Source organism: Musa acuminata, chromosome BXJ1-8 (genome assembly GCF_036884655.1).
Source record: "Musa acuminata AAA Group cultivar baxijiao chromosome BXJ1-8, Cavendish_Baxijiao_AAA, whole genome shotgun sequence".
NCBI lineage: Eukaryota > Viridiplantae > Streptophyta > Magnoliopsida > Zingiberales > Musaceae > Musa > Musa acuminata.
The window spans coordinates 43,297,338-43,364,202 of record NC_088334.1 but is presented as its reverse complement, the minus strand read 5'-3'; the positions used below and the strand labels follow the sequence as shown (position 1 = coordinate 43,364,202).

Genomic DNA, 66,865 nt, shown 5'->3' with positions numbered 1-66,865 from the left:
ACATCCACGGGTCGAGCACCGAGCAGTTGTCCGCCATCTCCGAGGAGCCGAGGGAAGGCAGTGAAGCGGGGTGGCGTCGTCAGTGGTTGGGGGGCCGTTTTAATGAGCGCGTCGACCGGGCCACGTGTCCTTCAAAGCCGGTCGGATAAACCCGTTTCAGCGGCCGGGTTTTAATTTCTTCCAAGTCGGGTAGGAACATGACGTTGACCGTCAAGCCGCGTCGTCAGCGGGGACCACGCGCGGCGGGGAGGGTTGCTGGGAATCACGCCGCTGGCCACGGCGCCGGCTTCCTCGCTCCCCTTCATAGCCCCTGTTTCTCGACCTATTTACGGCACGGACCAGCGCGGAACCTGAAGATGGCGGAGGGTAGTCGGTGCAATTAATATTAACGTCGATGGCGTTTTAGTGTGTAAAGACGACGGGAAATCAGTGCGCAAGCAATGACGTCACCGGCGGGACCCTACACTTGACGTGGTATGACGTGGGTTGCCGCTCTCGTCACGTGCAAGGGAGGACGTCGCGAATCGATGCATCATCGCCGTTTGATTAGACAGACAGACGGCCACGATCTGCTGCGCCTCTCCTCGGCGATAACCGTCCACGTTTTATTTTTTTTGCTTTTAAAAACAGAAGCCTTCGGTAACACTCCTTTATGTTTCCAGAAAAACCATTCATAAAGAAACGCCTCGACCACTTAATTCTCTACCATTAAAGAAGCCAAAAACACAAACAAGGCATTTTGTTTCGTGTTTCTAAAAACACAGAAGTCACAAATGTGCTGGGAGTCAACATTACGACTCGGTCAAGATGTGGCTGACGGGTGATTTATATCACATAATAGCACCATCAATGTAGTGAGAGAGAGAGAGAGAGAGAGAGAGAAGGGAATGTAGCGGACCAGAATTCTCTAATTATTTTATTTCTTAGAAGTAGTTGTGGTCTCATCACTGCTCACTATTTTGATGATAATAATCCTAATTCTGTAGCTATCATATGACTATCCAACATTCGCAGCTTAGCAAACTAATCTACATTGATTAGACTAATCCTCATAGTATTATTTCAAGTCATTATCATAATAATTTCGAATGATTATAATATGAGTTTAATCATCTTTTTTTATTATATAAATGAGTACATCACTGAAATTATCAAATCATATTGATTTGCATGAATTTAAAACTCTTTTCATATTAATAAATTCAGATATAGTATGATCTTTGATGTAATTAAATCAACCCAACTAGTTAAGTGATTTCTCTCTCTCTCTTTCAAGTCAAATAAGGAGCACCATCTGTGCAATCCACCCAGTCAAACACATTCTAGATGTTATAAACATAACATCACCCAATGTCTTTTTATTCTTCTTGCTCACAATAATTCAATAAGCAATGACATCACCAAATTCTAGAAACTAATCATGGCATGGCTAAGATAAGGATGCTCATCCAATCCTCCCACCATCGTGGTCTAATACTTGTACCCTGAGCACCTCAACCTGTTGCAGTCCTGAACACCATCTCGGAGACAGTGAGTGCGTAGGCTGCGAGCCATCCTCGTCTGTCCTTGCTCGACTCTGATTCCTCTTGTCCGTTGGAATATCGAGACCCAACGATGCTGGTCCCAGAAGGACTGGAACTTGAAGGCCTAGGCCTCCAGTTGTTCCACAGCGAGGGGAAGATGATGATGGGAGATTAATGGCTTGTCTCTCTGCCAACCTCTCCGCATCTGTGTCCGAAGGGTTTGATGACGGATGGAAGGCAGCGGTGTGTGCGGACTTTGGGGGAGGATTAGGTGTCAGTCGTCTTCTTCTGATGTGTCGCTGTCAGTATTGCGTGGAAGGTGTTGACTTACTTAGCTTGAGGAAGAAGGTCAGTGCGTAACATGTGACTATGAGATAGATGAATGCCATTTTGTATCATTTCTTTTTGTTTTATTCTTAAGATTTCTTTATCTTCATCGATCTCGAATTACATGATATTCTTAAAATTTTAAACCTGTCAATTTTGTATTTTTGGAGTTATTTTTCTTTTTGTGACTGTCTTTTACAGTTGAGTCTAAACTACTAATCCAAAATATTTAATTTTAAATTAATAATATTATATAAAATATTTAATTATTTTTTTACATTCATTAATTTGATGAAATAACTAATTCATTAATTTGATAAAAATTAATCTTTTAGTACCAATTATGTAGAGATTAATAAGAGTACACATAAGTAGGTCTTAGAACGATTATTATTATTATCATCATCATTATTTTACAGGTCGAATTTGGTGCGACGATACAAACAAATATACTTCGGATGGGAGGGAATGCCACCTCAATCGGATGCGGGTCCCACGATAGGGGCAAATGGAAGAACTCGAATAGCGTGGATGCTGCCCGGGTCGAAAAAGGCGATCCACACCTCGAGTTGTGGGCTGCGACCGGGTTCACGGGCTGAGCTCATTCAAGTCGTGTCGCTAACGGAGTCGTGAATGGAGTAATCGGTCACGACATTTAGCGCGACACGAGCGTTTCACCGAGCCCGATTCAATTCCGTCACCAAAACTAAATCACTGTTTCCTAAGACAAAACAATGCTCAATCATAGAGCATAGCAGTCTGACGACATCGATTCAATCGAAACCCTCATCTCCATCAACCATTTCCCGATCGATCTCCCTCGAGCTTTTCGCCTCGCATGGCACAGAGTTTAGAGAGAGAGAGAGAGAGAGAGGTTTGGTTTTTAGTGGAAGAAAAACAGCTGCAATAGCAGTGGTTGGTGCAGTACAGCTGCTACATATTTCATCGACACAGCTGGTTGTCTCTCTCAAAGGGCACATCAAATTGCCACTGGCTTTCTGGTTGGCAAGTGTAGCTTCTTATTACCAAGTCAAGGATAAGGTATGTTCCAATTTTCTCAAAGCTTGTCTATCTATTCATGCCTATTTTCGGGTACCCAAGATTAGCTCTACATGGTGAAGTACAACATCATGCGTGGTCTCCTGAAAAGAGGCGTGCACTGTGTTTTCTGTGTAAATGACAGCATCCGCCACTGACTAATTTGCAAGTTCAGATAGACTCCTGCCTATCACAGCACTAGCAGCAATCTGAGGGTGGCTGGAGAAAGAGACACACCGACAACGTCAGATATGGGTGGGATTCAGTGTTGCATTCATCTCTCTCTCTGAGCTTTTGGGTTTGAAGAAGTCAGCGAGTCTTTATTTCAAGGGCTGCAAGTGTCGCTGTGCATTTGGGTTTCTTGCATGTAACTCTCCAAGTGGCATGGCTACAGTATCGAGCTTGTCCTGGTGGTCATGCGGTGTTGACCAAAGAACTGGGCATCATCTTCTTTTCATCTACAATGATTGAGCAGTGAGTAAGAATAATTATCCATGCATAAATATATATGCTACCCAATTCTTGGGGTCATTGGATATGACCTAATGATGTGAGAAACTCCAATCAAAGCTTTGACATTCTTCTGAACAAAAAAAGCTTAAGCAGATAAAGTCACTTCATTGTTCACTTCATGCATTCATTGATATATATATATATATATATATATATATATATATATATATAATAGTTTGATTTAGTCTTCTTGCAGATCAACTGAATTCTTGAAGCTCTGCAAAGTCTGAAGCAAGTATGCTTCTGCATGGTTCATGGAGTTTGTCCCAAAGATAAGTGTGATCAAGATCTGAGAATGAACTCAAAAACATCACTACATCATCAAGACGTTCAGATTGTAAAACCACTTCTTACCCCCAAAGTTATTCCACAAATGTCTTCTCTCTCTCTCTATGTACAGTATATTGTCATGAACATAAATGCATTGGCTTCTCATGATCCACTCAGAAAGGAACTCAGCATTAAGTAGCCAACTCCAATATTGTGTCTGCCAACAACTTGCAGAATGAGATTGGGCTCCGGAAGATTTGAAGCAATCTTCTTTGTTTGGGACCCCTACACAAGTGGAGAACAAGCACAAGCTGTAGGGGTCGTGTAAAGAAGATGCAAGTTGACCAATGTTTCATAGAAGATTATCATGAGAGATGATGGCCTTCAAACACCCACGCCTACACTATATGGAGTCTATAAAGTGTCTTCTTCTTCTTCTTCTTCCTTATCTTCATGGACATACTGATACGTCTCCATATCTCCCTCCTCTCGCTTCTTCTGTTCCACTTTTCCTTCTTTCTCGTTCAAGATCTTCTTCTTCTGGCAATCAAAAAGGCTGCAAGCACGTGATCACTTAACTGGGATCAGCAACCCCGAGATCGGTTCCGGATCATCTACGTGACGTCGATCGCTTAACGTCGGCAACGGGGGGGGCCAAATGAGGTGATCGAGTGCGTGGTCTGCTTGTCGGACATGGGAGAAGGCGGAGAGATCACGGAACTCAGATGCGGGCATCTGTTCCACCGGCGTTGCTTGGACCGGTGGGTCATGTTGGGGAAGGCTGCGTGCCCTCTGTGCCGGGACACCGTGGTACTGCACGAGACGGCGTTACCGTAGCAATGGGAGATGGAAGACACTGATGTGGAGCTTCACGGCACATCAATGGCTTTACTTGCATGTTTCCGTCACCCACGGTGGGCGTGGTGAATCCATTTATCACTATCTGATGGCCGTTGACCTTAGGCAATAAAAGTCAACTCGTTTGGGTTAGATGTTCTAAGCTATCTTTGTATCCTTTTGGAATTCGAAGGAATTTGAAGGATTTTTTTGTTGAGAAAGTAAGAAAATAAAATTAATAAATTAAATATAATAATTTATAAAATTGAATAATTAATTAAATATATTTTAATAAACATATTTAATTGGATTGACATAAACTTATATGCATTTTTGAGTCAAATGGATCTCAGCAAGCAAAACATGAACTGCAGGACTAGAATGCAACACAGAAGCCAAAAGAGAGATGTGATACCACACCACTCTTGTGTTCGTTATATTGCAATTAAGTTGCAGAGTGAAACCTTGGAACAGAAGCAGCAGCAACAACAGCAGACTGCTGAGCTCCTACTCTGTTCATATGAATCCTGGAGCCCAATCAACATGCAAGCAAATGTTCCTGATACAAAACTTGTTAAGACACCAACCCGCGCAAATTTATCGGTAGATCAGAAAAGGGCTGAACTTGTTCGACGCAGTTGAAGCTTCGGCTCGGGCTGGGGGATGTGGTGTATCATAGCTTCTAGCTCCTGCAGTCAAGCAAGAACAGGGATCAACCGCCATGGCATTGCGCAGATTTAAGTTGCAGAGAGTTCACTTTGAATGAAGATAGGCAACACTTTTTCACTGAATGCTAAATGTATATATAATTCAGTGACACTGATCGATACTTAAGAAATGTACATAATTGATACCTGTAGGGAAACAGAGATATACGAAACTTAGATAAGATCTTTTCATTAATTCTTGTTGTTTCTCAGTGGAAATGTTTGTGACCATTTACTGCAAAGAAAGCACTCTGAACATTTCAGATCAGAATCCACTTCTTTTCAACTGACAGACAACATATATACTACCATAGAGTTCAAACTTGACATCCACTCTGCTTGATCACAAAGTGTCTTTTCTTTTCTTTTATTAGTACCTAATCAGATATCCTTCTTTTGAGATCATCAATGAATTTTATGTTTCCAACAAAAGCAACAAATCGTAGAACTGTCTATCCACAACCTTCCTGTCCTTCTACATTTTAATAATATATATGACATTTACGACATAACATTGATGCTAAGAGTTTCCATAATCCGGCATTGCGTCGTAACTTAATCACAGCTCCTGCTAACCATTTGTTTGATACAAAGGTGTATGAATAATGCATTTATGTAAGATCAAGTTTTAAAATGAAAACCAATTAGGCAGTAATTGCTACATGAAACTATCGGATTAGTAGCAAATCATAAATCAATCAATCATTTGAATTTTTCTCGATTAACAGTAAACTGATACCTAGCTTGGGAAAGAAAAAAGAAACACTAGGAAAATAATGGCATGTTAAGATCAATGCAGCAAATATGGCCTATCGACAAGGAAAGCCAGCAACTGAGAAAATTACAGAGAAAGTGGGAGCAGGGAAAAGTAACATAATGCGGAAGAACACAATATAAGAAATCTGCAACAATCAAAATCATGGCTATCTGGAGTTAGATCAGTCCACTGGAAGAATTGATGACACCAAACTGTAACTTCATGACAAATTTCTTCATCAAGAATACCCTAGAAGTGAACTAGATTGATAAATCCATCAAGGACTAAAAATCAGCAGCAAGTTCAAAACCTAAATTTCCTAGAGAAAAGTTCTTAAACTTTTGAAAAACTTAATAGATGTACTGAATGACCAACTGGAACAAGCGCGAATTTTTGTTGCAAATCTACATTCTAAAACAAGACCCTTCTTTTCATTCAATTTGATCATATGACTTTCCAAAAATTGCCAAGCAAAATGTTGCTGGGAGTTTGAGCAGAACCAGTTATAGTCCTTTTATGCTTTTGTATTAACGAGTATCAGATACATACAGCTTGTCTGACTAAAGTCCTTTTATAAAGCAGATATTACTTTTTTTTGATGTTTTTCCAGTCTGTCTGCAGTAATCTAACACAGGAACAAACTCAAGGTTACTAAATCTTGCTTCACACCATTAGCTTCCTCCCTCAGTCTTTTCTCTCTCTTCATTTTACAGAACAGTAGAGGATCACTTCTAAAACCATTTTGTGGCCCCTATTATAACCTCAATAGCAAAATAAGCTTTCCTTTTAGCTAAGCATTACTTAATAAGGCTTAAACTTTCAAAATTGATGATATCGAAAGGAGAATACTATCTACAACATATTTTTCGATACCTAAAGTCCTGCTTGCTTTATAGTTGATTGAAGATTATGATTCTGCTAATTTAATTGATGAAGATGAACTATGTAATCAAAGAAGTAGGTAGCAAGATAATGATAGGATTTCTGCACACATCTATTATCACAAACTTGCGGCGTCGATCAATCATCAATAAAAAAAAGACTGAGGTAAAAGATTGAAAGTACCCTTTGCTGTCTCAACCTCTGATTCTCTTCTTCAAGTCTGGAAACCTTATTCTCCAGCTCATTGGTGTAAGCCTGTGCATAGAGAACACAGAATTGCTGTTAAGATGCATGCATCAACAAGAAATGAACAAGATAGAGTCAATTAGTTGTCTTAGAACAGCAGGTAGAACAAAGATCGACACCAGTATCAACCGAACAAGAACATCAATTGAGCTTGCCTGCTTCCTAGCTCGTGAACGGGCTGCTGACTCCCGGTTCTTGATCATTCTTTTCTGCCTTCTCTCGACCGTCTTCTTCGCCATGTCCTCCACAGGCCCTCTCTTCCTCCTTGGCGTCTGCGGATTGAATGGGGATGAATTAGCTCCTTCCCCCTCGTGATACACTGCATCAACTATGGCCAAAGGTTGGGGCAGCTGCCGACCCCCAAAAGCTCCCGCAATGCTCTGTTGCGCCTGTTGATGTTGCCGTTGATGATACTGCTGTAACCATTGCGACCTCGGCATGAAACCTACGTTGCCGATCTCACTGCTTCGGCTCCTATCAGCTACCTCTGTGACTATCCCAGCCTTCGACAAGAAGGCCTCAAGGGTCATCTCCCCCAGAGTGGACTGCCGTCCGTAGTCCCTGACGCCCTCCTCGGCCTCCTTCTGCCCTTGTTGGATGTGCCGCCACACCTCGTCGATCGTCTTCTTGCTCAGGACACGCGGCATGGTGACGCTCCCCTCGCGGTGAAGGCGCGGGTCCTGGGCGCCATGGCCACCACCAGCGTCAGCTCCCGAGGACTGGTGCTCCTCGCTCGGGAACACGCTCCTGAGGAGCTCATCGAGGTTCATGCTGTGCAGGGGCTCGCCCAAGTGGCTCTGGACCTCGTTGAGGGTGAGGCTGTAGATGGACCCTTGCCTGGCCAAGCTTTGGACCTGCGACTGCTGCCTTCCTCCGACTCCCTGCGTCGCCATTGTCGTGCCCATTTACCTGTTCTTCCTGCCGAAACGCACAAGATTACTACTGCTCATCTCTCACCCACTCCAACAGAAGGATTCATGCAACATTCCTAAGCCTGCACTGCAAGCGAACAAAAATGAAGGAAAGCAAAACGAATAGTGCAATGCAAGGAAATAGAAGACAGAGAAAGGATGAATGGTTTCATCAGTTCCAACGGAGAAAGGCAACTTCAAGAAACCTCTCAGAGGTTACCACCCCAAGAACATCTTAAAAGAATTGTCCATGGGAAAGAAGATTAAACCTTAATCAAATCTCTAACAGTTCTTTCTGAAAAGGTAGTTGGGAGCTGCAAGCATGCATGACCAAAAAGAAATCTGGAATTGTTTTGCAGAGGATGCACAGCCACAGAAGATCTCTTTTGTCAGTGACAGCAAACTCCCTCAGCTAAAAAACATCTGCAGAGGAATCAAGCCAAGCAGCTGAGCATGAGTAAAGCAACCCTATGGTACTTCTACCTCCCAACCTGCTGGGGACCAGATCAAAGTCTATCAGCTGCAGCCTCCATCTCCTCAAGGAAGCAACACACCTGGCAACTGGCAAGCTATGGAGAGAGTCCCAAGAGTGAGGACCTGATGTGAGGAAGTCTAGGTTCTTGGCCTTTATGCATCTGTGTATGGTGGGTGACAATGTCTGAACATATGATGGTGGACTTGTGCTTTGTTTCCCAGAAGAATATCCCATGATTTAGTGGTGCATAAATCTCAGAACAAGAACTTAAAGAAAAGTCGGATCTTTTTTTGGAATAGGTATGAAGAAAAATATTTCCTTTACTGAGGACAAAATAAGGATTCATATTTGGTACATCAAATATTTTACCAAGCTTGAGGGCATAAAACAGTTCCCCAGGTCAAGATGGCTTTATGCAACAGGACTTGGCCAAAAAAAATCTCAACCAAGCTGCATTTAAAGCATAATGACTTCCATGTCAAGAAACAAAGGCACTGATCTGATTGTTGCTGATCATTGTTTCACCACACACAAATGTACTGCTAAGAAATGGACTTACAAGATTCAGAAGTTCCAGCTGCTGCTCTTCAAACCTCAAATATTTTTCCTTCTTATTCATGCATCTGATGCAAAAGAGATCACTTCAAGAAAAAAAAGGAGTGTTTGATGCAGGAGGAAAAGAGTAATTCAAAGTCTCCAAATTTTCTATGCAAGGGACCACAAAATGTTGTGTTCTAATCATTCTAAATTGGCTGACATAGGAAACTCACAGGAGTCATCCTAGGAAGGTGAAAAGAATGGAGTACTACAAATATATGACTCTGCATTTTGTACTATACTAATCACAGAAACTATAACATTGACAAAACCATGCAGGATGATTTGACTCCATGCCATTACCACAAACTGGATTTTGCATTGAAGCTCTCATGGATGTTGGTCCTTCAGGGAAGTTGTTTTAGTTGTGGTGACAGCATGGTTTCAAGAAACAGCTGCTGTACCTCTTGGTGGAGCTCTAAGGTGTCACTGTCATGTATATATATACATGTATCTGAGGGATGAAGTTGATAGCTGTTGTCACCAGTACTTATCTGCTAATTCTCCAAATGTCCAAACCATAAAAAGGGGTATTACAAAAATAATCCTTATGTCTTTTGATTAACCATCAATCGATCGATCAATCCTCATATTAGATGGAATTAAAGAATATTTCAATGTAAAGAAACGAAGAACAATTCAACTAAAAGTATATATTGGCACATGCAATAGTCAACAGAGTGATAAACAGCAGGGGTTGAATCAATAATTACATGATAATTAAGAGATTTATATGTCACTTAACACAATCCAAATTCCATGTATATGCATACGTGTGTTGCCACCTGCAGACTTGCTATTAGGCAGAAGTCTAATCAGAGTGAGCAGCACTCGGATCCATAGACAATTCATTGGAATGCCAGTATACTACAAGTGAGAGTTAAAAATGGTGGGAGATAAGCCATGTGTCACTTCAAGATTTGCTTACAAAAGCATGTCATGGAAGGTGGTGGAGATTGGTTTAGCTTGGGGGAAAAGGGGAACAAGGAAGGTGGCATATGATGATGGCCATCTCCCTCCCCCCACTTCTTTATGTCCTAAGCAGAGAATGATGCAAGGATTAAAGATAGGAATTCCAAGTTATCTTAATCAGAATGCCAAGCCCTCCCTTGTTTTTTTTATCATTCAATCTGTTCAATCAGCATAAAGTTGTGTGCCAAGAATCTCCATCCTGAGCTGAGACCATGAGAAGGGGACAAGCTAGATACTGTTCATGAGTGTGCTGCATCAAGAATAAAGCTCTCCCTCTTTCCCCAGCCTTTTGCAAGCTATCCCTTTACTTAAAGTTCTCCACCAATGAGAAATTGGATACCTCCTTGAGCACCTTTCATTTAATTTCATGAGGCCACAACATGGGTGTAGAATTCCATCAACCTGTGTAATAAATATATTACTACACACAGCTAGGCACTTGCAATAAAGTAGAACATTGGGGAAACAAAGACTGCCTGTGGAATGCTACAAGTGTGTGGAAATCTGCATTGTTGTGTTTGCAAAACATTAACTTGATGTGAGACAGGTCAAGGTCAAGGATAAGGATTCAAGTTCCAATGAGGGTACTTCAGATCTGGCTTGGCTGAAACTTGCTCAACTGGGTGAGTGAAAATGCTGATGAGGAGCTTGCAGAAGAGATGCATGAACCAAGGCTTGTGTGCCAAGACAAGGAGATCAAGGTGAATAAAGAGCAGCAGCAAGGATCCTTAAGATGACTCATGAGTGGTTGCAGGTGGTCTTCTTTATCCATTTCCAAGGGAAACTGTCGTTGCACTGCAAGACACTCTTGATAGTTGCAATGCTGATATCCCAATGAAATAAGCAATGCAAAGAACAAAGCAGTAGTGAATTAACTATAGCAGAAATCAATACTGGTAGCTGCTATAATTGCACTCAAGCAGTCTAGCAATTGCTTTGGCAACAAAAAAGGTTAGAGAACAAGACCTTTATTCTCCTTCATGTACTTGAGTGGATTGTTATCTGCACAAAATGGAGAATAACATGGATTAAGCTGGAGTGCATGAACTATGTCAGACCTCAACACTGACTGAGATAGCAGTCTAGGAAAGGTTTTGCCAACAAAAGGGTTATAGATCAAGAACTTTATTCTCCTTTCAAATAGATTAATTTGTTCTAAGAATTGAAACTGATGGAGAGAAGGAAGTTCTTGAAAATAACCTCCAGTAGCATTTTCCATTCAGAAACTCCTAAAATCAAGATATCAAGAATTTTATCAGTCTTCATTCATCATTAGTTGCTTCAACCCAGCAAATAGAAAATCTAAATGTTCAGCACTTTCTCCTGAGTAGTAATTGTTCCCATCAATCTCAAAGTTTCACAAAATCTACTACACCATCTTTGCCTTTGGACTACTTGCAGAACGTCTCTCTCATGCTTCTGCAAAGATTTTGGAACTCCAGCAACATTTCTCTCCAATGTTTCACTGTTCAAATTATTAGCTGCTTTTGGACAACATGAAGCATCCTTCATGTCTACATCTCAATCCAACTATGTTTACTCAAACAGAAGTTTCTTTTCTGCAAATATATAGTTAAATCTAGATTTAATTCTTGGTGAACTGAAACAAACTTTGTAAGTAAGAAGCTACTTTCAAATAGATTGACAGTTTTCTTATGTTTTGGAAACTGCTATAGTGAGGTTAGTCATACAAGTCAGTCTCCTTTTGTTGCTATATTGGATTCAATATAGTTCAAGTCTGTGGAGCCCAAATGCAAAAATGTAGTCCAGCCCAAGATAAGTTGACATCCAATCCCTCACAATTCACAGCCTCTCTCTCTCTCTCTCTTTCTCATGTCCTTTACATTATAAATGATACATGATCTCTTAGTTTCATATCTTGAAAATTTTGAACTACTTTGTATTTTGATCTTGGATCATTTTTTTACTTTTTCTGGATTCATTTATTTTAGGTTGAGGAGTGAGATTTCATCTCAGGATAACATATACATATATATACTTGTATTTTCATAAAATCAGCTAATTTTATAATGGATTATCATCACATATAGTAGCAAAATTTAAAATGTTTCATTACTCTTGAAAATTTTATATTTTGTGGTGCAAAATATTTATGTGTAAAAAATAATTCATAAATGTCCATTGGAAACTAAAATTTCAATCTAATTTTGACTAGGAAAAGGAGAGACTTCCACTAAAACACTTAATATTAAAGAAGAGAGAATATTAACTATTTTAGTTAAACATTCTTAACTCCTAATCTATTTGGAACTAAAAGAACTTGTGGTTTGTGACCATGTTGATATAAACTATAATTGGATTCCATTGTTCCAAGGGATCAATCTTTTGCTTGTCAATGCCTAGTTGTTGCTTGTGTCCAATTAGAGTTTTGGTCCATGTTGGCTTCTCCTCTTTGTAAGTTAGTGAATTGATACATGTGATACAAATGAAAGTCAACCTTGATCAGTTGATATTTCACCTGTCACTACATATGCTGTGGAATGGTTCAAAGAATATATGTACATATCATATCACAAGGAGTGTATATACTAAGATAGCAAGCAATGTGGATGAGTATGATCATAGTGGATGATTTGGCCCTATCATTTTTTAGTGAGCAACCTAATCTCTTACACAACATCATGTCATCTTTGCATTCCATGTCAAATTCCTGAATTTGTAAACTAATTTTTTTTTAAAATATATGAATCCTGTTGAAGTAAGAAAACAAAAAGGTTTGGAGTTGTATTATTCACATGTTTCACATTACTTTGTATTTTTCCACTTTACTTATTAATTTAAGATTTAAAAATTAAATTTTATCATTTAACTTGGATTTGGTACAAGAACATAACTTAATTCACTATTTAATCCCAACCAAACATGTGAATACCCAATTTTTTTATTATCTTTTTCTTAAATTAAATCTAGTATAATTTATTATTTATTTTTTAGATTTGAAAAATAAGATTCATCACCATATAATAAACATGTAAATAATCCATCAATCTTATTTTAAGTCTCCACCACAGAGTAAAAACAACAGCATTAAATTTGGAAATAAAAGAGAGAAACAGTATAGGAAGCAATACATAATGACAATTAGATCTGATTCCCTATTAAAATTAAAGATTTTAGTACACACATATACACAAATAAATTATATATATATATTATTATTAAGAGTAAGTGGTGTGTAGGATTTGAGTCTAAGATCTTACCATAAGACATCAAAATCTCCTTCCAAAATTAAATTTTAATTAGAAAATTAGAAGGGTTTTATTATGTTTAAAAAAGATATATTTATGGTGTAATCAATCCTTCAAAAAAGACACCTTCAAAGGCTAACTCGTGTTAATTAGTGTAATCAATCCTTCCTAAAGTACTGTGTCGGAGAGGAAAACGCACGTGGGGGAAACGAAGCGGCGGCTACGTATTTAGGAATCCGTCCAACGTAGTCTACATTAAATAGCAAACGAGTCAATATTATATATATATATATTTATTTTTGTTTTTTACGAACATATCAAATGACTAAAAAGCCTTTATGCTTTGATCTTATGACCGCGTTAAGCAAATCCCGGCGGCATGTCTTTTTCTTTTTCTTTATCTTTTTCTCCCCCTTTTTCGGCTTTTATAAAATTAATTTCCTTTACATATATATAATAAATACAAAATTAAGTTTTAGAAATGGATTAAAAATTAATTGTTATTTTTTTGAATGAGAATTTATTCTCATGTATGTATTGGGCGCTACGTTTGGAGTTATCCAAAAAGAGGAGGGTAAATGGGTAAATGCATTGGGTGCGTTCCGACTCGGGAATCCTCCGGGAAGCCGCGGGCACCTGACAGCTGGGAACCAACGACAAGTGACACGACCGAGACGCGATTAGTCCGCTGGCGTCTCCTCTCTCTCTCTCACTGTGTCTCTCCGTATCCTTTATTGCCACACCTCCGCGGCTCCGCTGTAGCTTCCGTGCGCCTTTTGACGACTTCTCCTCACCTGACCGCAAACTGCAACCCCGAGAAGCGAAGCGGGACGAAGAAGCATGAGCATGAGCCTTTGCCTGGTCTTTCTCTTCGTCCTTTCGATTTAACCTCGTCTCCTTCTGGCGGCCTTTGACCCCCCTCGTCTTCTTCTTGCTCGTGAATCTGATATCGGTTTCCTTCTCGGCGTGTCGGCTGTAAGGAAAGGAGAGTCTGATCTCGTGAAGGAGCGAAGAACCCGATAAAAGGTGCGATTTTTTTGCCTTCTCCTCCCTTGTAAAGGCGCCTCCTTTACTTTACTTTCTGCCTAATAATTCGTTGATCAGTGTGGCTTTCTTGTTCTCTGTTCCCATCTCCCACACTGTTGATTGATCTGGTCCTTTTTTTTTCCTTTTCTTCTTTTGTTTAATTTAATTTCTTGTTGGATTGGAAGCGGGTTTGGTAGCTTTCATGGTAGCGTCAAAGATCCTATATCCTGATACAGAGTAAAAGCTCCCATCACTTCCAAAGGCTTCATTTTCTTTGTAGAATCTTTTCGATCGGGTCTCCTTGCACTTACTACATAAATTGTTGTTGTTCTTCGCTTGCGTCTTCTCTTCCGCCTTTACAATTGCCCCCAAAACCTTCTTTTGGTCCGCTTCGTTCTTGATTTGCTGTTTCCTCTCGAAACCCAGCGTTATTTCCAATAAACTACGATTGAGTTCAATTGGTACCGCGTGTTCTAAGTTTAAGGCCGATGTTTCGGTATTAGAAACGAGATATTTGTGCATGAAAACCTATTAGTTTCGGAATTTGCTCGGTGAGTTCGTCTTAATTAGATCATCAATTATTTACGGATTCCTCGTCCCTTCTGCTTTGCGCCTCTGCAAAGTCATATGATCAGATCAGCAGTCTAATTTGCCGGCCGGCTGTCGATGTCATCCTATTTCTCGCTTAGTCAAATTCATCAGCAAGGGTTTCAAATTTGGATGCTTTTGATGATGGATCGTTTCCCCAAATTTTGATGCGGTGGGTTTAATTAAGCTTCCATTTTGGATTAGCGAACCTCATGGGGGCATCTGTTGCTTTCCTATTCTTTGTCCTCTTCATTCAATGTGGAATAGGGATGGAGTTTTATTACTATTTCTGTTCCATTTGCCATGTTAGGATCTGATGTACATGTCAACTGTTCTCTGTCTTTGTGAGATTGGGATGAGCTGCTCATTTAAAGATCAAGAACCCGAGTTGCTTGTTATTTAAGTGGGAAGAGAAGTCATTCCTATTTACTACTTTCTGATTTTGCTTTTCTATTTTATATGATTTTTCTTCTCTGGGATTACTCGGATTCATGTTGGTACTCATAATCGTATTTGTTTCAATTTGCTTTTCTGTATCATATTATGGCCTTCATGCATTGCAACTTCTTCTTTACCAACCACTGGAATATTTGTGGGACTTTGTTTAACTTTGTTCCCTTGTTTCACTGCTAGTTTTATCTACTAAGAGTTGGTGGTTGGTTATTTGTTGATTGGTCTGATCGCTTTGCCTATAATTTTTGTTTGTATTTTTAGTTAATTTAACTGTAGTCATTGATTTAAAGAGAATTCGTCCTCTTTGTATTGAATTGTTGTGTTGACCACATTATGAAATTTATGATAAGAAAGTTTTTGACATCATGATTTTCATATTCTAATTCTGATATTTAATGGTTATGTTCGCAGGAGAGTGCTGCATCTGATTTTTACTTTTGAGTAGATATATCGGTGCTGCTATCAATGATGGGTGGGCTACTAATGGAAGGCACGGTTAATTCTGGATGTCCTAATTACAAGCAAATTTTCTCCTCGGACGAGAAAAGTTTCTGCTGTGGATCCACCCATCCGCCTTCGATGGGTGAACGAACGGGAGAGAAATATCTTAGCGAACCACCACAGGAGAACTTCTCTGATGCTGCTGATGAAGAGAGTGATGAAGATGTTGACATAGAAGAGCTCGAACGTCGTATGTGGAGAGATAGGATGCGGCTGAAGCGCTTAAAGGAACAACAGCAGAACAAAAACAAAGAGCAAGTTGACTCTGCAAAGCAGCGTCAGTCCCAGGAACAAGCCCGCCGAAAGACGATGTCTCGTGCCCAAGATGGGATCCTTAAGTACATGCTAAAGATGATGGAAGTGTGCAATGCCCAGGGCTTTGTTTATGGTATAATTCCAGAGAAAGGAAAGCCTGTAAGTGGTGCCTCTGATAATTTCAGGGGTTGGTGGAAAGAAAAGGTTAGGTTTGACCGGAATGGACCTGCAGCTATCGCCAAGTATCAGGCTGATACTGCCATCCTGGGGTCCAGCAGCGAAATGAACTCTGGGACTGCAGGCCTTCATTCGTTGCAGGAGCTTCAGGATACAACACTGGGTTCTCTCTTGTCAGCTCTTATGCAGCACTGCAACCCGCCTCAGCGAAGGTTTCCCCTAGAGAAGGGAGTTGCACCACCATGGTGGCCAACTGGGAGAGAGGAGTGGTGGCTTCAGCTGGAAATACCCAAAGACCAAGGTCCACCACCCTACAAGAAGCCCCATGATCTGAAAAAGGCATGGAAGGTTAGTGTCTTGACTGCCGTAATCAAACATATGTCACCTGACATCGAAAAGATACGTAAGCTTGTTAGGCAGTCGAAGGGCCTCCAAGACAAGATGACTGCGAAAGAGAGCACGACATGGCTTGCTGTTATCAAGCAGGAGGAGGACTTCTACATGAAGATGCACCCTGATGCATGCTTTCCACCATCGTCTGGTAGTGGCAACACTGGAGCCACCTCCCTTGGTAGCAGCTGCATTGAATATGATGTTGAAGGTGTTGATGATGGTGAGAGCATGGATACGGTAAATCACAAGTCTCATGCTGAAGTGAATGCTTTTGATCTGGGCAGCACCGCAAAGAACGAGAAGACTGTTATAACTGCTTCTGTGAAGGAAGAGACTAAGATGGAATTTATTCAGAAAAGAGGTGCTGCTGAGCCAGAATCAATGCAAAACCAACGAATCTATACCTGTGGTAATGTGCAATGTCCACATAGTGATTTCCGGCATGGCTTTCTGGATAGGAATGCCAGAAACAGTCACCAATACCTCTGTAAGTATCAAAACACTATTCCTCAAGGCATCGGATCAGCAATTAGTGGACCCAAGATGAAAGGGAACAAGCCACCGATTTTCTCTTTGCCATTTAACACCCAACTCGATCCAACTTCACTCGGATCAGGGCTCAATTCCGTTGACATATCTGATGTTGGTGTTCCCTACGATGGTCAGAAATCAATCAATGAGCTGATGAGTTTCTATGACAACAATGTCAATGCTAACAAGAACTTGAATATGGGCGGCATAGGTATGTCGAAAATGATGAATTCTGTTCAACCTAGAATTCAGATGGAAGACAACTTTCCCCAAGGGACTAGATTGGGTGGCAATGTGTTTGAAGAAGTTGACAACTTGGTGCAGCAGCTGCAGCAGTTCTTATTCCATGAGGACATAATGCCATTTGAGCAGCAATTCGGTGACCAACCCAATGGATTGAGTGGTGATTTCAGCTTTTGTCCTTTCAATATGCATTCCATGAACTATTCTGATACTTTGCAAAGAGAGATGGGGGATCCATTGCAGAAGTCTGAATCATTGAACTGGTTCTACTGAGAAGAAAAACAGGAAGCAAACTAATCTACATCAACTTTGAGAGAGTTGGAACCAGGCACTGCCAAACACAATGGAGTAGACCCAAGTATGAAAACCTTAGTATTTGGGTCCAGGTGTTCTTCCTGTATTTAATAAGCTTCCCGTATTTCCCTGTCAGATTACTGAACTAATCCCTTGTACCTTTGGGGTGTGTTCCCCATGAGGTCTCATGAGATGTTCAGGTTGTAGGTGTTTGCAATATTTATAGGGACTGGCAGTCGATAGTGTAAACCCATACTGCTTTGTAATTATGGACATACCATATCTTAAATCTATATTTAGATTAATTAGTACATTGGTTTTGCTGTTGTTCAGATATCTGTGTTTTTTGGATTTTTGTGTTGGTTACATCTCTAATCTCCAGAGTATGATGTGTGGCATGCCCAGATATTTGCTTGGTGGATCTTCTTGGTTGGCATACGAGTCTCTTATCTGCCATTATATTTCTATGCTACATTGTTGATACTGTTGTATCCAATATTTGCTTAGAAACCATCTGTTTTTCCTTTTATGTATATATAGAGTGGTGTCTTCAAGTTTTGGAGCTTGACTTTGTCACTGATCAGATTTATTCTGAAACAATTTGCAGATGATTTTTGTGTTGAATAAGATTTATGGCCTTTTCCTGCAGTTTTATCAAGATCATTAGAGATTAACCTCAGCCAGGTAAATCCAAGGATGAAATGCCTTTCTATGATGCATCAGTTTTATGTCCTCTCTACATTTGTTTTCTTGGTGTTCCACTTTCCTGGCTCAAGTGCTACTCATTGCATCACACTCTTATCCACTTAATGCATCTACTCATGCTCATCTAGTCTCATCTAGTCAGAGGTCAAAAGAGTCTTGATTCATGATGGGTACTGAAACACCTCCAACAAGCTCTTAAACTGGGTGATGACCATGGTGGATTACATCCAGAAGCCAAGTACATCAGGAGAGGACATGATTTCCACACCAGGCAAGAAAATGCTCAGGAAGGTGAGGGCTAACCCTATGAACAATAGAATTACTTTGTCAGTAAAACAAGCTTCTGAGATTTCAAGTGGCTGACCAGTTGGTCATTGATCATTATCATTATCTTGACCCAGTTACAAGCAAAAGTTACATCCATGGTACTTTCTAAAGCTATGATTTCATTTGAGTCTATGAGCTTTCCTTTCTTTCTTATGAGTTTTTGTTGGACAGACCAGCTACGAACCTAAAACAGTATGTGCCAGTTTAATGGATTTAAACAGATACTGATACTGTCTCTAAAGATTGGGAGATTGTCTCATTCATATGCTAATACTGATGCTTGCTACTGCTTAGGTTTGGCAGATTAAATTTGCATATCATACAGTATGCTCCTTGATGCATGCTGTGATCAAGTAATAGCAGAAATCAAGGGTCTGATGGTGATTACCTCACATGAAAGATGCACCACCAATTCCTAAACATTGTATTATCAGGTGATAAGGGCATCAACACATTCCATTAAACCCTAAATGCTTGTGATTGTGAGTTGATGGTAATTGTCCATCCATCAGCTAAACTCAAATCAGGATACAGTAAACAACAAAATGTTGGTTTCATAATGCCATAATTCTAGTAAAACAATAGAAAGTTCCAACTCTGGGCATTGATTCCGCAGAACTGAAATATAGATCAAGCAAATCTTATTTCTGTCCTCAATTCCAAATGTTAAATGAACAAATCTCCAAATGCCAAAACTCCCTTAGAATTGGAATTGCATCTCCTTTGTGTAGCCCAGATCATCCAGATGTGCAGCCATGGCCTTGTTCATGGGAGGTGGGCCACATCTCAGAATCTGCCAATCATCAAAACAAAGGTTAAATTATATATATAACACCATCAATGCTCGTGCCAAGCTTGGATGGATCTTGACCGATTTTAATGATGATAGTCGATCCTTAATAGTTGACATATTACGATTTTATTGCTGTTTTATGTATATACATGTCTTCACTCAGATGATGACATCTGTTCAGTTGGACAAAATACCTGGATATCAGACGCTGGTGCGGGGCAGTGAGCTTTAATCATTTCTTTGGACACAAAGCCAACACCACCATTCCATTCATCAGGGGGCTGCCCAAAAATAGAATTATGTAAATATTGTAAGAAAATGATGAAAGGAAGAGAACATTGAAAGAAGCACATAGCTGATGACTTATCAAATGTGTTATCAAAAGTTTATTCTCATGAAATCATCATCCAAACTGCTTCAGATAGGAAGAAGTGTTTGCAATTGGCTGGATAAAAGTAGATGGAACTTCAAGAGGTCAATCAAAAAAAGAATATTGACCTGATTAAGCACATAATAAATCTGGAAGCGATCTGGATAGTTCCTAGCAAGGCTGTCCAACTCTTCCTGCATGAAATACAAAGTTTACCAGATCGATGAGACAGTCAACAAACCCTCGTAAAACAAACATACAGAAAAAAAAAAAGTTACTGCTAAGAAATTTATACTGATAAATGCTACACAAAATTGTTCTGGAATTATGCAACATCAACATCATATGATCTTTTAGGTAAGAAGTTACAAACAGTGTAAAGCTATACCTTCAGAAGGATGTCTTCATAAGTGACATTGGCATAGATAAGATGGACCTTGGTCTTGTCTGTTGGATTTTCCAGTATAGCTCTTGTAACCTAAAGATCCAAACAAATATTATAAACTTTTCGAATATCAGCGTCATAGACATGATAACTAAGTACTATTTACTTGAAACATTGGAGTTATGCCAGATCCTCCAGCTAGCATTCCAAAAGCTCTGACTTGACCAACCTGATACTTGAAACGTCCCTGAGAGCATAGAAGAGACAACAGCAAGTCACACTGCAGAATTATTAATTTTAAAAACGGCAGTTATGAACTATGGTGTGTAGGAAAACTTATTCAAGAAGCTAAACCGACTATTTGACCTCGTTGATTCTGAAATGTAATTTAAGAAGACAAGACTATATCCTCAACTGTTTTCAGACAAAAAGATTATTAAGTTATCCTCCTCATAGGGCAACCTTATTTGAGAAGATCATATGCTCAATTTACAACAGTGCTTTCACATGGTATATAGTATGATTGATGAAAAAATATGTCTGAGACAGTTGCACAATAGATATTGGTTGCACCAAGCGTAAGCATTTCTTTCCACTGATCGGGGTTGAAGAAGCATCTTCTCCAATCTTAAGATATGGAATGCACTCTAGTTAAAATATTTCATCTACCAAGATCCAATAGTATGTATTCAAGAAGGATTTGATACAAGTCGGAGATTTAGCAAGCTGGCATTCCAATACATAGTGTTTAAAGTTAAACTTTGAAAATATCCCCAACACCTTTAGACACAGATATAACCTGTAGACTGAAAAATGATTTTGATAGGAAAGAATTTAACAGCTAGCTATTCCATATCTATCAATGAGGGAAGGTGAGTTGTCTTGAAAGTTGGTTTGCTCTCTGGAGAGCAAAAGAAGCCCACAGACAAAGCTGAATGGACAGTGGGCTACAAAACTTCCAACCTATTTAGTCTCTATCAAGAAAATTTACTATGTCCATAATCTTCATGTACTTTATCAATAGCAATTTTTATTCTCCATTTCAAACTTTTAAGAATGTAACTGGTTTTTCAAAGAAGACCTTAGTATGTTTTGCATTCTTAAATCTAAACAACAAAGCAATTACCATTTTAGGCACAACTTTGCTAACCTCAAGGGGCACTTCCCATTACAAAAACAAACACTATAAATTATTGGCAAGAAGCACAATGTTGAATGATAGATGACAAAAAGACTTTCAGAAATTAAGATGAAGTTGTTTCTTATTATATAAAGGACATAACTCTAAAATTCTTGCTATAAAATATCAAAATTAAAAAGAGAAAATTTTGAGAAGGGTTAATATAGCAACTAATACCTTAACAAGCATTCAATGCATGAACAAAAGACTAATGAAGCTGCTTTCAGAAGAATATTTGAATTATGTCTATATATCTGAGTTAAATAACATAAGCTACAGAAATTAATAGAATCATTAAATAACAGAGAAATTAAACCAATATCCGAGATCCTAAAAGTTGAAGCTTTATAATTGGCCTCACAAATTACCTGGAGAAAGTCCATTGAAAGAAGAAGCAACTTCAGACTAGTATACACTTGAATACTTGCCAAATTCGAGTGTCATAATCACCTAATAACTAATTAGGATTTGATTTGATTGTTTTCCTATAATAGAAACACCAAATTAATTTTGTGACTGTAGTTCATTAATTGATTAAGCGCCTTGCTATATGAGTCCCAGACTATACCATTCATCAACCACTAAAATGATAAGATATTATAATAACAATTTCAATATAGAAGATTTCACAAACAGATATATTCATTGCAATTTCCTGACTATACATTGGTTGAGAATTAATAATTTAAAAGGATAAATAGTAGAAGAAGTCGCAATGTGTAAGATAACAAGAAGAAATGATTGGAAGCCTATACCAAATCTGTACAAATAAATGATATCAGTCCAAGCATGATAGTGGAGTCAAGACACCATCTCACTAAATCATATGAAGGTTAGTCATATCCCGACATACATAATGCAGAAATACTTGTCAACTCAGTAGTAAGTATTCTCATGCACATACTCTCCATGCTGCTATCAGGCAGGGGCAAAAGTTTAAGCCAAATCTATTCCTATATATCATGCAACAATTGGCACTCATGGAACAAAATCATTTTCAGGAAACATCAGGTGCTAGAGATCTCAATTGCTTCGACACTTCGGATTCACATAAATCTTGATGTACGCATCTACACATGCAGGTAAGGGTGTAAGCAGAGATCTAGCGGGTTTTTCAAACACTTAAAAATGGATCAAAAGATGAAGGTTCCTTACATGAAAAAATCTAGAAGAAAAGGAATAACAAAGAGAGATAGGAAGACAAATTAATTTAAAATGGAACATAAAAGTTGTTGTCCTATTAGATATTTTGTGGAAGCAAAGGTGCAGTATTACACAGATTTATTTCCTCCAAGGAATGTGCATGTGTTAATGCAGAAACATACTGTAACCGGTCAAAATACAAAATTTATATCCTTCATGGAACCTATTGTCTAAATTATTTCATCAATCAGAGACAGGTTAAGATGCCTGCCATGATACAATGGCTGCATCGCACATACCCCACTGGCACCAAACTACCACGCAGGAGACCTACATGACATATATGCTATGTGTGCATGAACATGGCAAGAAACACTTCTATAAAACTAACAAGAATAACCAAGGAAACCAGAAAATGCTTACATCAGGATAAAAAATAAAATTAAACTAGACAAAACTTTTCGTTACTGAAAAATTTAATCATTCAATAGCCTTGAGAAGGAAAAGCAGTTGATGATTTGAACAATTGCCGGTTTACTGTTTTCACACTAAGAAAGATTATGCACAGTGCCAGGACAATAGGACATTACACAAAGAAGAACATTTATATGCTATGAAGTTCAGGAATGGCTATCTAATGCAAAATAGCAAGAACTAAAAGGTACATATATAAAGATCACATACCTTAGGGCCTTTCACAGATAAGTAGTCACCAACTCGCATTTCACGAAAATGATGAGACATTCTTCCTTGAGGATACATCTACATAATGGACAACAACAAAAGGTCACAATAAAGCCTATGCTGAACAAGCCCATATGTCATCCTCCGAATATGCAGCAAGCAAGATGTGGATGTCTTACAAAAGACACATAAAATTCCATATTCAGAATAAGACTCTGCATGTACCTTTATAACCAGTTCAAAGTAACCGAGATCAGAGTCCAGCGTAGTTGGTGTATAAGGCTTGATAACCTCTTCACCAACATTGTCCTTTCCCCTGTAAGTGCAAACAGCAAACACTGAGCTGTGCTGATCACAGCATTCAAGCAGACAGCATGTACAAAAAGATGGACCAACCTGCAACTGATATGTTGGCCAATCGGAAGACCTAGAACAGAAGTGGGAGTCGGAAGAGCAAATCGGAATTTTGCCACATTGTGGCTGAGCTGATTTTTCTCGACAAGCTTGAAATCCTTAAAATTCTGAGGGTCCAAGCTACCTGTGAAGGAAAACCATATCATTTGACTGGGCATAAAAGATTCTCAGCCTATTTATCCCTTCAAAAGATTACCCATCATATGAATTCACTAGCCAATCACCAATAAATCATTATCAATTTTACCGCACAAAACTCAAGAATAAAAATTTTTTTTACCTTCCACAGGGCAGAGGGATCATCATCATCTCCCTGATATGACATACTTCATAATCACTATTACAAAGTCTAATCTACGATTTCTAGAAGCGATTCTTCCAAGATCTTTATAGCTACAAGTTGGCGTAAAAGCCAAAAGATCCAATTTTGAACCATCAGACTCACCATTGCAGTCAAGCAATGCGATCAACATGATTAATACCAAAGAAAAAGAACAAACAACGTGCAAGTTAATAGCCCCTATAAACACAAAAGTCGCGACCTTTATCCAAAATAATATTTGATGCCTACAACACGCTCAGTAAAACCAAAGAAAAGAGAAAAATATGCGATCCACAAATCAACGAAGAAAACCACCCAAAACAGACCAAGTGCAAGCAACGACATCAACATAACTTTTTAAGTATCCAAAACCATATAGTGAGAAGAAAGACCAAATCAATCCAAACCCACTATTAACCCCGAAACGGTCTCAGAGTCTCACCCTTTGATTTCTTGCCGAAGTAGAAGTAAGCGGCGCCGGCGGCCACGGCGACCACGGCGACGGCTATTCCAACAGTCCCAACGCCGTAGGATTCCAGAATCTCCATGGATTTGCCAAAAAGGAGGCGCCTTTGGGCTTCTTTTGCAAACCCTCTCCTCCCTCTTCTTTGTATTGTTCATGGGGTTCGGCAAGAGGACCATTTAAAGCAGTCGGGAATCAGAGTAGGGTGGAGAAGGGGAGGTGCGTAACGGAGGCTCGGGTTGGAACCGACACTCTTCTCAGCGACACCCAAATTTACACCATGTTAAATTACACTTTAATGATTGAGATTTTGTGTGACAGCGCGCCTTTGGCACTCTTTGGGGTATCCAATATGAGTAGGTAAATGAAGTAGCCGAACCGGATCGACCATTGGATTAGAGTCAAAGGTTCGGTGCGGTAGAAGTAGGCATTCCTTTGGCTAGATTTACAGATTTACCATCCGGGGGTAGGTGTGTTATGGATCCAAGATCATATGCTGGACCCGAAGAATCCAACGGATCCAAATTCACGATCCACAGCGGTTCGGGTTGGGTTCGATCCACACTCATTTCGCCGAAACCCAAAGACTTACAGAGGCACAACACACTTTGGTTCAGATTGCTGTGGTAGTCGTGTTTGGTACGGTTCCAGGGTACGTATCACGGGTAATAAATATAGTTCCAGAAGCGGATCGCCCATCGGTTTGGAGTCAAATGATTGATATGGTAAAAGGAGGCATAGCTTTGGCTAAATTTACATATGTACCATTACGAGGTTAGGTGTGTTATCGGGTCGGGTGTGTATATCGAAGATCATATACCGGACCCGAAGAATCCATACGATTCGGATCCGACACAAACTCATATTCTACGAGGCATTCGAACAATATAAATACCATATCCTCTTCATAATTTCTTGAAGAATATTACTCATTTGTTTGACTCATTCGATTAGTTGTGCGTAAGCTCATGACAAACGCATCCAACTACACCGTTTCGTTTGGTCCACTTCAGATGGAGATGTGTGGGTAGGTGTTTGGTGACTGCTATTGGGTAGGTAAGCAACCGTCTGCCCTCCTTCAATTGATGATTGGTATCTATCACAGAGAGAGAGAGAGAGAGAGAGAGAGAGAGAGAGAGCCATCAGACTTTGCATGTGAATCTTAAAGTGGAATAATGGTGATTTGGATGTTCTGCAGTGTGATTCGAAGATGAACGGAGCAATCGACATAAAAGAACGCGAGGGAGCACATCTCGAGGGCCCCACCGCCGGTGGTTTTGTTGGGTGAGTCATGCAACTGGGCGCACCCGGTTTTGGACCAGCATAGTCTTAATATTATGGCCTATGAATTATATGCATATATAATTCTAAGAAATATATATATATATATATATATATATATATATAAATAATCATTTATGAGTGTGGTATGTGAGTGCAATTGGTAGAAGTGGACCAAATCTGTTCCAGTTCGCATGTAAACATCTTTTCCCTGCCCAAGATCACAGAAGAATGATCTCTGCCATTCATAACTTTGAGGTCTGCATGGGGGAGTTTGGATTTCAGGTTGTAGCTGCACTCCATTGGCACCAATTGATCCTTGTCTCCATGGATCACTGTCACTGGCATTTTAGCCTTTCTCACAGCTTCCAAGTGCTTGTCCACCAATTTGGCACCCCCACATAACACATTGTGCATTGTGTGCCATGCCGAATGATGGGTATGCTTGCTTAAATCCATGAACAGGAAGCTGAGAGCCCTGCAGAAACACAATGAGCTCTGCTAAGTAGCAGCACAAACTCAGGGCTCTTAATGCAGCTCGAGTGCATTCGTTACCTTCTCCTTGTGACTAGCTTCATCATCCATTCCCATGTCGAATGGTTTCTGCAGAAGATGAAGCAAACAGTTCTGCCGATGTGCTCATACCATGACATGACTGCAGAGCCAAACAGTAATGGTGGCCACACTCTCCTTTCAGCTAATTTGTTCAGTGCGGTGTGACTTGCTTCCTCTTCTGTCGAGTCAAAGCATGGCTGTGTGCAGGAAACAGATGACCGCAAACATGACAAGAACTCAGAAGAAAACATGATTCAACTCTGCGACATGGGGACTTACTGGCGCAACCAATGTGAGGGATTTAACAGACTCAGGATGCTTGGCTGCCATGGCCAATGCAATGATGCAGCCCATGGAGTGAGCAACTATGTGGTAGGAATTCAGCTCCAGTGGCCTGATCACAGATGCCTCAATCATGTCGAGGTGTTCTCGCACTGTATACGTGCAGTTTGTTGGCTTTGGACTTCTGCCAAAACCCAAGAGATCCACTGCAACCATCCTGAAGCTTTGTTTGGTCACCTTGGAAAGATTATGGAAGACTGTCTCCACCCAAAGCGAGGAGGAAGAAAGAAATCCATGTAGAAAAACTACACTTTCAGTTGAATCCGTATCGCACTCTTTCTTTCTACCTGTTTTGTATCTGTAATGGTCAAATATCATCTTATGGAATTACAAAAGCTTAGAAAAAGATAACAAGATGAACAATCTTTAAAACCAGTAGATAATATTGCATAAAAGGAGCTGCTTTGGGACATTGAAGAGTAGATTTTAAGATACGTCTACCGAAGAAGATAGATCAATAGAAGAGAAGATATGCTCAGTGCTCGGTGGTCACTGTAGAAGGAAATCAAGGAAAACAGACAGTTTGGGCTTCCACAGAGGAAGCATAACTGTTAGGTGGGGTTAAGATTGGGAGGTGATCACAACAAAGATTATTACAAATATGCAAAGAAACTATAATTGCTGTTTGTATGGTTCTTAAAATTTAGACAACATAAATGAAACAGAATCTATGATGCTGAAATTATCAGATTATAAAGGTGTGTAAATTCTTTGAAGTTGAAGCCTTAAAGCATCACATTTCAGCAACAGGAGAATAGTATGATGACACTATCAAGAAGAACAATATGGTCATGTATCTGCACTTCCTAAACAAATCTGAGAAGAATCCAAGAAATAAAAAAAAAAGAGTAAATTTGCTGCATAATAACAATGTAAAATAAAGTAAGGAATATTAATTTCTTGAGGTGACAAAGAATTTTATCTTGTGCTTTAGAACAAGCAAGATGTCTTCAGCAACAAATGGAAACAGGTTGGCATTTAGCAAAGCTAAAACATCCATTTTACCTTGAGATGATGGTTCCATCACAGCCAAGTGAAGCTTGTCTTGCCCCCTCTCTTGCCAAGACAAGCATGAGATACAGCTACAGTCAGACCACCTGGGAAACCTTAGCTCACCCCTTTCTTCCTCTCCATCTGATGCTGCTTTCCAAAATGGAAAGCCCATTTCTCTGAAAAGGTTTCTTCTCCCATGCAAAGTCTCTGACACCTCTTCTCCTCCCTCTCCATCAGACCTCTCCTCTCTTCCTCTCCTTTGGCAGTAGCATGGGACTGGGTTCCCCTCAAGAATAACATCAAGAAACCTATAGAAGTAGCAGAGAATGAAGTCCAGAAGATCTAACAAAGCGAAAACAAGGAGGCTAACAGCTGAGATGACAACATCTCCGGGAGAAAATGTGGAAGAAGTTGGCATCTTTTGGTGAGAGGGGGTGAGGAGGAGAAGGGAAGCTTAATAAGCTAAAGGTGTGTTGCTCCTGCGTCCACGAATTTTGCATTCCTTCCCGAATCCTTCTTCGACTTCTGATAAGGGCCATGTGTTTCTTGTTCGTCACTGAAAGCAACCTGTGGTTGTTCTGGGAGGTTCATAGAATGGATACCTTTATTTGACATGGAGATGTTGTAGTCGGCCAAATCTCATGAATCTGGGTGAGCCCAATCCATATATGAAGCTATGACTATGGAGATTAAGAATATAAAGGAATCATATTGTCTCATCTATCTGAACAAACTACAGCATCTGCCTTGGATTATGTCTACAGAGCTCTAAGACAAGTAGCTTGTGGAGAGGGAATTGGTCTCTCAATCTATCCTCCTTTTTGAGCTCGGATCTTATTGGCTTGTTTGCACAGCTTGATGCTTCGGCAACTGGAATTCCCTGGTGAAGCAGCTCCTGTTGTTCTTGGTAACCATACAAATACTTAAGAATGATGTCCATCTCAATGCTTGAACACTGAATCCCTGCAGTGCCATTCCAGATGTGCCAAAGCCAGAGCTCACAATTCATCAGTAACCTTGAAATGGGTCCAAGTTAATAGTTGGGCTATCTTTTAACTGGGAGGTTGGAACAAGTCAACTTTTTCTGGTTGCAAGTTCTCTCTGTCTCTGCCAACTACTGTTTTCGATGGTTGACCAAATTACGTGTTCCACCCTTCTCCAGAAAGCATGGAATGAATGAATGGCCTTTAAAGTAGCACCAAATCATGTGCTCCACCATTCTCTTGGCTTTTCTTTCCTTCTCCAAATCATATTAGATGAGATTCAAACCAATAATAAGTTGATAGGCCATAGATTTCCTCTGCGACTTGAGGAGTGAATTGAAGCAGTTGTAATCTCTTACACCGTGTATAATATTCTGCAAGCACAGCCTACATAATGGTCCCCAAAACTCTCATGACTTGATTCCTTTCTGCTCACAAGTGTACTCCATCACAGACTTCAACGACACAAACAACAAATAATTCATTCAAGAAGTTGGAGAGAATAATAAGAACTTATGCTTATCATCAACCCTGAGCTTCAAGTATGGAAGACCTACTGATAGCTGAGGGGACAAAGGAATAAGCATGCATTCATTGCCAGTGGACACAGGAAAGGGACAGAGCCTGTCTTCTGAAACCAATGTCTCACTAGCAACAATGCTTTAGTTGTTCTTATCTTTAGAACAAGGGATTCCAATATTCATAATTCCAAGGAGAGAGGACTGTGTGCATAGACTTCCTCTCTTCAGTCATCTAGAGGCTTGAGCTATCTTGATTTGAGATGAGCTCCCTGAGCCTTCACACCTTTTTTCACATGCAGAAAGAACATATACTTGGAACTAGAAGAAAGAGACCAGATATCTTCAAGGTTCCAAGTTGTAGAGAAAATATGCAACTTGAAACCAAAATTTGCCTGTGCCTCGCGAACTAGATATGATCACAATCCCATCTGAAGCAATTCTCTCTCTCTCTCTCTCTCTCTCTCTCTCTCTCTCTATCTATCTATCTATCTATCTATCTATATAATTACTATCTGAAGTAATATTTAGGCCATAGATCCAAAGTTGGATCAAGGTCTTATGTATGTAAATCTACCGAACTCTGAAATCATCCACCAATTTGTTATCCTTAAAATGTTGTGAGATCTATAATATTGTACTTGGCTTTATGAAAAAAATTTATTGATGACTGAATAATTATATCCTCATGATAATGTTGTTAGTGGAATTTATGAGATAACACCATACCATGTTTCATATTTCTTTCCATAATGTTCTTTTTCAGTTCTTTGTTATACTTTGCATTTTCATTACCTTCATCAGATCAATGAGAAGGGATCTATTCCTTATCAGTTTCATTCTGAAATGAAAATGATATAGAGTAAACTACTAATTCAATCCCTTCTAATCTCTATTCGATGGTTGATGGCATCAATGCAGCATCTAAAGCTTAATCGTTTTCTTGTAATCCAGAGTAGAATTGACTAAACAATTGTGAGATTTGGATTTAGTTGTGTATAGCAAATTGAAGGGAAATAGCAAAGTTATTTGTCTTAGCAGCAGTTGTTCAGCTTGAGGGGTTCACCTAACTTCTTTTGCATTCCTAAGAAGTAGGCAGGCTATTGTTACAACATAGTTCCTGATCACCAACTCTGCATGCTTTGACAACAAAGAGAACTGTATCAGATTCCTCATCTACCTACAAATGCTCCTCTCATCTCAAAATCTTATGCATCTCTAAGGAATAAAGCACAAGTTCATATCTTGCCTTCATTTCTTCACCTTTGATTTTGTAGGAGGCAGAAAGAAAAGCTTAGATGAACTCTAAGAAAAAGTGTTCTATGCATGATTTCCGTCACAAGAACATGCTCATGTTTGCCTACTCAAACTAGTCTTCTTTATAGGATCCTATCCAGCTTGATGATGAATAAACTACAAAGCATTAATCTTTTTTCTTCTTTTCTTTTCTGAGAATTCAGAGGTGAAACATTGCCAAACTCACTCTTCAGTGTCTACAAGTGAAACTTTCATATTTTGGGCAATGCTGTTGCAACAATAGTGTTTCACATCATTGGGCTCATGGCATATTCCATCATCATCAAGATCAATAGAACAAACATGAGAAAAGATAGTTATGTTCTTATTCTTATCATGGAAAAGAAGGATTCCATCAACTTTCCCAATTTTTAATACATGAATAGAATGGGATGGACATATGCTTCGATGAGTGTTTTACAGAGTGATAAGAAAAATCTCTAACACTTGGATGAAGGATTCTGAAAGAATAATTGTACTTCTGATAACGATAGATATGGTAATCTCATGATGATAAGCCATTTTGTTGGCAATCCAGTGCTCATTCCTAGAGAATCATATCCAACACAACTGCTAAACTATTAGATTTGCATGAGAACCAGTGGATCTCACTCAAGATGGGGGAGAGTAGTATACTCAAGTCCTGGATGATCAATTATTGGTAATAGGCAGAAGTATATCTGTACTGCTCAAAACAAGATATGACTGAAACAAAATAAAAAAGAACAAAGCAATACAAGTGATATTATTTATCATTGTTATTATCATTATTTTTGTCAATACCATTGCCATTGCCATTACCATTACCATCATCGTTATCATTATCATTATCATTACAAATACTATATAGTCATTATCATTATTATTACCATTATCATCATCATTACCATTACCATTAACAATATACTAATATCATTATTATTACGAATATCATTTCCATTACTCAACGTAAAGCATGATATTAAAATAATCTGTATGATTGTGAGGTTATCCTAATTGCTGCATGATTTGCTGAATGTATCATAGGTTACTCTGAATGTTTGGGCAGGAAAAATCACAAGCTGATGATCCTTGTAATGATGGTTCAATTCTTGTTAGGTGTTTGTCATCATGCAGAACCTAACTTTAAGATTGATAACTGAACATGTCGAATCATAAAATTGGAGCATGAATATAATGTGAACAATGAATTTACCTTTTTCTTAGGAAGGATGGATAGATCAAATCCATCATGCTATATTAGAGAAAAAAGCAAAGTGCCATAATAGAGCTGTCGGTATATTGGTCAATATACAGCCCATTGCAGCATGGCCTTGAAATGAATCTTGATTCCTCCTCCAACAATGAGGGGGCCCTGCAGGAATCAGTGAAATAAATATATGAAGATTCTTCTCTCAGAAAAAGCAAAAGAAGATGCTTATTTTTGTATAAATATCTAAGAAATCTGATTCAGGACCACACCTAGATGTGCCAGTCAAACAGAATTTTCAGACTTCTCCTATCAGATAATATGAGTACTACTCAGTTGAATCCATCTCACAGTTTGAACTCCAAGCTCCATCGACCAAGCTATCCTGTCAAACCAGTCTCACATGCACTGCACCCCCAAAGCTTAATTCTCACGGCTCAGGAATCTTGCAACTTTGGAACTTGTAAAGACATTAAAAGACATGGCAGTAGGTCCAAAAATTCCCTTGAGAGGTATATGGTTCTTCCTCTTTTTATAGTCAGTCATTCATGGATCTATTCTTCTGGACACGCAACAGTTGTTCCACAAAAAGTTGCTGCTGCAGAAGATGAGTGGGAAGCTTTATCCCAGGAGAATCTAAAGTAAAAATTGCAGGTTCTGGTCCATGGTAAATCAACAAGGAGAAGATCTCTTCTCAAGTTGCTGTGAGGATTAGATCAGTCCAAGTGTTCTGTTCAAATGATTCCAGGTTCTCTTTGCAATTGCCTTATAAAGAGAGCCTTGGCTCTTCCTTCACCAGCATGAGAAATTAACTTCTCCTTGCTTGCCATTTCCTTCCCAAGCAGAAGATGTATCACCATTATCATCAAAGCCACAGCAATATCTTTTCTTCTAGGGAAACTTTTCCTGCAGACGGGCAATTGTTGCTGCAAAGAGGAGGGAGTGCTCCAGAAGAGTCAGGACTGGTTCTATCAACCGATGCCAAGCCTAGGTTGAAGTGGACATCTGAGCTCCATGAGAGATTCATAGAAGCTGTGAATCAACTTGGTGGAGCAGACAGTGAGTAACTTAACAAAAGAAGAAGACAGAATCCAATGTAATAATTCTCATTCATAGCCGATGCATCTTGCCTTGAGAGCTAACTTAAGATCATCATCTTGCAGAGGCTACACCAAAAACAGTCATGAGACTTATGGGCATTCCTGGACTAACACTGTATCACCTGAAAAGTCACCTACAGGTCCTGATCTATTGCTGGTTTCTTTTCCTTGTTTCTTCTCTTTGCTGTCATGGTTGAAGACTGTGTTGCTCTTGTGAAATTGTAGAAGTATAGGCTCAGTAAGAATCTCCAAGCTCAAGCAAACAGTGGAAGCACCAAGAGTGGTGAGTAGCAGCCTCCAACTTTGAATTCTGCAACTAGGAAAAAGATGCAAACAAAGACTTATTTATCTTGCAGTTATAGGTTGTACATTAGCAGCAGAGAGAACAATTGATGTCAATGGATCTTTCATGGTTAACACAAGTACCATGCCCCAATCAAACAAGTAAGACATAGACAGTGCACACTGTAATGATTTGAAGTATGATGAATCTGGACTGACAGGATGTTGTTACTTTCAGAAGTTTTCAGATAAATGAAGCACTTCAAATGCAAATTGAAGTCCAGAGGCAGCTACAAGAACATCTTGAGGTAAGTCTTAAATTACATATTATTGACACCTTGTCAGAATTCATGCACAGAAAAAAAATTCAACAATTACATAAACATAGTACAAACTCCTAAGTCAAGCATGCAGGCTGCAACTAAATTAGCTTTGATGAAATACTGTGTGTTTGTCCTAGTGTTAACACCATACAAGTAGCTTCTTTGTGGAAGCATGAAAGACACAAGAAACTGAGTTAAACTGAACTCATCCACCTTTGAGAGAAAGATTAGATGATGGTTATTGTAGCATTAATCTTGATAATTTTCAGAAACATTTAGAGGATTGCACACCAACAAATATAAAAATTGTAGATGATAGTGTCCTACATAGAATATTTTCTCGCATTGAGCTCTTTGCAGCAAGGTATGCAATACCATACTGTACCGGTGTTTCGAGGTTGGCTCGGTATGGTACGATACCGGTGTACCGAGCGGTACACCAAGGTGTACACCAGGGCATATCGAGCGATACACCTTGGTGTACCGAATAATTTTATATATTTTCTTCATACTGTAGCACTGTTACACTATAACACTGTAGCAATATAGCACTGCTACAGTATAATACTGTAGCACTGTAGCGATATCAGGAGGTCCACGTACCGGTATATCATCGAACTGGTACATACCGTCCGTATCGGGCGGTACCATTCGGTACTGCATACCATGCTTTGCAGTAACTAAAAAATTCCTTACATGTAACTCTATTTATTATATCATCTTCTTCACATGATTATCAAAATTCCCTCTAATAAAAGAATTTCCCAATTAGAGTTATTTCTAAAAAAAATTTCATCTAAATTTTCTTTGAATTTACAAAAACATTTACATGATCCCACCGGGATATTTATACAAAATCTACTAAAGCTAAACAAAAACAAAACTCAACATTTAGTTGATAATTGTAAAGCTAAAATAAACCTCAAAGATCAAGTTTCAGGAAAATGCTTGATTCCTTTTTCGTTCTGTTCAATCTCCTCTATTTTGTGCTTCCATGCGATGCTTAAAATTAACAAGTGTCATGAAAAATGGGTTTGTGAAAGGTTCAAAGGAATTTGCAACTCCAAATAGAGGCACAAGGAAAATACTTACAGTCAGTGCTGGAAAAGGCTCAAGAGACACTAGGGAAACAGAATTTAGGGTCTCCAGGAGTGGAAGATGCCAAAGTTCAGCTCTGTGAACTTGTTTCCAAAATCTCAAGTGAATGTTTCAGCAATGCATTTCAAGGATCAGAAGAAATACCTGGTCTGAACACTTCAGAGCTGCATCCATCTCAACCTGTTGATTGCTCAGTAGAAAGTTGCTTGACATCATTTGAAGGATCACAAAGTGTCTGTAAAAGCTTGAGAAGCTGCAATGGCAGCTTACCACTGTGCCAGCAACAAGTTCATGAGAATAGCAGGCTTGAAAACACTCAATCTGCATGGTGTTATTTGCATGAGCACAAGACTTTTTCCTCATCCAGCTTAGGAGATTCAGAAAGGACATCTTTCGCAGCCCAGAAGGACTTTGAGACACTTCCTACAAGCATTAAGACCCAAAATGAAGGAGGAACTGGTTCTGAGGCCCAGGGAAAGGAAAGTGATGATGAGAACATATCTGTTGAGCACCCAAACAGCAGTAGACCTGCAGATCAACAGGGGAGAGGCAAGCAATCAGATAGATTTGGGCTGCTTACTCACACAGCACAACTTGATCTCAATGCCCATGAAGACAATGAAGGTGGTACAAGTAGCAGATTTGACTTGAATGGCTTTAGCTGGAGCTGATTTGTGCCTAGAAGAGAAAGATCAAGGATATACCATTTATAATGTTGCAGTACTGAGGCATGTTGCACTATAATCATGTTGCAAAGGTGAGCACTTGCTTCCTTAACCAATCTATTTAACCAAAATAATTGATGGCTATAACACGAAGCTAATGAAAAAGGACAGTGCGCTGCAAGAAACTGAGGATGCATGTAAAATACAGCAGTATAAAGGAGAATCTCAATACCATGCCTTTGTAGCCAAACTAGCCATTCTAGCAAGTCAATTTCTTTGATATCCTTCACTGTGTGATACATGTCATTGATGGAATAGCTACCTGTATTGAACTATCATGTAGTTTTTGATGAACTATAAAAAGGAAAAAAAGAAAGGAACATCAGTTCTTAATGAATTATTGTATTCACCTGGATTTATGTTAGCAAAGCATCAATTAGATTGTGTGTGTGTGTGTGTGTGTGTGTGTGTGAGAGAGAGAGAGAGAGAGAGAGAGAGAGAGAGACCTAGTAGGATTAATTTCATGTCTGGTTAATTTCATGTATGGTTATTACATGGCCAACAGATCAGATTGCAGCCTCAGATGGTAATACACATGAGAATGTCTTAGATCCTCAAAAGGATCCAGAAAGTGTTTAGTATCATCTATCATGTTCTTCAGAGGAAAAGAAGAACCTCATCCAAAACAAACACAAAAAATTTACTTTCATTTTTACAACCACTACATGAGTTACTAATCTGGCATTAGAAATTCCCATTTCGTGCTTCCAACAGTTGGGAGTTGAGTTTTTATATAGTCTTGAAGAGAAATTCTTTCCTGATTTATCTCTGATAACAATTAATAGTGTGAACTGCTATTATGTTTAACCATTCATCTGGTTACTTGCGAATGGATTATGTGCAATTTCTGTTCTTACAAGCACAGGAAATATTCTGAAGGCTATGGAGGCACAGAGGGCCATTGCAACATTCAATAAGAATTCGACATCGATGGATAAGTGAGAAATAAGAATCTACACCACAGTTGTCTGGTAAGTGTTATTCCTGAGAACTAAACAATTTGCCAACAATTTACCTCATTGTTCTGAAAACTTTAAATACACAGATATTCACTATGGTGAACAAGAAAAAAGTATCCAAAACACAAGGGTAGTAACAAAACTCAACTTTAATACACAAATTGAGATGTGTGGTTTCACTATCTTGTACAATACAATTTAACAAGGTATGTATGTAAAACAGATACACAGGACAGATGGATTACCCATCTATCCATCCTTTTGGATGGTTGACCAGCTACCAATCGGTGAAAAATCGGGTTCTCAGCTAAAAGAATGTAGTAGTATGCACAGGGAAAGAAGAGAAAACCAATGAAAATTTTGGAAGAACAAAAACCAATGGGTAGATCATCACTGGGGGTCTGAGAATGTGCTCATTGGAATTTCTAATATTGTGGATGCATTTAAATTCTGAAACTTCTCTAGTTCTCTTGCAATCTGCACATCACTAGGCAAGAAATACTCTGTCAAAGCCTTGGTTGCAAACCTAGGAACCATCCCTGCTACTATGATGCCAAGAAGGCATAGCCAGAATAATCCAGTCCCCATCATTTTAAAGATGGCCCTGCATGAAAATTGAGGCATCAGTAAATTGAGTCTACACAAAGTTGTCTTCTATCTGCTACAATGAGCTCGTTTGTCTCAAGGCATTAAGATGCATGTAACCAATTCAAGAATTTGTGATCATCAACAAGATTTGAAACTACTAAAGAAAGATCAACAGGTTAGGGAAATAGGCTGTACCAGTAACCAGGTAGCATCCAAATGGAGTCTATGATGATGACACATATTACTGTTGCGGCAATGCAACCCCATACAGATGCATGTGTGAGCCAGTTCCACCTAAACACATCCATGGCCAAGTGAATGTTCACTAGAATGACCACAGCAAGGATCCACAAGTCTCCTAGGCCGGATACATCGACATCGCTGTGTCTGTATGCAAGATAAGGGATGTAGAATATAGCAATGCTTTGCCAAATGCAATCCATCATAGTGAAGATGAACAACTTGAGGTTGTATCTTTCATCCCTCTGCCCTGCCCTGTAGAGCTGGGGGTACTTCAGCAATGTCTTCCTGCTAAGATCCTTGTCAAGGATTCCAACGATGATGGTTGGCAGTGCAGTGTAGATCACAGAATACAAGACACTGCTCCATTCGCTTATTGCGCTTGTCAAGCTATACGCAGTGTATAACACATACCTAGAGTTCAAAAACCATATGTTAAACATACAAATTAGCTGAACTAACAGATTGGGTGGAAGTATCGATGATGATGCTTACCAGAATAGGACGAAGACAAACACAGCATTCCTGTAGAAGTTGTACAAGATCATGTAGGCCATCCTTAGGTAATTCCAATGTCCATGGACCAACAAGAGGGGCACCAAGAACCTGAACTGTCCCATAGCAAAATCTGACGCCATGACAGCTTGCCTTCCCTCTTGGCCACTTATGCCAATCCCAACATCAGCCATTTGGATCATTGAGACATCATTTGCACCTGGAATCATACACAAGATTAGCACACAACAAGGAATTGATATCTTCTATAAGTTTGAAGTGAATTCTCAAGTTAGCTACATTACCATCACCAATTGCAAGGGTCATGTCATCCGTTCGGTTCTTTATGAGAGCAACAATTCCAGCCTTCTGCAATGGAGCCACACGGCAGCACAACACAACATCACATGTCGTGGCCACTTTGAATAGCTGTTCCAGCAAGAACAACATGCAGAACCACATCAATCCTAAGACCAATACATCAAGGAATCAATTTAAGTGCATCAGTAGATTCTTACCTCTTCTTCCAGTTCTGTCTCCAAAATGTAGACAAGGCTGGTGCCATCAATGATCAAAGCCAGAGGAGACTTTGCAGATCCTGCACCTGCTAGTCTGCTGGACATGGAAGCTGCATCTTGCAGTCTCCTTTTACAGGATTCCCTGGAGTTGCTATTGATCACAATCTGAGTCATTTCACTTGTTAGAAGCTTGCAAGAATAGCCAATGGAGATGGCAGTTTCTTGCTTATCCCCTGTCAACACCCAAACCTTGATGCCAGCTTGCCTCATGGATTCTATGGCTTCTGGTACACCTTGTTGGAGCTTATCTTCAATCCCAGAGGCACCCAAGATGTGAAGATCTCTTTCAGCATTTGATGCGATAGCTTTTAGCAACTTCCCCCTGCCGATCAAAGCTGTAGTTGCATTCTCATATGCAGACTGCCACTTCTTGAACTCGTGTTCACTTAATTCACGCATGCCAACCACCAATGTCCTCAGACCCAAAGATGAATAGGAATGGAGATTTGTTTTGGTTGCATGAATGATGTCCAAATCTAGGTTCTTTTGTACAACTCCAAACATTGAATTGTCGGCACCTTTCACAAATAGCTTCACTGTTCTATCAGGACAGCCAATTATCACTGACATCCTCTTTCGATCACTATCAAATTCATGAAGGCCCAAAACATCAAATCTGCATTTCCAGTATTGCAAGTTAAGATACTTTTACAAAAAGAAATTATGAATTACTGGTACTCAGAAGACTGTGTTTTGCAAACTGCAGTTAATGCTGAGAACAATTCTTCAAGTAGGTTTGAGGTCTTCCTATTACTTGTAGAAGTGATACTATCAGTTAGATTTAAATCTAAAGCATTTGGGACACAAATCTTAGAAGAAAAGATGCTAAAGTCAACAAGACTTTGGAGTTGTGCACTTTCAAGTCAGCTTCAGGTTTTTGGAAAAAAACTGATCACCCAACTTCTTTGGCAATCACTTCAAAGTGAAATATAATTTCCGATAAGATGAGGGGGACTCATGGCAACATGAAAACAGAGTAGAAAATTAAGATAAAAAATGTTAAAACATTATTTGAGCATCTACTTATCATAATACTCACTATAAGGACATATTTAAGCTAATAGTTAAATAGATCCAGCAAAGAAGTTTAATTGGATCCATGTGGACATCCCATCCACTGATAAACTTGAGAGAGAAGCAAGCAAATGAAGGTAGACCAAGTCAAGTCTTTGCCAGATATGAATATTGTGCTGGCTCCAGTTCTGATTGATTGGAATTATGTGGTGGTGGTACTGTTGATGAAACCAATCACCAAGCAAGGGGACACCAATAACAACTAAACACTGGATAAGATTTTCTTTCTTCTCCATTTGTTCTTGGCCATCTCCTCAGAGATTGAGCATATGATAAGGTTGAAGGAGTGGGAACATAATCTTTCTCTGACAAAGTGGGGAAAGCTTTTAACCAAATTATACTTCAGATTGCATATCGAAGTAACAGACCAAAATGGGTCGGTTGCAAAGTAGATCAACCAATTCAATCCCTGTTCTTCTTGCTGATGTTGTTCCCACCATGGCAAAGCCAGGAAGAAGAAAAGAGGGACAGAAGAGGATATTAACATCCAGCCACTACGAACCCTAAGCTTAAAGCTTGTTGACAACAAGGCATCTAAAAAGACCCAATTTTGATTCAGGAATCACAGCACAATGATAGAACAAATGGTAGAAGAAGGAAGCAAATAATTGGAAGGAGCATGAAGAGTAGCAGTACCTCTGTCTTTCACCGACCACATCGATGAGGATATGCCCGGAGGTGCGCTGCATAAGCACGAAACCATAAGCAGCAGCAGCATAGACCAAGGCCTGCTCGTCGGGCGACTCGCCCTGGTAGTCGATGAGCTTGAGCGATGGCTCCGGCGTGTCGACCAGTATGGGCACGATGGTGTTGCAGGTCGCTAGCGCAAGGAAGAAATCACGAGCACGATTGGCCTTCTCGATTCCTTCCCCGCCCATCAACGCATTCATCAGCTCCGGATCGGTCTTCACGCTCATCTTCGGTCTCCAGGTCTCCCCGTCCACTGCGATGAACGATCATCAGAAACAATTCTGATGCATATGGGCGAGGAAGAAGAAGTAAGCATCGCATCATTATTACCTGTAATCGAGTGTCCGTCTTCCTCACCATCACTTGCGGCGCTGTAGTCCACCCCGCCAACGCTGGCGCACCGGAACTCCATTTTGTTCTCCGTGAGTGTCCCCGTCTTGTCGGAGAACACATACTTAATCTGCCCGAGGTCCTCGTTGATGTTGAGCGCCCTGCACTGGAACCTCGTCTTGCTCCCCTCGTCGAACATGTTCTTGTCCTGGATCATGAAGAAGGCCTGCCCCAGCCTCACCAGCTCCATCGATATGTAGAGCGCAATCGGAATCATCACCTGGAATATGATCACTGACTTGAGGAAGCTGAACACCGTCTCCCACCCCACCCCGTAGTAGTTGTAGGTGTCCGTCTTCGGGCCCGAGTAGTCCTCCTTCCGGTAGTACAGTAGGTCGTTGAGCTCGTGGTGGTGGTTGGCGAGCCACACGCCGGCGAGCACCGTGACGATGGAGCATAGAGATACCAGTGCCACGGCCAGCAGGATTACCTCCCGGTTCATGTGCGCCTCGAGGCGGCTCCGCTTCGACGGCGCGCCGGAGCTGTTCAGCATCACCTTCGTGTCCTTCCCGGTGTACACTGCGACGCCGACGACCCAGCTCGTATTCTTCAGCTCGCACCCCCGGAGGATGATGTTGGACGGGCCGAGTGAGACCCGCTTTTCGCCCGGCACGTCAGCGCTGGCGAGGAAACCGTAGATGTTGCGGTTCGGCTTCTCGCAGCGGATCAGGCCAGCGGTCGACTCCGGCGGCGTTGACTGCGTCTCCTGCTTCGCGTACCGGGTCTTGAGATTGGATTCGCCGTCCAGGTTGATGGTCTGCACGTAGGCCACGCCGGTGGGATCGCTGGTGGCGAGCAGGACCATGTCGCAGGGGAGCGTCTCGTCGGCGGTGACCTTGACGACCTCCCCGACGAGGATGTCCTTCCACCGCTTGGGCCGGAACTCGCCGCCGGGCGCCAGGACCTGGGCGGTCCGGTTATTCTCATCCCGGTCGGAGCGATGCCGCCGCCAGTCCTCGTACCCGTCCTTGACCGCGGTGACGCCGAGCACGAAGGCAAGCGGCAGGATGGAAGCTGCCGGGGTGAACACGCCGAGCTGCGGGACCTGGTTAAGCCCCGCGAGGATGAGGAAGTAGACGTAGGCGACGCGGTGGAACTGCTCGAATAGGTTGCGGGGCAAGAAGGTGAGGACAGAGTACTTGGTGGTCCTGATCGAGTTGTCGGCGAACTTGATGGGCTGGTTGGTCCTCCCGGGGTCGTTGACGTACACGAACCGGGCGTCATCGTCGCTGATCTCCCTCTGCGATCCGAGCTTCTCGGAGTCGGAGCGCTTGGAGGGGTAAGAAGCGACGGGCTTCGACGTCGAACGCTCAAAGGAGACGGCGGAATTCGAACTGGACGACGGAATCCTTTCGGCACGATGCCACGACGACGAGCTCCTCGAGCGAGAGGCAGCCTTCGGTAGCACGTCGGGATCGTCATCCGGCGGCGCCGACGGGTTCAAGGAGGGCCTGTTGGCAGCCATGAAAGAGAAGAAGAGAAGCTTCAGGAGTTACAGAGGGGCAGAATCCATGGATTTAGATGGCAGATCAGAAGAGCCGAATGGTCCGAGCAGGCCATCTAGAAGACCAGGAGGCTGTCAAATATGATGCACGGCTATGACCGAGGAGATGAGGTATGACTTTGGCATCCAGAAGCCATCTACAAGGTCAGGAGTCAAGCATCCGAGTCCAACATGGCTTCTTCTCCAAGCTCCAAACCAAGACCTTCTCCATCGAATTCACTGTGGAGACTTTCTTGCATCCTTACGCCATTTTTCCTCCGTTCAGACTGCAGCTTCCCTTCTGCTGCCATCTCAAGTCTCTGCTCCCGTCAGCACCATCAGAACCTTCGGTAGAAATTGCACCATCTCCGATTCCGTAAGTCGAGGGATGTTACCTTGAACTCTACTTGGCAGCAGCGGCAAGTGACTCCAGAACCATTCTCAGGGTTGAGGTGGATATCCACAGCACATCACCGCGGCAAATTACCACCCCTGTTGAATCGTGTTGTCTATCGAGCCAGATGTCGACGTCAACACGATAAGGTCCGAGTCGCATTGGTTGACCTGATCCGAGATAACGACGCCGCCAAGCTCGACTGAGGAGGCGATGCTCAAGTGTATCCTGACCATTCCATCGGATCAAGCACATGGGACAGTTCATTTCGGGAGAATGATAGATGGTCATTCACGTGATAAAGACCTCTCCACAGACCGCGAGACCTGTCATTCCCAGAGGAAGAATAGTTCAGAGAAGGCATGAAACAGTAGAGATTAATGGACATGAGAGATCCTTCCTTGGCCTAACCTGAACAGTAGAGATTAATGGAAGGAGAAGAGCTATGAAAGCAGCAGCTTGATGTTGTTGAGGGGCGATGTCAAGCAAGATGATGAAGCTCCACCATCATTGGGGATGCCAATGAATCACAAGCATAACAAAGACATCTCACATTTGTAAGTCTCATATTTTCATATTACAAGAGAAAATTCATTCAAGCTATACACTTTCATATTTTCTTAAAAATGGTTCTATATATATATATATATATGAAGCTGAAGTGTATGCATAGAAAGGAGAACACACACATCAAACAAACAGACATATTTATTAATAAAAAAACTATATTTAAAAAAAAAACTCAAGATGATGATGAAATATTTGTCACCTTTCGAGAGTCAATCTGGACCATAATCTTGTAACTTCTGACTATTGATGTCATACCTATACAAATTAGAGATGTCAATAATGTGGTGGGTTAGGTCATGATTGAGCACAGTGAGCAATCTTTTGTTGCATGGTGAGATAAAATATTGCTTGGTTGTGGGCATTCCACATCCTCTCCAAAGCAATTATGATGGATATTAGAAGTTAATCCAATGTTTCCCTCTACAATCAAAAAGTCTTATATAGTTGAAACAGGCTATTACTACTCAAGGCCAGTGATAGTGAACCTGATGCCCCACTTCATCACACATGACTCCCTGAAACAGAGCAATTTAGTGTGACAAAGAATGGCAGGGAGGCTGGGTGAGGAAGGTCAGGTGAACTTGTATTCCTGGATACAGAGGAGTGATGGAAAAGTAGAGGAACAGTGGCAGCTAAACTTACAAGTAATAAGCAGCAGAAGATAAAAATGTTTACTGACTTTGCACTGCTAGCATTTATTAGTACTATCTTGAGTTTGACCTACTGTTTAGCTCTGTATAACTTTGAGGTAGAGTTGACCAAAGTTTCTACAAATGTAAATCTAGAGTAAAGAAAGTAACTGGTGGATTCTTTCCTAAAGTAACTGGCAGGCTTATACTATTTCTCCATTTTTCTCCATAAATATTCTATCTTCATGGAACTAATTTGCTTGGTTACATACCATGTTGCTTTCCTTCATTACTTTGAACTGTAGTTGGTGCACTCCATGCTCCAAATGACTTGGATCCCTCTCTTCCTGAGTTCCATGTTTTATACTGCAATAGCTAGTTTGTCAATCATGAACATTGTTTTCCATTGCTTCTGCTCCATAACTGCGAGGTTCCAGAACAGCAGAAGAAAAGGTCTTCATTTGAATAACCCTAAATAAAACCAATGTAATGATGTAAGCATTCATTAAACAATATAAAGGCCACAGAAGTTAGAGAGAGGAAGAAAGGTTGCATAGCGACGCACATGGCTAAACATGGAAAGATGGAAGCAGTTCCAAGAAAGAAATGTATATATTATCTACATCAAACAGGCACTCATTTCTCCTTGCAATCTTCCACCATTTTTTGTGAGGCCTTAACATGAACGAAAAGTATATTTATTGTCTCACAAACTTGGGTTTTGGACTCAACATCAGCCTCTCAGCTTCCATTATGGACTCATTCAAGCTCTGACACTGTCTCAATCAAGGTCTGTTGTAATGTACCGTATCAGCGTTTCGACCCGAGCTCGATACCGGTACGGTACGGTATATCGCTCGGTATACCCAGGTGAGTGTACTACTCGGTACAGGGCGGTCCGCGTACCGCTGGCCTGTCGGACTGGTACGTACCGCCCATACCGGGCGGTACAGTCCGGTACGGCAGACCTTGGCCTCAATGCACACAGGTAACTGCAGGACCTCAAAGTGGGTTTCTCAAATCATGGTATTTGAGGCCATTGTCAAAAACAATATTGCATTCACACCCTAGATAATTTTGCATCTGTATTTCCACATATATATATTCTAGATAACACTTGTAATCTCAACCTTGAAGAAGGACACAGTGTTGGGCCTATGATGAAAGGTATTGAATAGTCAAAACAGAAACCACCAGTCCTATCCATTGGAGTCCAAGTTATCTGGCTTACTTCTATTGTGAAGACTTCAATGATGTTCCATAAGAGAGCTAGTTCTGCATTTAACTATTGGTGGTAATGGATTGATACCAAGAGCAGGAATCTTGAGTCCAAAAATTGAGAGCATATGTGATAGTTTCTTGATTCAGAGGCACCTTCAGCCCTTGCAGTACAGCATGTAAACATCCCACGTAGGGTCCAGAATTGATGTTGGAGGATAGCAACAGAATATTTGTTGATAATAGAGGAATATAAAAGAGAGGAATAGAAGATAATAATTAAAAGATAATAGGAAAATAAATATATAACTACCAAACTCGCTCTTGCTCAAGGAAAATACTTCTAGGATGAAGACCTTGTACCTTCGCACATCTCGCACGTGGATGATGGAATCATACCATCGGAAAATAAATGTGGCCTCGCACCACTCACATTCAAAGTGGAAAAAGAACACATTTCATTGATCTATTTCTGATTTAAATACATTATAATATTCTGACTCATAAAAATAGGCAAAATATTACAATTGAATCAAATCAAATATATGATTTGATCTCTCTTCGAAGAAAATAATATTCTTGATTGATATGCTTTCATCCTCGTTGAGACTAATCCTCACAAAATCTTCCATTATAATTTAAAATCTTCAATAACAATCATAATTTAATTTTTTATTTATTTTATATTTTTATTTTCGCCTTGAGTAGATGTTGTCATGTGACAACTCATGACAAATGCAAATATCTTAAAATTAATAAAATTCATTTAAATAACATATAAATTAAATTATTCTTGCATAAAAAATTCTTGACTAGGAATCTCCCATAGTGACAAAGTCAATGAAGAGCATTGCAATCACTACTAACATCAATAACACTTCAAATTTTACAATCTTGTAAAGATATGGCTAATTGTAGTACCAAAAACATATGCTTGATTTCTTTTCTTTTATTTTTGCTATACTATATATTCAAACAATTCCTATAAAGATATCATTGGTCTCCAAGCACCATAAAATAATAGATATCAATAATAATAACATGGGGAAGGATATAAGGATATAGTACAAATAAGATCAAGAATACTCTTGATACATATTGGTAGATATTTACTGATACAACTAAATACTGATAATAAAATATAAAATTTGATATTGGGGTGATATCATCAATTGTAACTTTTCGTTATTTTAATCAATGATATTGGATGTCAGTGTACTATCCAATATACCAAAACTAAAATTATGCACCCAATAGATTACTAAATTCGTTATCTGACCAGTATTTAAATTCTTGGAAAACAACTGTTACTTCACTAACCTTCCTAAAATTTAGCTCAACTACTTACTACATTAAACTAATTTGACCTGGCCAAAAGGACAGTTCATTAGCCCAATAGTTACACAAATAATGGGCTATAACATAAAACATCATCAATTCGTTAATCAAATCATTACGGAGAACCAATTGAAGCCTTCAAAATGGTGGTGATGCTGCCTATTTGCTTGAGACTTCAATGGACTACAAAAGAACTGGTTGGGAAAGCAGGATTCTAAAATACTGTGAGAACTCTAAGGTCATGTGTTGGGCGAGGGGTACAAAGAAGAAAAACTGGATTAGGTTAAGATATATCCACAGTTTAATTATATACAACAATGCACTGTATGATGAAAGGTAATCTCATAATTAGCAAGGATCACAGAATTTTTAAGTTGAGAACCATAAAGTATGCAGCAAAGATGGCAGCAATCACAACCCTCACTAATTAGATAAACCTGACTTAAGCAATACTTAATTTCTATACAGAGGAGTTCTTTAGGATCTCAGATTATGCATGGGATACCAATTTTTCACATGTTCATTCCACCACAGGGTCACAGACCTTGTGAAGTTGTGACTTTGAAAGATACAAGTAGTATTTTTTATTATCGAATATCAATACTGCTACAGTAATCTCTAAGCCATCTAAACTAGAGAAAATTGTTGTTTGCCAATACAGCATAAATTTCCAAAGTATACAAGGAAAAATCATTGAGATCAATCAGATAATTAACAGGTTAAATAATTACTCACGAGACAATATACCTTAAGATCATTCAATCGACTCACCTTTTGGATGCAGTCAACATATGTGCCCATGGACGTAGGAGTAACTGGACCTGCTAACATGGATTTATTAGTGCTCCTGCAATAGCAGATACCTAGAATAAAAAATGAAATCTTTTACCTCTTAGGAGAGTGTGCGCGCATGAGTGCATGCTAGCATGCCTTCTTTTTCTTTTCTGAGGAACAAGGGAAAAGTGCTAGGAATTTGTTCCATCAGCTGCCCCCTCATTGCTTTCAGGTCTGATAATATGATTCTTTCAATTATTGTCACATGGAAAGTCTCCTTCCAAGTCACAAGATTTGATGTCTGTTGTCCATAACTCAACTTTACTGCTAAGCAACAAAAGCTTCACTTTTCATCAAAGGATAAAAAGCTTCTCTTGACTGTGAAGAAGACAGATCCCAACTTCACAACTCTTCCCTGTAACTCCATCTTATTGTCCTGAAAAGGATAAAGCTCCAAGGGAGAAGAACCTGTTCAAGTACAGTCAAGATTCTGAACCCCTCAACACTGCAACCCAATTGGCTTCATGAATTACCTGTCAGATTTTAGCACACAAAACAGGGTCCAAAAACATGCAGATGTCATCCCACATGGGCATTTGTATTTATTCTACAAATCAATGACAATCATGATATCAGTTTGATGAGAAATATAAACGGCCAAAGTCTTGATCACCCAGGTCATAAAGGAGCAATCATACCTGCTACGACAACACCAAAGTCGCCCCTCAATCTAATAAGAAACATTTGACTGAACAATCTTTTAATTTTATTCTATTAAAACCATAAGACCAGTGAAGTACATGACACAAGTCTACGTAACAACTATTATTTTATACCAAAAATTTTGTTAGATGTTTATTCCTGAAATGCCAGTTGTATAAGTGTGTATCTTAAATTATTCAGAGAAAAATTCCAAGTTCATTTATTTGGGTTAGTGCTGTCAATAAATCCTCACACAGAATAGCTTCTTCCTCATTCTTGGCTGTTCCTCAGGTAAATTTAATTGGTAATAAATGGGTAACAAATGCACCACATCTGACCTTCTGCCAAAATATAATGCTATCAGAATTCTATTGTCATATTCTGAAGGAAGAGACATCTCCTTGGAGTTTGATTGTAGCCCCTTACCTCAAGTGGGCCCTTCAACTTGTTGAGCCTCAGAAGTCACGGGTTAGATCTGGTAGTGAGGGGTCCATCCCTTTACCTTACTTGAATGATGTCCTGTAAAGAAAGGACAGACATCAAGACAAAGAAACACTGCATTGTAAGCACTGAGAAGCCATATCTTGAGGTATAACATGCTTTAGATTCATCAATCAGATCCCTTTCAGTATATCTGAACATGATCCTAAAGCTAAAAACAAAAAACCTACTGTATCTGCACATGTTTATGAATGCTGTAGACCAAACAGAACCATGTATTTAGATGGCCAACTCAAAAGAAGAAGATGACTATTTCAAATTGGAATGTTATGATTGTGATGTAACAGGATTCAGGGGCTGGAAGGCAATTTTCTTATCCGGCTTTTGAGAGGCTGGTGAGATGGCTGGTGTACAGTTTCAAAATCAATTCTAAGAAACTTATGAAAATAAGCATGACCTGATTATTCAAACATTAAATACCAGAAAGTTTGGTAAACTAAAATATAGCCATCACAATGAGAACAATTTCAGCTGCCCAAGACATTATTAAAATAAATGTCATATGAATGCCCCTAGTCATAATCGCCTTTATTTTATTTTATTTTATTTTATTTTATTGGGACACGCTACTCTCTCTCTCTCTCTCTCTCTCTCTCTATACAATTTAAATGCTTCCTCTGATAATTTGATGGACCTTTAAGATTCCACATAACAAACTATTCTTCTTCAGGTCTATATCATGAGCTGATTCTTTGGCTTTCTCACATGATTTTGCAAATTCCTTCTATCATCATACCTACTCTGCCTACTCATGGAGCTGCTTCTATTGCAATTTCACAAAGTGGATTCTAGAGAATTACTTGAAGAAATTTGTTAAGAGCAAAAGTTTCAGTAGGTCCCTGATGTCACTTTCTGATTGAAATGGGAGTCAGTAAAACTTGAGTTTTACCATTTAATCTCTTAAATATTCCAACTTCCTTCTCATTAATGATCTCCAGACCTATCTTTTGTTTCTTATTAAGTTTTTGTACAAGGTCAAGTGGTCAACTACGTGTCTCAGTTTTCTTCTTTGCTTTCAAGGATTTGTCTCGTTCAAAACTTTGACTGGGGAAAAAGAATGAAAATGAACCAGTTATGATGCCCTTAGAGTAGGAACTGTCTCTTTCTTCTTGGTAAGACAGCAACATTCTTGGAATTCATCAGGATGTAGCTTGCAAAAGAACATATATTGCAGATGGAGCTCTTCAGAGGTAGTTGGCATCTCCACCTTTTTCTCTCAAATTTTCCCTATATTATGTATAGATGATATCCATCTTAGTTCATGTAGACAAAGTTCAGAAATTATGTGATTCCTTCTCTGCTAGCAGTTCTACTCTTTCTCTAATTGGTTCCTTAGAGGATCCAACTTTCTTTTCTTTCATTTCTCACTTCTGCCATTCTTTGTGTGTTTCCTACATATTTTTTTCAACAACAATCTTTCCACTGGTAATTCAGTATGTAAAAGCAGCATTCAGAAGACTACTGTAGTGTTTTCAGTGATCCTGAAACATATCCAAAAAGAGCAACCTGAGGAAGCTGATTCCATGAAATGTCTAATGGGAATCAAGGATAAAAAAAGCTATTCATCGTATCATAAATTGTTCTTAGTGGAGTAAAATGGATGAACCTGATTCAGTTTGCTGCATAATCAAGGAGCTGCAATCGAGCAATTTAAAAGGTGATCTGCAGGTAAAGAGCAAAATGTTTGAAAAGATGAATCGAGACTGTGATGAATCCAACAATAATCTTTGTGTTTCAAAGATTCAAGGTAAAATCACATTTATCTTTCTTTCCTGAACTGTAAAATTGATGTGCTGCCTTTGTCTGATAGGATTCTTGCCTTAATTCTCATTTTCTTCTGCAAATAGATGCATTAGCTTCTCTTACTGTCCAACTGAAAGAGTTATCCATACGGAGGAGACAAGCACTAAATGATTTTCTTGATCTAAAAGGTAGCAGCACTGATCCTGGACTGAAATCTTTCACTCCTAGCTCATCCTTTTCTGAAAGGCATATCTCAATAAATCTTGCAAGTATAAAACTAAAAGGAGGCTGAACAATTGATAGAACTGACTCATATTTTTCTTGTTATACAGGGAATATTCGAGTATTTTGCCGTGTAAGGCCTTTCCTCCCTGATGAGATTTGTGGATATGCAAGACGAGTGCTCACTTCAGATACAACTAAGTTGTTCCTAAGAATTGCTGATGATAAGAACAAGCAATACAGTTTTGACAAGGTTTTTCATCCACAATCAACACAAGGTAAAGTCAACAATATAACAGTCTAAGTTCTGAAAATATATTAATATATTATCATGATTTCAGAAAAATAATGTGCATTCTCAAAATATTTCAGAAGAAGTGTTTTCTGAGATTGAACCTGTGATCAAATCTGCCTTGGATGGCTATAATGTCTGCATCTTTGCTTATGGGCAAACTGGAACTGGTAAAACTTATAGCATGGTAAGAGTTCTTGGTTTAGACAAATTATTTATCATGTCTTGGATTAGACAAAATACGGTCAACCAATGGACAAATTATCAAGGTTTGACCAACTTATAATTTGTATCTAGGAAGGTGTTCCAAGCAATCTTGGTCTTGTGCCTCGTGGGATTCGGGCAATATTTGAACAAGCATTAGAAAGCAATTATACATTCCAGTTCACCTTCAGCATGCTTGAGATCTACATGGGCACTCTAAGAGATCTACTTGTTCCACAAAGCACAAAGCAAAGGGTTCATAAAGCATGGTGAGAACAAAAACTATTTGGATACATTATCAAGACATTTATATATCAAAGACCATTAATTATGATGTAGAAACTTTGGGAACCCATTAGTGAGGCAAATTACTGTAGCTATAATTCTGTATGCTAAGCCATAAAGTAGAAAAAGACACAATTTTTTATTCTTATAGGAATAGGCAAACAAAATCCTATTTGCAGAACATAATTTGCAAGAATTAAATTACCTTCTCATTGTAAGTCTTGTAAAAATTAGAAATAGAGATGTAGATACTCTCTTGCATTGTCTGATTTGATAGGTCATGAAAAGTGGAAATTGCTTGATGATATCAAAATGACACAATGGAAGTAAAACAGAATAACATTTGAATGAGTTATGATTCATCACACTAACTCATGTATCTTAGGATACATGTCCTTATCTTAGGATACATCTCCTTTCATATGGAACTTAAAGAAATATATTTGGTCGATACCTCTATCACAACACCTTCTCTGCCCACGACTTTCCCAATACCCATTTGTCCAACTATTAAATCTAAATAGCTAACGCAGATTTAGAAAGACTTTCAGCCTTTTTTTTTTTTTTTTGCAAATTTACTACACTGCATTATCACCATATTTGATACAATTAAATTCCCTAAACGGCTCTATTCTTCATCAACTTGACTAATCCCTCAGCCAAAGATGCACAACTAATCTATTAGACTTGAAAGGCAACATTTAATGCCTATGCTAGATTTGTGGAGATTTTTGTTTGACCACTAATAATGCTTTATGGATCTGAGTGTTAAGAAACAATATATACAAAAAGTTTATGTTATCGAGATGAGAATATTGAGATAGATGTATGGAGTTACTAGGAAAGATAAAAAAAAAATTACTTTTATTCATGAACAACTAGGTATCACTTCGATAGAGGATAAGATAAGAGAAAATCATTTAAAATGATATGGATATATGCTCAAGAGACCTCCAAATATGATACTCAGAAAATGTTCAATAATTGATGTTAGTAGTATGAAGAGAGGTAGAGGAAGATCTAAAAAGATTTTAATAGAAATAATAATAAAAATTTAAGTACTCTGAATTTAACATATGACTTACAGATCTCAATGGCAAGAAAAAAATCCATGTAGCCGACCTTATATGTTGAGACTTACAGCTTTGTCGTTGTTGTCATGTTTGACCTACAATTCTATTGCAGAGAAGAAGAGTAATTTACAGTTTACAATTAAACCAAAATCATAGACAAGAGCCAAATCCATCATCAACCGATTTAAAGAACTATACTAAATTTGTTATGCTTTTATTTGAAAATTTTAGCTAACAAAATGCTAATCATTAATCATTATCTACAGCCTTTCAATTCAAATGAACTCACTTGGAGGCATTGAGATAGAGAACCTTGTATCTATCAAAGTGAGCAACTTTGAGCAAGTTAAAAGACTATACAACCTTGGAAGCCGATCCAGGTCAACAGCTTCCACAAAGTCCAATTTGAAGTCAAGCAGATCTCACTGGTATTTATTTCATACCTACAGTGATGACAACCTTTGGATGAAAAGAAACATCTTTGGACAATAAACAGTTCTTGTGCAGGACAGCCTTACTTGCATATCACTAACTTGTTCTGCTGCACCTGAGAGACAAAAGGAAACAAATAAGATATGGATGGTCGATCTAGGTGGAAGTGAGCGGCTGTTAAAGACACAAGCAACAGGAAGAAGACTGGAAGAGGGGAAGGCAATTAACTTGTCACTGTCAGCTCTTGGTGATGTCATCAGTGCACTCCAGCATAAGAAGAACCATGTTCCATACAGGTATGTATTATAAGAATATCAACTGTACTCTTGAACAACAGTTCCTTGTATGAAAACATTTACACTAATCATATCTTTCCCGTGTCGCTCGCTGATTTTCTCATGCCATTCGAGTTGTGAGCTTGTCCACCAGTTTGTTCACAACATATTTCATTCATGATCTGAGATGTTTCAGTTGACTTTCTGAAATTCACTCAGAATCAGATAAGTTGGGGCATTTCAATTAAATATTTGTTCTATGATACTACCAACTTAATATATATTATGATTGCAGTTCCTATGATATATCTTCTTTTTTTGTGATGTTTGAATAAATTTTGAATTTTAGTTCTTCATTTTGACAGGAACAGCAAGCTTACACAAGTTCTCAGAGATTCACTAGGTAAGCTTCACAGTTTCTCTCATTAAAGAAACCATGGTTAAATATTTCTCGATTTACCATAATTTAGAGCCAACAATTTTGCCAAGATTATTTCAATTTACCATGAGTAAGAGCCAATAATTTTGCTAAGTTTTGCACTTGTAATTACAGGATCAGACTCAAAGACGTTGATGTTTGTCCATGTAAGCCCCAAAGAAGAAGATTTATGTGAGACAATTTGTTCTTTGGGTTTTGCTACACGAGTGAGAAGTATCCACCTAGAAAGTGAAAAATCACCAGTAAGTTTATATACACACACTGATATATATATACACACACACACACACACACACACACACACACACACACAAAACATAGTATATCTCTAGTAAATATCTTATTCATTGTACAGGTGATTAGTTCAAATCAAAATAATTCCCTAGTATGCACAGCATTTAATTCTTTGGTGCAAAAACTTATGATTTCTGATGTTCTACATTCTGTTGCAAGCTCATACAAATCTAATATTCCAATACGTGTGCCACCAGCAAGCAAGCCTAATACATTGACATACAAATTATTGAGCTTTTCCTGTTCCAATTAAAAATGCTTTTTTCCTATTGACTATTTCTGCTTTTCTTACTTCAGAAGCTTACTTTTGTCTTGGAAATAGGAACTGCAAGCTAAGAAGGAAGTTGAAATGGCTAAGCTGCAACAAACAATGACAGAACTAGAAAGTGAACAAAAAGATGTGCAAAGAGAAACTGGGAGGCTCAATGAGAGACTAACACTTCTAACGGGATTCGATCAATCGAATGATGTGCATGCAAAAGGTTCACTGACAGTGACTGGAGATCTTCACTTTAATGGGGAAGTTGATTTGCATAATGCCAAGGGTTTCAAAAGAACATCTCCAAGCTTGCCCAGGTTCATGAAACCAACAATTTGCAGTAAACAAAAGACTGGTTCAGTTCACCTTTCTTCTACAGGTACGAGAAAGAAATCAGCAATTCCTTCAAAGATGAAAAGGTCTGCATCTGTCTATGCTGAATCCATAACTTCTCAAGCAAAGGATACTGCTTGTCTGTCTGACTACGGTTCAGATTTTAGCATGTCCACCGGCTATGCAATTCAGGGACATGGTGCAGATGATGATACTGAATGTAGTCAAGGCACTTCAGAATATGAGATTAAACAAGTAATTTTCCCGGAACAGGAGAAATCCCCAAGAAGTTCAATGACTTCTCTTCATGATGGATGCTTCAACAATGGAAGTTTGAAGGTCAAAGAAATTAATAAAAATAAGCATTTCACTGAAGATTGGCTTCATCTACAAACAACAGGTCAAACTCGAACACATAATGTTGGTGGTAAACGCATATTTGCTATTCCGGTTGACAAGAGAAATATCATGTGCAAGCAACAGAACAGAGTAATATACTGTAACCAGGCAGAGATCCAAAATTTTAGAAAGAGAAATTCAGGGTCCACAAAGAAGACAAATCTTAATGGTGTAGATTCTCTAAAAAGCATTGTATTAGATGAAGCAAGAAGATTCATTGTTTGTTCACTGACTGACATGGAAGATACACAGCTTGATCAGAACCAAGATCATGATCAAGTAGCTGCAGAAAGAACAGGTGGTCAAGTACAAGAAGATTTGACTGTAGTTACTGTACTAACAGAAACACCTGGATTCAGAGAAAACCCCATTTCAGTGGACAGCTACAGTGAAGATTGTTCAAGGCCAGAACAACAGGAGAACAAAGAGGAATCTTGCATGCTTTTTAGAACACCTAGGAGATCACTATTTGCAACTCATTCATTACAACCAGACCAACATACTGACTTGAAAGAGTCCATGATACATATTACCAGTTGCCATGATGAAGAACACGGTAAGCTTCTGTCCAGTCAGTTAAGCTATTTCTGAAATGGAATTGGTTCCGTAGGTTCTAGGTTAATATCCTTGTGTAGTGGTGTCCAAGGATTTAAACAGGTAATTCTCTAGATAGGGTTTAGCACCTACATTATCCTCACCAAAAAAAGAAAATCCAACAACAGAATCAGACAGGCTGAATGCTTAAAAGAGGCACAAGTCCAGCAAATGAGATTAGAACAATTAATAAGCATGCATCAAACATATTTTTGTTAGTTACTAGATTCATAATCCATATTTGTTAGTTAAAAATAGAATCTCCTCAAGCAAAGATGATATCTTTGAACTAAACAACAGTTTAAAATACTTTTGCACTAAAATCTCACAACAACTTAATATCAACACCCGAAATTATAAGGAGTATTACACCTATTGCAGCTTTGGTTTCACAGCTAGCAGCTAAAGGAAAAAGGGGGAAATTTTGCAGTAAACTCATCACCTCCACTTTCACAGAATCTTCCTCTAAGATTCTAACTCATTTCAAGATCATAGGTGACAAAGTAAGAAATCTGAATAAAAACCTAATGCAAGATGGCATGCAATATTCAATAATGATCTTTGCCCAAAAAATATGGATTCTTTCCAATTTAGAAGTAGAACCTAAATCACTTATCCTGAAAAATTGGCAATAAAATATTGACCTTTTTACCATAGCACCTTTAAGACTGTACCTTGTACTTCATCTGATCAGATTCTAGAGAACATCATATCATTCCCAACTTTTCTCTGCCAAAGACCAGACAGATTAGTGACTAATGAGTTACCCCTACATGATTGCCAATTTTTCCAAGGATATAGGCAGCTAAGCACCTTCTTGTTATGGATTAGCTTATTCGTATAGTCTAACCAATTACTATAAGCATGTTTTTCCTTTTTCACTTCAGGTACAAATGGGCTATTCTTGAAGGCCATCCAAAGGTTGTGGGCAAGTGTACTACTAGGCTTGGGCATTCAGAGTCTTGGACTAGGCTGTGATTTCTTCCATGGCTTACTACATTAAAATGCAATTGCAATTTTTTTTCTTCAAACTGGTGGGATGGAACATAGAAGACCATAATATTGCCCTCCTTCTTTAAGTAAAATATTACAGAGCAATCCTGCTCTGCACATAAAAAATTCTTATACCCTTTTTGGCAAATAACCAGACCCAATAAAGAAAAGAGATATCTTTAAAACACTCTCTCTCACTGTGTGTGCACGCATATGCATGCTAGTATGTACGTATGCGTGTGCTATGTATGTCGCAAACACATCTGCATCTCTCTATTAGATGTGTCTCCAAGTGCATATGTATATGAGCGTCCATTCGTAAGTCTGCACATGGATGTCTGTGTATAAATGCTTCTTTCCTGTTTGAATCCATACATAAAAAGACACTGAAGTTTGTGCATGAACTGTACTTTTCATTTGAAAATAAATCCTCATTTCTATTGGAAGGATGCCATATGTGTTGATTGCATGATTGGCCCACAGCTTTTTATTTCAGTGATCCAAATAACTACGGATCAGTGAACAACATAATGGTGTCGGTGAAATTCATTTATCTATGTAAAGAAACCACCAGCTGAAGAAGGTCTCTTGATGATTGTTGCATTTATGTTCATGAGAACGGAAACCTACCAAAAGGTTATGTTAGTTGTTTGATCAGACAATTAATCTTATTTAGGAAATGACGTACAGGATGTCTGTTATGCCTGATAAACCATAAATTTCAGTTGGAAGACTAATTGTACCCTCTCTTAAGCTGCATAATGCAATTTCCACGCATGATTATATCTATTTTGTAAATGATAATTTACAAACAATAATGTCAACAAAGCATCTAGAAAATTATGCTACTGTGACAAGTTCAAAAACATACAATGTCTCTAACATAATGGAGTATCACATTCAAAAATAGGTAGAAATAAATGGAATCTTTTTGTCTTTCATAAACAAGAGAATGGTAGCAAGTATTCATGACAAATAAAAGGCAACATAGATGAAAAACAAGTAAAATCAGCAAGCATTTGGAGGCCAAAATAGAATCACAAAAAAAGAACTTCCTGTTTAGCCACATGCTACCTCAGCTTAACAAGTTAGGAATTCAAAGGATGTATGTTTTAGCTCCTTCAATGCTTGCCATCATGTTGTGGATGATTAAAGATCCACTGCCTCTGATCCTGCCAGCCAACCAGCAATAAATGTATGCCACCATCCAGAGATCGAAATTAGATGGTATCTAAAGAAGAACCGAATCATGATAATAGTGATTGGCTAATAGATCAATATTATACCTTATAATTAAACACGTAGACTCTTATGCATTCCTAAGTGAAACATTTGATATTAATTTCCACAATACTTCATTAGACCAGATGTTTTGCCAAGATGAACAGCATAGCAGTATAAGTTTTTCCACATGCTTTGATACAGTCAACCATAATAGATGTATGGTAGTTATCAGAATTTAATATGATAATTGGCTCTGCAAAAAAGTAGCATTTAACTTTCATTTGCCCAAATGCAAAATGAATCTGATATGAAGCTTTTGTTGCAAGGATATCATTAAAGCAGAATGTTTGTTCTCTTTTCTTTTTTTTTTCTCTCTTTGAGGATTATATAGTATAGGATCAAGGAGTTTTGTCTCACCAACAACTTGATGATAAAGAAGACCAGAATGCAAGCAAGTCTAGTGATGAACAAATGCCAAGTTAGCGACCAAACTTCTAAATCATTGACAGACATTCGGAATGTCAGTCTAGACTAATCACTTCAACAATGTCAAAATTAAGAGTATGTTACTTCATAGATAATATCTGTTCTTTTTTTTAATTTTTGGAAGAAATTAATTGCCTTCCTTGGCTTCTTAAGATCGGTGTGAACCTTCATGATACAACTGGGTCTTGACTTTTTCATCTCTCCCCTATATCCCATCATCTTCCTGAGCTTTGCACTATCATCCAAGTTCTCATGTGCTGCATAAATGTTAGATAAAAGAAATAGTAACAGCTTAAAGTGTGGTTCAACTTCAAAGCAAAGTTCTCCAAGCTTAGCCTCACCTCTTCTAGCAGCAGCCAGAAGAGCTCCCCACATTGCTCCATTTGGCTCAAAAGGCAAACCTCTAAAACAGATATCAGGCAATTCTCAGAACCTGCACGTCCAAGAAAGTCAACCATACAACCATAGGACTGAATTCTTCATTTGATCATGCACTTTGAGTTCATTTAGTCAAAATACCACCTTCCTACGTCTGTCAGTTCCAAATAAATAAATACGAGACGAGAGACCAGCTAGGAAGTTGACATCATTAGGTTGAACACTAATAATTCCCATTCTACAAATAATCTTGACAGCTTCTGACCCAAGCCATGCAAAGCGAAACTTGCAATCATTGTGGTCCAAGTGATCACACTCTTCAGCTTCATATTCTTAATACCCCCAATGCTTCCCCGATTTCCAGAGTCAGCGTACATGTTCATCAATGGTTGCATCATGGAAATAATAGTCTACAATCCATGCTCGTCTATAAGCTACATATCCATTCCCTCAAATCCACTGCACCTAGATTGGCAAGTTCAACTCATCTAGCAAAGCTGGCGAACCCCATATCCACCTGACCATATTTCTCTCAGGCATCCACTTGAAAACATTACGTGCATTGTCAACGTCCCCAACATTGACCCACCCCGCAATCACTGCATTCATTCAGCAGTACCACATCCTCTTCCCAATTCCATCAAACAGCTTATCTGCATCATTCACGTCGCCATGAATGCGCTTCAACAACCAACCTTCGAGGTCGTACGCCTGCCATATGTTCATAATGATCACACGTAACAGTTACGACCATTCACATATCCTCCTCGTTCTCCTTCTACCGCATGGAATTAGGACAAGAGGTAAACTACAATCATACTTGGACCACTTCCGTGCTCGACCTTACACAAAACTTGGACTTCATCCATCTACAATCTTCCACATTACTCTTTGGCTAAAATGGAATATGCTGGAACACCACGAGAACACCACATGGATGGACGACATGAAGTCTCCGACGAATCTTCCATCCAGCTATGTGGAGGTAGTAAGTTCTCCAAAGATGAGTGTCGATTATGACGGTGCCAAACGGGTTAGCTGCTACGATAAGAACAAAAACACGTGTCACGTCAGCCTCCATGCACGGGAGTTGGATACGTGGACGCAGTTACATAAAGATCGCGACAGGGAGCCGCGGACAGACGTCTGATGTAAACACCGCTGCCGGGCTTCGTGACGAGGACAAGGCGAGTGCGGCCAAAAAACAGCCGTCACGTTTTTGGCGCTCGCCCTCCCTGCACGCGGCAGACAGTGCAGCACGAGAACTCGCGCCTCCTCGCCACCAGCTTCATGGTATTCTCTCTCTCTCTCTCTCTCTCTCTCGTAATGTTTTCATACATTTTATGGACATGAAACAGAGGGAAATAGTAATAATGACACTAATTTCATCAAATTGTTTGGCAATTTTCTTCAAGAATACCACAGCCAATTTGTATCTCCCGCATGCTGCTTATTCCCCTGCAATTCAGTAAATTTGATCATACAAGTCAATGCTTTTTCTATGAAAACGTAGCCAATCTCTCCTCTTGTTGTTGGTGCCACTAAAAAGGTTCAGTCTCATTGTTTCATCAACCACCAGCTTTTTCTTCACTTGGATCAAAAACTAGTCCTGAGATGATCCAAAACAACTGGTTTTTTGTACTTTCACACTCACATTCACATCACACGAGACGAGACGGTCACAAAGAAGCAAGGATGATATAAAGATTATGCACAAACCCTCGAGCAAGAACATGAAGTTCCCTCCCTCATCGCTCGCCACATGACTACTGAGCAGGCTCAAACACAAAAAAAAAGCATGCGCCTGCACTGCTGCATCTATGGTAACAGTACATATACACAGAAGAGAGGCCTGGGACAAGATCCCCTACATTGAACAAAAGTGTACATGTATACGTAGCAGTTGCGAAAGGTACAAGGGTAAATGGAGGTCATCTGCCAGCGGTGACCATGGCCTTGTCTTCAGAATCCTGGGTGTCGCTGAGGGTTGCAAGCACAGGGAATTTTGGGCTTGCACGAGCTCTCTCTGCAACATCATCAGGACTTGGAAAAAGAGATGGCATCTTGGCGTAATTGAAGGAGAGGTCTGTGTTTGCAGCCAGAGCCAGAAGCTCCGACTCCTCCAAGCCCTTTGCTGGGCCGAGGCTGCACCTGTCCGTGCTGTGCTTGGCCAATGCATCTTTAAATTTCTTGATCTGCATATGATGAACCACACAAGAGAGGTCAAAATCAGAGACCTAGAAATGATCCTGAGTGTGAAATTGACCGATTACAATAACAATTTAAACATGGTGCTCTTACAACCATGTTCATGTTCTAATGCCACATATCAATGACAAAATGAGGGGGGGAAGATTGAAGAGGAATGGGGTTCTGGATCTTACAGTGGCATTGGTGCAGCTGAAGCTGCCGAGGCGCCCATGGGCTCCGCGGTAGAACCTAAAAAATGGGAGGACATGGACATGCAAGCTATAACACATGGACTTGAGCTTCTCATAGTTGATTTGAAGAAACAGAACATTAGGGTTCTTCTCTGCAAACTGGCAAATCTGCACCAAAGAAAAAGGATATTAATTCTTGAATACCTTCAAATAAGAGGAAATTAAAGCCTAACAGCAGAAATTTCATAATAAAAGATCATACCTTGGGATGGAGGGCCCTGCAGCCTCCACATCCAGAGGAGAAGAAATCTACAATAACAAGCTTGTCGCCTGCGTTCAATAAGGAGTCGACGAGATCTTGCGCCGACTCGATCTCCTTCATGTTGGCTTGCAGACCCTTTTCCCACCATTTCAAAGACTTTCCGATCGAAGGGGTCATCTGCGAACAACCAGTAGACAGAGTTATTAGAATCTTTAACCACGAAAATCAAATAGCATCAAATTGCTAAACGAGGAATCCCTTGCAAGCCCATCATAAAGTATAAATTTGGAGGGTCAATGAAAACCCTAAAAAGATTGTTTCTGGTCCTCGAAAAGAGGAAACGAAGGAACGCGAACTAAAAAAAGAGGCAAACAAAGAAATTTCTTGACCTGGTCATAAAAGATCAAATCTTTAAAACATTTCATCATATCAATAAACAGGACAAAAGCGGCAAAAGACCGGATCTTGAAGCCTCCACGCACCTGCACAGGAACCGAAGAGACGCGTCCACGCAAGAGCTTCCCTCGCAGCGCACCAAGAGCCAATGTCCTCCCGTGGAAGCCACTGCGACGGAGCGCCACAAACGCGGGGCTCTCCCTCTGCTCGCGAGAACGCGACAAGCAAGCGTGGCCGCTGGACGAGGAAAGGAAGCACCTTTGAGCCAAAAGCTCCGCCATTGGTTCCAAAGGTCCAACCTTCCTCTCCCTCCGGTCGAGATGCAGAAACCAAAGAGCTGGAAGGAGATCAATCCAGGGCAAATCGGAAGGGGCGGATGGAGAGCATTCCAGACGAAAGGACGAAGGAATAAATAGGGCGTAGCAAATGGAAATTAGTAGACCCACCTTTTGTCCTATCCGTTCCGTTTATTTAGTTTCCTATCGTGAATCTTAACCGTCGATTATCAGATCAGAGACCCAAACGCGCAAGATGGACGGTGAATATTAGTCAAAGGTGGCTGGTCTCCCAAACGACACGTTTTTGGTCATCGTTTGCTACCGCTTGGGAAAGTGGATAGGCTTCAGATAAAGGCCAAAACACCGGTCCCGACTTCGAAACCCCGATTCACGCCCCAAAATTTAAGCCACAGACCCAAATGGGACCCACGATGCCGACGGGACGCGGGAGGTCACAGTCCCCGCTCGTACGCTCCGCGTCAAGTATAAGAACGCTGTTACCGGAAATTTCACGTTTGGATAAGGTTAGAGTGGATAAGAGATGATTTCGTCGTGGTAATCGTAAGAGATTGCATTCAATCTAATCACGAGAAAAATGGAGCATAAATTCGTCGTGATCGTCGCAGAATTTGGTAAGTAGATAAGACAACAAGATTTGTTCACGTATGATAAGAATACACCTAGCTTAATGGAATTGATCGTCTATGTAGACTGCAGTACACGGTGATTACCACCAGTGATTACCACTAATCATAAGGTAAAGTTTTCAATTTGACGTGTCTTATTTTTACTAATGATATGGAATAATAAAAAGATGGATATTTCGATACAATGATTGATATATCGATGTCATGTAGTCACATCTCAATGTTAAATGATGAGCTGTATCTCGGGTTTGGTACATCATAGTAATAGGATCTTATCTCACAAGATATAGACTTCTATACCGAAAACTCTAATTGAATCTTTCCAATTTTATACTGACTTAAGCTTTGAATAGGATCTTATCGAAATGCAAGGAAGGGAGGTATGGTTACTAGCTACATGACAACACACAAAAAACCATGGCTATCCAACCTTTTGACCTCACCAAATTCTTGGTGGAAAGACAGTAATGTTTAGCCACAGGCCAACCACCCTATCCCTAACTGGTCCTCCTTTGAACAGAGTCCTCGTTACCATGTGTTCTTTAAACTTGCAGTCATTAGGTCGAGCTTTCCTCTTCTATCAAGTTTAATCATCTGCATCTGCCAAACAAGATGAGTCCAAATTCGTCTAGTTCAAAGGAGGTCTGATCGAGGTGGTATGGTCTTTGAGCTCAAGTTAGAGATAATCCGAGGAAATAACTATTTTGTTTATATGCTGATTGATGATTTACCAATTGATCATCATGTGTTTTGTGGAACAAACTTTGCAGAAAAATTTGTACCGAGTAGCAGTAGATTCATAGAAACTACACGTCAGGAGCTTGGAAGAAGATGAAGACAAGGAGGTGTGAAGATTGGGCGTAGGAAAGGAATATTATGGGCAAGGAAGGCAGTAACGATAGCAATAGAGAAATGGACGGACCCCTTCCTTTGAAGCTTCTCTTGGAAGTGCCTTCAACTCCACGGGTGTTGATTAGGCCCTCCGGTTATCCATCTATATAGGTCCTTCTCGCTCTCAGCTTCTTTTCTTCCTTTAATTCGGCTCCAAATCTACCTCCCCTAATTGTTTGTTCTTCTCCTGGTACTTTTGTCTCTTTGTGGAGGTGCAGCAGCCATGGTGGATGTCTCGGTGCTCAACGACGTGGATGACTGCATCGACTTGCCTCCTGGGTTCAGATTCCACCCCACGGATGAAGAGATCATAACTCACTACCTCACACCAAAGGTCACTGACCTTGGCTTCACCGCTAAAGCTATGGGAGATGTGGACTTGAACAAGTGCGAGCCATGGGATCTTCCAGGTGAGTTGCATGCCTTCTCTTTGGCTTCTAAGTTTTGATCTCAATTTGGGTGCATGGTGCGTTGCTATGCGGTAGGCAAGGCGAAGATGGGGGAGAAGGACTTGTACTTCTTCTGCCACAAGGACAGGAAGTACCCAACTGGCATGAGGACCAACAGAGCTACCGAAGCTGGCTACTGGAAGGCCACAGGAAAAGATAAGGAGATCTATAGGGACAAAGGAGTCCTCGTTGGCATGAAGAAGACCCTTGTGTTCTACCAAGGAAGAGCTCCCAAGGGACAAAAGACTAATTGGGTGATGCACGAGTTCAGGCTTGAAGGCAAGCATTCTCTCCCCAATCTGCCAAACTCCGCAAAGGTAATAATACCATCACCTTCTTTAGCTCTTCCACAGTTCTCTTCAACGTTAACAATCCAGAATCCTCCTGTTGCAGGATGAATGGGTTGTGTGTAGGGTCTTCCACAAGAACATAGGACTGAAGAAAAGCCCGCTTGGAGACGATCTCATGGACCTCGCTACCTTGCCTCCGTTCATGGATCCCCCTCGCATGGAATCCAACTTCACAGGTCTTCCTCCTGGCGTGGAGGATCCAAGCGCTTACTGTACGCTGCTGGGATCGACGGACGTGGGCTACTTGCACCAGGATGAAGCAATGATGAGAGCATTCGCTGCTGCAAACAACGACGTATCCGCCGCCACAAGGAAGCCGTGCAAGGTGGAGCAGTTCACCGACATCTCTTCTTCTGCTGTGTCGAAGCATTACGACGACTTGGACTTCACCTGGACAAGCTATGGATTCTGAGCACATCCAGTATAGAACGTAGCATCACTCGTAGGATCTCAGTGTGTATATATTGAAATGTTATATGGTGTTAGCTCTGATGTTGAAGATTTATTCTTCTGTTGGATTAGATTGCATCATCATCAATCTTTCTTTGTGTGATTAATACAAGCAACATGAGTCATAACATGATCACCTAACATTTTGTAGTCTGTTGCTTGCTTCCTCAGCACTGTGTGAGGAGATATCCATTGATGAGATAGGCTCGAGGACTTGCATATAAGGAAGAAAACTAGGCAAAAAGAGTCTCATAAACTATTTGCCACTTCCAATCACTTACATGCTTTGTTAGTCCATTGGATCGGTCATGAAGTGATGATGGAATCTTGTGTTCGTGCAGTACGTTCATGCGTATACGAATACCCACCTGGCATATGTAGAATGTGCTGAAATGTTACGTGTACGTATCTTTTGTCTAAATGCTTTCTAAGTACTGTAAGATGACACCGTATTAAAGCTAATCACTGTGGTGCTTAATTATACTGTTCGTGGGCACTACTAATTACATCTTAAACACAACACTATGCTTTCTTGTCAGCTAACCATTATCGAATGAGAAGCTTCCTGCTCATACCGAAGTTTACCGCTCGTATCGGACGGTACGTACTGATACATAAATCGTCGGGTACCACTACAGTTACAGTGCTACACTGTACCACTGTTACAGTGCTACACTGTACCACTGTTACAGTGCTACACTGTGCTACAGTGCTATATTATAGCACTACTAAAAAATAAATAATTGTTCGATATACCAAGGTGTACCGCTCGGTATAACCTGATATATCATCCGATACATCGGTACCATACCGTACCAAGCTCAGATCGAAACGTCGATACGATACGGTATAGCGAACTTTGCTTCATGCATTGTTTGATAGATGTATGGCTGATTAATGGGAATTCGAAGTGATCACAGGATTCTTCAACTGATGGAATTGTAAGATGAATCTTTACAATCATGAGCTGCAAAAGTCCCCGTGGAGAGGGACCGAGTCGAAGCGTCGTCAACGTTCGCCGCTTAGGTTCTTGGACCGCTGTAATCTCGTTGCAAAATGACATCTTACAATCCGACAGGACGCGTTTGCTTTTTAGTGGGTCCCATCCGTTGGTCCCTTTGCATCCTGCCGGCCTCCTCCAGCCTTTTTCTTGGTTCTAATGCAGTCTCGAGCCTTATCTACGGATCTGCTGCTCTTCTTCTCCACTCTTAACGATGATAAGGTTTGGTAATTGCAGGTTTCCAAGCCTCCCAACCCTCTTTCTTGCCATCACTTTCCTCCCCCCATGGGTTTGTTTCGGTGTGAAGACTCGTTGAGAACATTGTTTCTAGATCATTGCTGTGTGGTATATTCATTTATTAGCTTTGTATCGACGAGCAGTGGTCGTAGTCAGGTGCAGGCTACAGCTGACACATGGTCCTGAAACCATTGATGTGGCATCCCTCTTCAATATCTCCTCTGTGTTCAAGAGATACATGACAAAGCCTAGCAATGATTCGGCCACTTGTCAGACCTCCAAAGATGGTGCAATGAGCAGCAGTGTCTCATGGGGACCAAACACAGAGAGGTCCTCACGCAAGAAAGGAACTCCAACAGGTAATTGACCTCATGAAGCCAAAGCTTAGCATCTCTTTTTCCTCCTTTTTTGAAGAGAATGGAATGCAGACCCTAAAATAGAGAGTTTGATTCACAAGGATCATGAACAAAGAATCTACACCTACAAGGCATAGAACTGCGTTGGTGTAGTTGCAGCTTTCATTTTGGTCCTCGGAAGATTGGTGCACAGGTTTTGCCGAGCTTTCCAATCTGATACCAGCTTTGGCAGCATAGAGTTCAGGTTGTGATGTTCACACAACACCAGAGTCACTCTCACTAGAAAAGCTTGATGGATGCAGTTGTTCATCATGTGTATGATTGGGACCCCGTTTACCTTCCTTTGTTCTTCACCTTGATTCATGTAAGAAAAGAATGGATTCGCCATTTGCGGTCTTCAGCCTCAGGCTTGTCACCATATCTTCATCACATTGGATTCTTGGAGACGTGTTCTCCTCCTCTTCATGCACAAACACACACAACCAGAACTGGACAAGCCATGGCTTTGCACCCTTTGAAATCTGCTTCTAACTGGGTTTGCTAGATGTTGATCTTTCCATTACACACACACACACACACACAGCTACAAAACTTGTATGTTCTTACACACTAAGGGAACTGAAACGTTCACTTCTCTCTTGTGAGTCATGTCCAAAAGATTGCCTGCATCTTTTTTTCTTGGCCTTGAAAGTTTGCACGGCCACCCTAATCTGACAAGTAAAGGTGGTGAAAAGAGTAGGATGGTGTTGCCTAACCATTGGTTTTGTGGCAATAAAATGTGGCATTAGATTCCAGCACTAGCTTGGACGGCCATGGTGGAACACTCTCATCATCTCTAGGTTTGAGTAGACTGAGTGATCGCCCAACAGCATGAGCAGATTGATGCGTTAAGGCTGGAAATTATGTAGGTTTGCCACAAAAGGAGATAGCTTCATGACAGGACATTCTTGGGCGGGCAGTTGTGTGACATATAATCCTCGTGTAATTGCTTGGTTGATCGATTGTAGCGGGCCCCACGTGATATAGGGGAGGATGCTAAGAACATCTCAGTTTAGTTTTTCATTAACAAAAGGAAAGTGACTTACAATGAATTTAAATTTAGTTATTTTTAATCATTTAATATGAAAATATCAGTGATGATTAAATACTTAATTCAAGCCTATGTAAGTATAAAGTCTTCTGATATGGATACATCTTGATGATATTAGGTGATCGATACCTGGATGCTTTGTGATTGCCATTTTGATGCTATATGACTAATATCTTAACACTGTATGTAATTGGCACCTCAATACATGGAACATGACCTATGCTCTAACATGTTGCTTGACCCAAGCCCTCTGTTTGCAGGGCAATGACCTCTTCAGGAAGTAAAGGGGGGGGAGGAGAAGGAACTCGTTTGCCAAACATCAATTTGTTTATCA

The 66,865-nt window shown here is 39.9% G+C and overlaps 10 protein-coding genes and 1 long non-coding RNA gene across 25 annotated transcripts in view; 4 read left to right on the top strand and 7 right to left on the bottom strand.

Annotated features, from left to right (window-relative positions):
• LOC135587992 (calmodulin-binding protein 25-like) overlaps positions 1 to 83 on the bottom strand; it is an 874-nt gene extending 791 nt beyond the window's left edge. The window contains exon 1 of the mRNA XM_065079904.1: positions 1 to 83. This exon is cut by the window's left edge and continues 791 nt beyond it. Coding sequence (XP_064935976.1) covers positions 1 to 37 — 37 coding nt within the window. The 5' untranslated portion in view covers positions 38 to 83.
• Positions 84 to 4,899: 4,816 nt separating this feature from the next.
• LOC135584771 (ABSCISIC ACID-INSENSITIVE 5-like protein 3) lies at positions 4,900 to 9,467 on the bottom strand. 6 transcript variants are annotated; one of them, XM_065079903.1, is made up of 5 exons: positions 9,387 to 9,467; positions 9,046 to 9,109; positions 7,256 to 8,018; positions 7,038 to 7,109; positions 4,900 to 5,197 (listed from the first exon to the last, which is right to left on the bottom strand). In XM_065079903.1, the coding sequence occupies exons 3-5, from the start codon at positions 8,003 to 8,005 to the stop codon at positions 5,117 to 5,119; spliced, it is 903 nt and encodes a 300-aa protein (XP_064935975.1). In that variant the 5' UTR covers positions 8,006 to 8,018; positions 9,046 to 9,109; positions 9,387 to 9,467; the 3' UTR covers positions 4,900 to 5,116. The 6 variants fall into 6 exon arrangements, with proteins under 6 accessions (XP_064935975.1, XP_064935974.1, XP_064935971.1 ...); XM_065079902.1 differs by having other exon boundaries at positions 7,256 to 8,099; positions 9,387 to 9,463; XM_065079899.1 differs by lacking the exons at positions 9,046 to 9,109; positions 9,387 to 9,467 and adding exons at positions 8,281 to 8,434; positions 8,503 to 8,910 and having other exon boundaries at positions 7,256 to 8,099.
• Positions 9,468 to 13,979: 4,512 nt separating this feature from the next.
• LOC135584762 (protein ETHYLENE-INSENSITIVE 3-like 1a) lies at positions 13,980 to 18,036 on the top strand. 2 transcript variants are annotated; one of them, XM_065079892.1, is made up of 2 exons: positions 13,980 to 14,290; positions 15,743 to 18,036. In XM_065079892.1, exon 2 carries the CDS (start codon positions 15,797 to 15,799, stop codon positions 17,702 to 17,704), a length of 1,908 nt encoding a protein of 635 aa, XP_064935964.1. In that variant the 5' UTR covers positions 13,980 to 14,290; positions 15,743 to 15,796; the 3' UTR covers positions 17,705 to 18,036. The 2 variants fall into 2 exon arrangements, with proteins under 2 accessions (XP_064935964.1, XP_064935965.1); XM_065079893.1 differs by lacking the exon at positions 13,980 to 14,290 and adding an exon at positions 14,360 to 15,050.
• A 1,250-nt stretch (positions 18,037 to 19,286) lies between these two features.
• LOC135587989 (NADH--cytochrome b5 reductase 1-like) lies at positions 19,287 to 24,664 on the bottom strand. Its single transcript, XM_065079897.1, has 9 exons — positions 24,491 to 24,664; positions 23,709 to 23,850; positions 23,538 to 23,628; positions 23,313 to 23,390; positions 20,472 to 20,552; positions 20,309 to 20,398; positions 20,049 to 20,114; positions 19,745 to 19,831; positions 19,287 to 19,550 (listed from the first exon to the last, which is right to left on the bottom strand). Exons 1-9 carry the CDS (start codon positions 24,594 to 24,596, stop codon positions 19,458 to 19,460), a joined length of 834 nt encoding a protein of 277 aa, XP_064935969.1. The 5' UTR covers positions 24,597 to 24,664; the 3' UTR covers positions 19,287 to 19,457.
• Positions 24,665 to 25,397: 733 nt separating this feature from the next.
• Positions 25,398 to 28,843, bottom strand: LOC103995496 (probable lysophospholipase BODYGUARD 4). Of its 2 annotated transcripts, none has more exons than XM_018830524.2 (4): positions 27,695 to 28,843; positions 26,627 to 26,976; positions 26,348 to 26,544; positions 25,398 to 26,270 (listed from the first exon to the last, which is right to left on the bottom strand). In XM_018830524.2, the coding sequence occupies exons 1-4, from the start codon at positions 28,098 to 28,100 to the stop codon at positions 25,928 to 25,930; spliced, it is 1,296 nt and encodes a 431-aa protein (XP_018686069.2). In that variant the 5' UTR covers positions 28,101 to 28,843; the 3' UTR covers positions 25,398 to 25,927. The 2 variants fall into 2 exon arrangements, with proteins under 2 accessions (XP_018686069.2, XP_018686070.2); XM_018830525.2 differs by having other exon boundaries at positions 26,627 to 26,987; positions 27,695 to 27,895.
• A 3,099-nt stretch (positions 28,844 to 31,942) lies between these two features.
• On the top strand, positions 31,943 to 35,551 carry LOC135584756 (myb-related protein 2-like). Of its 3 annotated transcripts, XM_065079894.1 has the most exons (7): positions 31,943 to 32,416; positions 32,514 to 32,727; positions 32,832 to 32,908; positions 32,994 to 33,051; positions 33,125 to 33,212; positions 33,289 to 33,358; positions 34,417 to 35,551. In XM_065079894.1, the coding sequence occupies exons 2-7, from the start codon at positions 32,517 to 32,519 to the stop codon at positions 35,140 to 35,142; spliced, it is 1,230 nt and encodes a 409-aa protein (XP_064935966.1). In that variant the 5' UTR covers positions 31,943 to 32,416; positions 32,514 to 32,516; the 3' UTR covers positions 35,143 to 35,551. The 3 variants fall into 3 exon arrangements, with proteins under 3 accessions (XP_064935966.1, XP_064935967.1, XP_064935968.1); XM_065079895.1 differs by lacking the exon at positions 31,943 to 32,416 and having other exon boundaries at positions 32,454 to 32,727; positions 33,131 to 33,212; XM_065079896.1 differs by lacking the exon at positions 31,943 to 32,416 and having other exon boundaries at positions 32,586 to 32,764.
• A 735-nt stretch (positions 35,552 to 36,286) lies between these two features.
• Positions 36,287 to 42,645, bottom strand: LOC135587987 (phospholipid-transporting ATPase 1-like). Its single transcript, XM_065079891.1, has 8 exons — positions 42,499 to 42,645; positions 40,151 to 42,413; positions 39,767 to 40,073; positions 37,997 to 38,672; positions 37,784 to 37,907; positions 37,479 to 37,698; positions 36,939 to 37,397; positions 36,287 to 36,759 (listed from the first exon to the last, which is right to left on the bottom strand). The coding sequence occupies exons 2-8, from the start codon at positions 41,673 to 41,675 to the stop codon at positions 36,546 to 36,548; spliced, it is 3,525 nt and encodes a 1,174-aa protein (XP_064935963.1). The 5' UTR covers positions 41,676 to 42,413; positions 42,499 to 42,645; the 3' UTR covers positions 36,287 to 36,545.
• A 290-nt stretch (positions 42,646 to 42,935) lies between these two features.
• Positions 42,936 to 47,218, bottom strand: LOC135587990 (uncharacterized). Its single transcript, XR_010476031.1, has 3 exons — positions 46,732 to 47,218; positions 46,614 to 46,663; positions 42,936 to 43,757 (listed from the first exon to the last, which is right to left on the bottom strand). It is a non-coding gene; the product is annotated as an uncharacterized LOC135587990 (long non-coding RNA).
• A 1,400-nt stretch (positions 47,219 to 48,618) lies between these two features.
• LOC135586522 (kinesin-like protein KIN-14B) lies at positions 48,619 to 56,056 on the top strand. 3 transcript variants are annotated; one of them, XM_065079889.1, is made up of 12 exons: positions 48,619 to 49,009; positions 49,254 to 49,566; positions 49,667 to 49,750; positions 49,895 to 50,062; positions 50,157 to 50,263; positions 50,374 to 50,549; positions 51,905 to 52,066; positions 52,151 to 52,366; positions 52,711 to 52,748; positions 52,899 to 53,026; positions 53,401 to 54,625; positions 55,551 to 56,056. In XM_065079889.1, the coding sequence occupies exons 2-12, from the start codon at positions 49,416 to 49,418 to the stop codon at positions 55,664 to 55,666; spliced, it is 2,571 nt and encodes an 856-aa protein (XP_064935961.1). In that variant the 5' UTR covers positions 48,619 to 49,009; positions 49,254 to 49,415; the 3' UTR covers positions 55,667 to 56,056. The 3 variants fall into 3 exon arrangements, with proteins under 3 accessions (XP_064935961.1, XP_064935960.1, XP_064935962.1); XM_065079890.1 differs by having other exon boundaries at positions 48,624 to 49,009; positions 49,452 to 49,566; XM_065079888.1 differs by having other exon boundaries at positions 48,619 to 49,566.
• Positions 56,057 to 59,422: 3,366 nt separating this feature from the next.
• LOC103995390 (thioredoxin-like 1-2, chloroplastic) lies at positions 59,423 to 61,188 on the bottom strand. Its single transcript, XM_009415964.3, has 4 exons — positions 60,870 to 61,188; positions 60,388 to 60,564; positions 60,129 to 60,293; positions 59,423 to 59,939 (listed from the first exon to the last, which is right to left on the bottom strand). Exons 1-4 carry the CDS (start codon positions 61,062 to 61,064, stop codon positions 59,676 to 59,678), a joined length of 801 nt encoding a protein of 266 aa, XP_009414239.2. The 5' UTR covers positions 61,065 to 61,188; the 3' UTR covers positions 59,423 to 59,675.
• A 1,018-nt stretch (positions 61,189 to 62,206) lies between these two features.
• Positions 62,207 to 63,936, top strand: LOC103995391 (NAC domain-containing protein 87). Of its 4 annotated transcripts, none has more exons than XM_018830500.2 (5): positions 62,207 to 62,364; positions 62,479 to 62,710; positions 62,821 to 63,009; positions 63,085 to 63,365; positions 63,442 to 63,936. In XM_018830500.2, the coding sequence occupies exons 3-5, from the start codon at positions 62,823 to 62,825 to the stop codon at positions 63,808 to 63,810; spliced, it is 837 nt and encodes a 278-aa protein (XP_018686045.2). In that variant the 5' UTR covers positions 62,207 to 62,364; positions 62,479 to 62,710; positions 62,821 to 62,822; the 3' UTR covers positions 63,811 to 63,936. The 4 variants fall into 4 exon arrangements, with proteins under 4 accessions (XP_018686045.2, XP_064935959.1, XP_009414240.2 ...); XM_065079887.1 differs by having other exon boundaries at positions 62,812 to 63,009; XM_009415965.3 differs by having other exon boundaries at positions 62,208 to 62,364; positions 62,818 to 63,009.
• The last annotated feature ends 2,929 nt before the right edge of the window (positions 63,937 to 66,865 follow it).

Excerpts from the sequence above, each read along its gene's own strand:
- LOC135584771 (XM_065079903.1), bottom strand. The coding sequence starts at position 8,005 with ATGGGCACGACAATGGCGACGCAGGGAGTCGGAGGAAGGCAGCAGTCG. Across the intron at positions 7,110-7,255 it reads GTTCACGAGCTAGGAAGCAG|GCTTACACCAATGAGCTGGA; the intron begins GCAAGCTCAATT and ends CTCTATGCACAG. Across the intron at positions 5,198-7,037 it reads AGAGGTTGAGACAGCAAAGG|GAGCTAGAAGCTATGATACA; the intron begins GTACTTTCAATC and ends GCTTGACTGCAG.
- LOC135584762 (XM_065079892.1), top strand. The coding sequence starts at position 15,797 with ATGATGGGTGGGCTACTAATGGAAGGCACGGTTAATTCTGGATGTCCT.
- LOC135587989 (XM_065079897.1), bottom strand. The coding sequence starts at position 24,596 with ATGGAGATTCTGGAATCCTACGGCGTTGGGACTGTTGGAATAGCCGTC. Across the intron at positions 23,629-23,708 it reads GGCCAACATATCAGTTGCAG|GGGAAAGGACAATGTTGGTG; the intron begins GTTGGTCCATCT and ends TTGCACTTACAG. Across the intron at positions 19,832-20,048 it reads TTTATTATGTGCTTAATCAG|CCCCCTGATGAATGGAATGG; the intron begins GTCAATATTCTT and ends ATTTTTGGGCAG.
- LOC103995496 (XM_018830524.2), bottom strand. The coding sequence starts at position 28,100 with ATGCCAACTTCTTCCACATTTTCTCCCGGAGATGTTGTCATCTCAGCT. Across the intron at positions 26,545-26,626 it reads CCCTCACATTGGTTGCGCCA|CCATGCTTTGACTCGACAGA; the intron begins GTAAGTCCCCAT and ends TCCTGCACACAG. Across the intron at positions 26,271-26,347 it reads AAGCTAGTCACAAGGAGAAG|GGCTCTCAGCTTCCTGTTCA; the intron begins GTAACGAATGCA and ends GTGTTTCTGCAG.
- LOC135584756 (XM_065079894.1), top strand. The coding sequence starts at position 32,517 with ATGTATCACCATTATCATCAAAGCCACAGCAATATCTTTTCTTCTAGG. Across the intron at positions 32,909-32,993 it reads ACCTGAAAAGTCACCTACAG|AAGTATAGGCTCAGTAAGAA; the intron begins GTCCTGATCTAT and ends GTGAAATTGTAG. Across the intron at positions 33,052-33,124 it reads CAGTGGAAGCACCAAGAGTG|TTATAGGTTGTACATTAGCA; the intron begins GTGAGTAGCAGC and ends TTTATCTTGCAG.
- LOC135587987 (XM_065079891.1), bottom strand. The coding sequence starts at position 41,675 with ATGGCTGCCAACAGGCCCTCCTTGAACCCGTCGGCGCCGCCGGATGAC. Across the intron at positions 37,398-37,478 it reads TTTGTCTTCGTCCTATTCTG|GTATGTGTTATACACTGCGT; the intron begins GTAAGCATCATC and ends TTTGAACTCTAG. Across the intron at positions 36,760-36,938 it reads TGGATGCTACCTGGTTACTG|GGCCATCTTTAAAATGATGG; the intron begins GTACAGCCTATT and ends ATTTTCATGCAG.
- LOC135586522 (XM_065079889.1), top strand. The coding sequence starts at position 49,416 with ATGGATGAACCTGATTCAGTTTGCTGCATAATCAAGGAGCTGCAATCG. Across the intron at positions 52,749-52,898 it reads AGTTCTCAGAGATTCACTAG|GATCAGACTCAAAGACGTTG; the intron begins GTAAGCTTCACA and ends TTGTAATTACAG. Across the intron at positions 53,027-53,400 it reads TAGAAAGTGAAAAATCACCA|GAACTGCAAGCTAAGAAGGA; the intron begins GTAAGTTTATAT and ends TCTTGGAAATAG.
- LOC103995390 (XM_009415964.3), bottom strand. The coding sequence starts at position 61,064 with ATGGCGGAGCTTTTGGCTCAAAGGTGCTTCCTTTCCTCGTCCAGCGGC. Across the intron at positions 60,294-60,387 it reads GCAGGGCCCTCCATCCCAAG|ATTTGCCAGTTTGCAGAGAA; the intron begins GTATGATCTTTT and ends TCTTTGGTGCAG. Across the intron at positions 59,940-60,128 it reads TCAGCTGCACCAATGCCACT|ATCAAGAAATTTAAAGATGC; the intron begins GTAAGATCCAGA and ends CATCATATGCAG.
- LOC103995391 (XM_018830500.2), top strand. The coding sequence starts at position 62,823 with ATGGTGGATGTCTCGGTGCTCAACGACGTGGATGACTGCATCGACTTG. Across the intron at positions 63,010-63,084 it reads CGAGCCATGGGATCTTCCAG|GCAAGGCGAAGATGGGGGAG; the intron begins GTGAGTTGCATG and ends GCTATGCGGTAG. Across the intron at positions 63,366-63,441 it reads ATCTGCCAAACTCCGCAAAG|GATGAATGGGTTGTGTGTAG; the intron begins GTAATAATACCA and ends CTCCTGTTGCAG.